The sequence below is a fragment of the Vulpes lagopus genome, chromosome 1 (genome assembly GCF_018345385.1).
Source record: "Vulpes lagopus strain Blue_001 chromosome 1, ASM1834538v1, whole genome shotgun sequence".
NCBI classification, from domain to species: domain Eukaryota; kingdom Metazoa; phylum Chordata; class Mammalia; order Carnivora; family Canidae; genus Vulpes; species Vulpes lagopus.
In genome coordinates this window covers 87,526,999-87,599,087 of record NC_054824.1, presented here as the reverse complement: position 1 = coordinate 87,599,087, position 72,089 = coordinate 87,526,999, and the positions used below count along the sequence as shown (strand labels likewise).

At 37.8% G+C, this 72,089-nt stretch overlaps 1 protein-coding gene across 2 annotated transcripts; it reads right to left on the bottom strand.

The window, feature by feature from the left end:
• Window positions 1-43,836: 43,836 nt before the first annotated feature.
• On the bottom strand, window positions 43,837-71,704 carry BTLA (B and T lymphocyte associated). Of its 2 annotated transcripts, none has more exons than XM_041732812.1 (6): window positions 71,444-71,704; window positions 56,462-56,776; window positions 50,571-50,606; window positions 49,260-49,400; window positions 48,531-48,577; window positions 43,837-46,125 (listed from the first exon to the last, which is right to left on the bottom strand). In XM_041732812.1, exons 1-6 carry the CDS (start codon window positions 71,529-71,531, stop codon window positions 45,850-45,852), a joined length of 903 nt encoding a protein of 300 aa, XP_041588746.1. In that variant the 5' UTR covers window positions 71,532-71,704; the 3' UTR covers window positions 43,837-45,849. The 2 variants fall into 2 exon arrangements, with proteins under 2 accessions (XP_041588746.1, XP_041588830.1); XM_041732896.1 differs by having other exon boundaries at window positions 48,531-48,574.
• Between the last annotated feature and the right edge of the window lie 385 nt (window positions 71,705-72,089).

Here is a 72,089-nt window from a genome sequence, read left to right as displayed (position 1 = left end):
GAAAAAGCCAAGTAGATACCTGGCTACCCTAGTTGTGCATGGCATTGGAGAAATCCATTTCCTTCCAGCAACACTCACAGTACTGATGCAGGATCTCTGTGACTGGGAGAAGGGAGAAGATTGGGAAAGACACATGGAAGAATATCAAAGGCATTAAGGAGACTTGGTTCCTCCTGACTGCCCTCAGGACTTCTGCAGGAGGTCTGCTCACAAATCCTTGGGGGAACCTCACCCAAAGGTTCTCCTAACAGTTTGCAGTCAACCCAAGGCTCCGAGTGTCAAGCCCCTATCTCTACCCACTCTGTGACCAGCTCCTCTGCACACTCCCAAATGTGGTAGCTAGTGAGCTCTAGTTAACAGAATGCTTTCAGAAAATCAGACCTGGGTCTTTGGACAAGGGGATATATGTGGTCTACAAGAACTCTCCACAAACTTGAACTATAGCACCATCTGCTGGAAAGCAAAAGAGAGATGGGGGTTTTGGGGTTTTTTTTTGCTTTTTTGTTTTTGTAATAACCACAGAAGACTTAAGAATTTTGTCATGAGAAAAATCAAGAAGTGTGGAGCAGGTGTATCCATACAAAGTTGTAGAGAACACCAGATATAATAGGACCAATGAACAGAACATCCCAAATGAAGGCAACTAGTAAAGATTTGAGATGTCTGCTACTTTAATTGTGAAAGCTGCAATGCAAAATTCCAAGAGACATGAAGAATCAAGAAAACACATTATTACCAAAAAATAACATTATTGCTCCAATAACTGAACTCAAAGGCATGGAATTTTGTGACTTAGCTCATAATTCAATATACCTTTTCCTCTTTTGAGGAAACTCAACAAGCTACAGGACATAGAGACAATTCAATGAAATAAGGAAAATAATACATAAATAAAATGAGAAATTAAGCAAAGAAATAGCAATCATAGAAAGGAACAAACAGAAATTCTGGAGTTAAAAAACTCAGTGAATTAAATGAAAAATGCAGTAGCATCTATAGCAGAGTAGACCCAATGGGAGATAGAATCAGTGATCTAGAGGATAAGAACTCTGAAATAATGCAATTGGAGGAGAACAAAGAAAAAATAATAAAAAATCACAAAGAAAATCTATGAGATCTTTAAAAATCTACCAAATATTAGAATAACTGGGTTTCCAGAAGGACAAGAGAAGGAGAAGGGGGAAGAAATTTTATTTAAAGAAATAACAGCTAATAATTTCCCAAGCTTGAAGAAAGTCATGAACATTCAAGTTTATGCAACTAATAGGAGCACCCTATCATCTTTTTTTTTTTTTTAAGATTTTATTTATTTATTCCTGGAAGACACAGAGAGAAGCAGAGACACAGGCAGAGGGAGAAGCAGGCTACTCATAGGGAGCCCAATGTGGGACTTGATCCCCAGACCTGGATCATGCCTGAGCCAAAGGCAGCAGCTCAACCGCTGAGCCACCAAGGTGTCCCTGACCACCCTTTTATCTTAATGTAAAAAGAACTTCTGTATGACACATTATAATGAAGCTGTCAAAAAATCAAAGACAAAGAGAAAATCCTAAAAGCAGCCAGATGAAAAAACCTACAAAGGACCTTCCCCCCTTGGGTGATAAGCAGATTTCTCAGTAGAAACCTTATAGGCTTGGAAGGAGTGGAATTGCATATTCAAAGTGTTGACAGAAAGAAAAATTATCAAACAAGAATAGTTTATTTAGCAAAGTCGTCATTTAGGTAGGAGGCAGAAATAAAGGCTTCCCCAGACAAACAAAAGCTGAGGGAGTTCATTCCACTATATGTGAATTGCAAGAAATGCTGAAAGAAATTCTTTAAGCAAAAATGAAAAGATGCTAACTAGTGATATGAAAAAATGTGAAGGCATACAATACACTGGTAAAGATAAATACATACTCAGATTTAGAAAACTATTCTATAATAGTATGGTGTGTTAACCACCTATAATATAAAAGTTAAAGGAACAGTATTAAAAATAACCAGCTACTATAATTTGTTAATAAATACACAATATAAAAAGAGATAAATTTTGAGATAAAAAATAGAAATGGGGTAGGAGCAAAAGGGTGGAGCTTTCATATATCATCAAAGTTAAGTTGTTCTCAGCTTAAAATTCGACTGCTTTATCTGTGGGTTTTTTTTTTTAAGATTTTATTAATTTATTCATGAGAGACACAGAGACATAGGCAGAGAGAGAAGCAGGCTCCCTATGGGGAGGCTGACGCAGGACTCAGTCCCAGGACTCTGGGATCACAACCCAAGCCGAAGGCAGACACTCAACCACTGAGCCACCCAGGTACCTCATGTATTATCTGTGTTTTATGTGAAGCTCATGGTAGTCACAAAGCAAAAGCCTAGATTAGATTAAGAAATCAATTTTTAAAGGATAAACAAAGCATACCACTACAGAAAATCACCTATTTACAGAAGTAGGCAGAAAGAGAGGAAAGTAGAAATAATGGCACTGCCAACCAGTGGGAGAGCAAGAATGTGGCATTAGTAAATCCTTACTTATCAGTAATTACTCTAAATGTAAATGGATTGAATTCACCAATCAAAAGGCACAGAGTGGCTAGATAGATTAAAGACATAAGACCCAATAATATGCTGTCTACAAGAACTCATTTCAGATTTAAGGATACGCATAGGACCAAAATGAAGAAATAGAAAAAGATATTACAAGGAAATGGAAACCAAAAGAAAGAAAGAGTACCTGTATTTATATCAAACAAAATAACCTTTAAGGCAAAAATAGTAACAGGAGATGAAGAAGGTCATTATGTAATCATAAAAGGGTCAATTCATCATGAGGATATAATGAACATAAATATATACACGCCCAACATTGGATCTCTTAAATATATTAAGCAAACACTAACAGATCTGAAGGGAGAAATAGACAATACAATAACAGTAGGGAACTTCAATACCCTTTCAGCAATGGTTAGATCATCCAGAGTGAAAACCTGGACTTGAAACATACATTACATGGAATAAACCTAACACACATTTATGAGCATTTTATCCAACAGCAAAAGGATAAACATTCTTCTCAAGTGCACATAGAACATCCTTCAGGATGACTCAGATGATATGCGACAAAACAATTCTTAGCAAATTTAAGAAGATTGAAATAATCCAAGGTGTCTTTTCTGACCATAAGGTATGGAAATAATAATGGAAATAAAAAATAGGAAAACTGGAAAATTTACAAGCATGTGGAAAATAAACCACACACTCTTGAACAAACAATGAGTCAAAGAAGAAATCAAGAAGAATCAAAAAAAATCTTGAAACAAGTGAAAATGGAAACATAACATACCAAAACTTATGGGATGTAGTAAAAACAGGTCTGAGAGAGAAATTTATAGCAATAAAAGCATATTTTAAGAAAATAGAATGATTTCAAATGAACAACCTAACTGTACACCTTAAGAAACAAGAAAGTTAGCAAAAAAAAATGAAATAAAGATCAGAGTAGAAATAAATGAAGTAGAGACCAAAAACACAATAGAAATGATTGATAAAAATAAAAAATTTTAAATTTCATTAAAATGAACGATAAAACTCATATGATCATTTTAATAGATGCAGGAAAAGCCTTTGACAAAATATAACATTCTTTCATAGTGAAGACTTTTAACAAATTGGGTATAGAAGACATATTCCTTAAGATAGTAAATTCCATATACTACAAACTCATCACTTACATCTTACTCAAACAGGGAAAGATGGAAAATTTTCCACTAAGATCAAGAACAAGTAATGGGTGCCCACTCTCACTACTTTTATTCAATATAGTACTAGAAGTCCTAGTAAGAGCAATTAGGCAAGACAAAGAAATAAAAGGTGTCCAAATCAGAAAGGAAGAAGTAAAATTGTTATTTGTGGATGATAATGATATGAGAGCACGAGTTGGAGGGGAAGGGGAGAAGGTATAGGAGCCTGATGTAGAGCTTGACCCCAAGACCCTGGGATCATGACCTGAGCTGAAGGCAGATGCTTAACTGACTGAACCACCCAGGTGCCCCTGCTGGTGGTGTAATCTTATAGAGAGAAAATTCTAAAGACAACCAAAATACTGTTAGAACTAATTATTAAATTCAGTAAAATTGCAGATATCAACATACAGAAATTACCTGTGTTTCTATACACTAACAACACAAATCTGAAAAAGAAATAAAACTATTCCATATTCACAATAGCATCAAAAACAGTAAAATACCTAGAAATAAAAAAAAATAGCTAGAAATAAATTTAACAAAGGAAGTGAAAGATCTGTATAATAAAAACTATAAGACTTTCATGAAAGAAATTGAAGAAGACATAAGCAAATGAAAAGATAGCTGTGTTTGTGAGTTGAAAGAATTATTATTGTTAAGATGTCCATACTGTCCAAAGCCATCTATAGATTAAATGCAATCCCTTTCAAAATTCCAATGAAATTTTCGACAGAAATCAAGAACAATCCTAACAGAACCACAACAGACTTCAAATAGCCAAAGCAATCTTGAGAAAGAACAATCCAGAAACATCACACTTTCTGACTTCAAACTATACCATAAAGCTACAGTAATTAAACCAATACCATACTGGTATTATAAATGGACACTTCCACAAATGGAAAGAATCATGAGCCCAGAAATAAACCCTTGCATCTATTAGTTAACTAATGGTTAACTAATATTTGACAAGGAAGCCAAGAACACTGGAGGGGAAAGGAGAATCTTGTCAACCAATGGTGTTGGGAAAACTGGAAAATGAAATTGGACTTTATCTTACACAACTCACAAAAATTCAGTTGAAACAGGTTAAAGACTTAAACATAAGACCTGATACAATAAAACTCCCCAAATAAAACATATGGAAGAAGATCTTTGACATTGGTCTTGGCAATGATTTGTTGGATATAATATCAAAAGCAAAGATCAATAAGTGGGGCTATGTCAAAAAAGCATCTGCACAGCAAAAGAAATAATCAACAAAAATAAAAGGCAACCTACAAAATGGGAAAAAAATATTTGCAAACCACATGTTGAATAAGAGTTTACTATCCAGGGATGGTGGGTGGCTCAGTGGTTAAGATCGAGTCCCACATCGGGCTCCTGCATGGAGCCTGCTTCTCCTCTCTCTGCCTGTGTCTCTGCTTCTCTCTCTCTCTCTCTCTTTCTGTGTCTCTCATGAATAAAAAAAAAATAAAATAAAATCTTAAAAAAAAAGAGTTTACTATCCAAAATAACTAACTCATGCAACCCAACAACAAACAAAAACAAAAGTAATCCAATTAAGAAATGGGAAGAGGAATTGAATAGACATTTATCTAAAGAGTACATACCCAAATGGCCAACAGGTATATGAAAAGATGCTCAGCATCACTAATCATCAGTGCAATGCAAATCAAAACCTCAGTGAGATATTACCTCATACCTGTTAGAACCGCCATCACCAAAAAGAAAAGAGATTAACAAGAGTTAGAGAGGATGTGGAGAAAAAGAACCCATTGTGCACTACTGGTGGGAATGTATATTGATGCAGCCACTATGGAAAACAGTATAGAGGCTCCCCCAAAAATAAAATATAGTTATCATATGACCCAGGAATCCAAAGGAAATGAAAACAGTATATTGAAACTGTATCTATACTTTCATGTTTATTATAGCACTATTTACAATAGCCAAGATACAAACACATCCTAAGTGTCTGTCGATGGGTGAATGGATAAAGAAGATGTAGTATAGGTATTCAAACAATAAAATATTACTCAGCCATGAGAAGGAAGGAAATCTTGCCATTTGTGACAACATGGATGGACTGGAAGGACATTACGCTTAGTGAGATGAGCCAGACAAAGACAAATAATATAATATATGGTACCTTTTATATGTGGTGTCCAAAAAAGCCAAATCCATAGAAACAGAGTAGAAAATGATTTCCTGGGGCTCAGGGCTGAAGGAATTGGGTTCATTTTAAGGGTACAAACTTGCAGCTAGAAAATGAATAAATTCTGGAGAGCTAATGCACAGCCTAGTGATTATGGTCAACAATACTCCATTATATACTTCAATATTGCTAAGAGACTAGATCTTAGATGTTCTTAACACACATGCACACACAATGAAAATTTCAGGACCTGATAGAGATGTTAGCTAAAACTAAGGTGGTAGTCATATTGCCATATGCAAATTTATCAAGCCAATAGGTTGTATATCTTACATAGTGTTATTGTAAATATATTTTTTGTAAATACATTTTTTAAAGATTAGTTATTTATTTATTCATGAGACACACAGAGAGAGGCAGAGACGTTGGCAGAAGGAGAAGCAGTATCTCTACAGGGAGCTTGATGCAGAACTTAATCCCAGGACCCCGGGATCACGACCTGAGCCAAAGGCAGATGCTCAACCACTGAGCCGCAGAGGTACCCCTGTAAATACATTTTTTAAACGATTTATTTATTTATTCAAGAGAGAGAGGAAGGGCAGAGAGAGAGAATTCCCTAAGCAGCAGAACATGAGGCCCAGAGGAATTGATCCCGTGACCCAAGAGACCATGAATTGAGCTGAAACTAAGAGCTGGATGAGCAACCAACTGAGCCAACCAGGCACCCCTAAAAATTACACTTTTTATAAGAAATATAAACGTTAAACATATTTAATTCTGTATAAACTAATACCAGACAAAATGTAATAAAGCAATTTTTTAAACACTAAACACTATATAAAATAAATTTAGTTATGAAAACCTAGTATTTAAATATTATTTGATCAATTATAGAAAGGGTTAATCCTCTGTCAATGGATCACATACCAATTACATGCAATATTTTTTTTGTAAAAACATTTCCAACTATTAAAACTCTTTTTGCTTGTATACTACTTGGGGGAAGTGATGAAATAGTATTTATAAGCTATCCCTAAGTATTTTTCTCTGGGTCATTGACCTAACTCTATCTCTTGCTTGCAAAGTTTGAGATCTTTTTGAAAGCTTTAATCTTTTTTTTTTTTTTTTTTTTTTTTGAGTGATGGCATTGAGAGCAATTTAGTGTTTGCTGTTTTGAAAGAAAAGTGTTTTGGGATTTTTTTTTTCTTCTTCAGTATCTAGCAATTTCAATTTTGTAATGTTCATATTCCACTTATTTGGAAAGTCTGTGAACTAGAATAAGAATTGTGTCTGTAGGGCAGCCCTGGTGGCTCAGCGGTTTAGCACAGCCTTCAGCCCAGGGTGTGATCCTGGAGACCCTGCATCGAGTCCCGCGTCGGGCTCCCTGCATGGAGCCTGCTTCTCCTTCGGCCTGTGTCTCTGCCTCTCTCCTCTCTGTGTATTCTCATGAATAAATAAATAAAATCTTAAAAAAAAAAAAAGAATTGTGTCTGTAATAAAGTTTGCATTGTCAATTGAGTTGCTTTTGTTTATGAGAATTTTTGCAAGTATCAAAGAATGCTTTTTAATCAATGAAATACATCGGCTCAAACACTAAAGTGTAGTATATGAATATATATAAAGGTGTTTATGTACACTAAAATATAATTAATTAATTGTTTTTAACAGATCTTGATATCAAGTACACCTGCAGGTTTTTTCTTCTTCAGGATTGCCTTGGCCATTCCTAAGCCCTTGTATTTCTACATAAATTTCAAATTCAGCTTTTCAATTTCCACAAAATGAAAACAAACAAAAAAACTCTGCCATTACTCAGCTCAGTTTACATATCTGATAGTTTATTTTTTTTTAAGATTTTATTTATTTATTCATGAGAGACACAGAGAGAGAGGCAGAGACACAGGCAGAGGGAGAAGCAGGCTCCATGCAGGGAGCCCGACGTGGGACTTGATCCCAAGTCTCCAGGATCATGCTCTGGGCTGAAGGCGGCGCTAAATCACTGAGCCACCCCGGCTGCCCTATATCTGATAGTTTAAATTAGGTCCCAGGAGAAGACATTTTGTCATTATTAAAATTATATATACAAATTTATAAAACTCAAAAATTTATTAAGAATAGTTACTAATACTGTGCTAACACTTTATGTGAATCGTTTTGTCAAAATACCATAACTTTGTCAGGTATGTGCAATTGCCCTAATTATTTGATATTTGAGAAATTGAGAACTCAGCAATATGGTTTAAATTATGCATAATTGAAAAACATATGTAAAAAATTAAAAAATAAAATTAAAATATTATGCATAATTATACAGTGAGTAACAAAGTTGGAAAACAAACCCAAGTAAGTGCTCTCTGAAAAAATGTTCAAATTTTTGTCAACTACATTTTAAAAACATTAAGTATTTTGAATGGAAATCTTTTAAAAATGAATTACAAATTTCTTTAGCTTTTTTTCTCAACCTATAAAACACAATTATACATTTTCATTTTAATTTATGATTCTTGTTATGAATATTAATGATGGGCTTAAACCATAATACAGTGCTATCCTAAGGCTCTATTATGGTACTTAGCATTATGTTCTGTTATATTAAATGGCCTGGAAACAACCTACTTTTTCTTTTTATATTTGTTCTTTTGGACTTTCCTAATTTAAACATATTAACTTGATTCCATCTTTTGCCTTGCTGCTCACTGTATATTTTAAACTTGCTTTCCTAAACTGTGTAATTTGAGCATTTTAATTTGGGTTGCTTGCCTTTCTGTCCTAGAATATCTTCCTTGGAAGTGTATTTAGGGGCTACCATCCCATGAATGTAATTTCCTACATAACAGTGAGGCATGGCAAAGAAGACAGAGAAGACGTAGTGAGTCTCTGATGACACAGTTGGACAGGGAAACAACTTGCAAATTCGCAATGCTAAGCAGAATAGAAAACCCTTTCTTTATATTGCTGTACTACAGATTCAGTGAAAAATTTATATCTTGGTGATAAGCTAATGTCTCAAACTGTTTTACATTAGGCAGGTGGCTCAAAACATACCTTACTCATCTTTTGAAATCATTGATAGATTCTTGTAGGATTCAAGTACGGTGGTGCTGATGTTTTCCAAATATTATGGACTAAGGGAAATTTAATTATAACTTCCATATCAAGATGAAAGACCACACAGGCTTATCTGTCCTACCTTCTGAGAGTCCCACTGAAATGATAATAAAGCACCTTAAAACATTACAAATATGCAATAAATAAGGAGAAAAGGTGATCATATATTTAAAAACCAGGGAGTTTTAACAAAATTATGAAAGATGAATATAGGAGTGCATGATGAAGCAGTAGGGGAAAAGCAGTAGCATAGAACAGGGAAGGCTTCAGAAGAGAGGAAAGTAACCTGAAGTCTGACGCAGAACTCTGGCGAGGCTCATAGTTCAGACAGAATTGTTGGGCTGAAACTCTAAATCCAGGCCAACTGAACTCATTCTACATTCTCTCATTTTCCCAACCACATGCAGCTACTTGGGAAGCCAGTTATTTGCACCTCATCTCAAAAAAAAAAAAAGATACTTCCACAAGGAAATTAAATAAATTATCTGAGATTACCTAATGCAGAGTATTTGGACATCAGTTCCTCCAGAGCAAAGACCTCTACATGTGGACCCTGGGGGTCCTGAAACATAACTGTCCTGCTCTCCACTTGTTTGCATAGTGTGAAAACTACCAGTTAATAAACCCCATCTACATTTTCAGAACAGCCAAGAGCCATAAATCACCTCCAGCTCTGTGAGGAAGTTTGGATCATGAAAAAATAGATCAAGTTAAAATCAAAACTAAAAATCTAATCATTTAAATTAGAACAAAGAGAAGTGACTTATGAAACCAAAAGAAACTTAGATAAAATTCTAGTTAGTATCTCAAGAGATTTGAGACGTTGCTTACATAAAACAAGCATAGGAGACTGTGAAAACAGAAAGACCTTGAAAGACCTCTTGGAAATGACAGATATGACTGATCAACAAAACAAACCAAAGAATCAGTGAAAGGATTGAAAGATGAAACCTAGGAAATCTCTGGAAAAAAGAAGTAAGTAAAAAAAGAGATGGACAGTCTGAAAGGAAACACGAAATAAATATATAATCAATTCTGGATGTCCAACAACAGACTAAAAGAAATTTTTTAAACGGTAAATTGACAAAATTATCACAGGAGGAAATGGTTAAAAATATCTAGGGAGAAGATAACACCCACAAGTGAATGGTAACACTGAAAGGTACTGCTGAATGCCAAGGACAGTAAATGGAATGAAAACCCACATATACTTGTAGAGGTTCAAAATACTGGAGTGAGAGAGAGGGAAAAATTAAACCCAATTATCTAGCAATGAACAAGAAGAGAGATATTTCTATGGATCTCTAGGATCCCTGAAGCACTTCAAAGTCAAGACAGTTCTGGAGTTCAGGACATAAGCAATTATAGCTGAGGAGAATGAGATAAAAAGAAAATTAAATACAGAAATAAACCATATACGATTTCCATGGAGTCAATGACAGTAATTCCTAATTTTTTAAAATATGGGGTTAAAATATAAATTTAAATTCCTATTTTTTAAAATATTGGGTTAAAATATAAATTTAAATATTTTAAATTCCTTTAAAAAATATTTTCAGTTGCTTCTAAGTTGATCTCCTATGTACCCTGACAAACCTTCCAATAAATGAAAACCAGTTAAGGTTATCTTTTTCACTAAACCCTCATGATGTTAAATGTCTAAAAACGAAGACAAGAGATAGGATAAGAGGAACTACCACTCAATTTTTGTCTTTTGAAATGTTCATTGATTTGAAACAGAATAGATTTATTTTCCTACTGTCAGTTTTCATCCTTCTCTTCCTCTATATTTTCTTTTTTCTATTTCTTCTGCTGCTTTGCAAAAGTCATTCAGAGTATCTTTGTGATTGTTTTTTTAAAAAAGATTTTATTTATTTATTCATGAGAGACACAGAGAGGGAGAGAGGGAGAGAGGGAGAGAGCCAGAGACACAGGCCAAGGGAGAAGCAGGCTCCATGCAGGAAGCCCGATATGGGACTCGATCCAGGGACTCCAGGATCACTCCCTGAGCTGAAGGCAGGAGCTAAACCGCTGAGCCACCCAGGGATCCCCTATCTTTGTGATTCTTACCCCTACTAATAATGAATTGTCTACTGGAAATAAAAGTAGCATGGAAATGACACAAAAGTACCTGTTTCTGTGGTCACCGTACCTGGCCTAGCTTTCCTGTCTGTAGCATGAGAGGCTTTGACTAGATACATCCAGCTGGTCTTCCAGCTTTAACATCCCTTCTCTGAATACAATCCTCAAAAAGTGAAGGCCCGGAATTTCTACCACAGAAAACTGCTCCCTCTGGAAAACATTAGGTTCTTAGAATAGTAGGTATGACTGTTCTCCATGGTTCCACGTAGAAACACAGTAAGGGAACATTTGTAACAAGCTTCATCCTCAAAAATCACTTCTTCTATGGCTGTAAACTGCTTTTGGTGTTTTGCAATGCAATCAATCTCAATATGGTTACAGAATTCCTCCACATATTTATATCATAAATGCATTGTTTTTTATCTAAGAATCTACTCTCCTTCCAGGACGTTCATGTACTGACCTGGTCAAATTGCAGAAAAGGGTCACATTTTCTCCCGGCACATATGGAAAACCTAAAAATAAAACCCCTAATGAACAGGGAGCCACATATTTCTATCATTCTCTGGATTTAGTCATATTCTAGCACTTGTTCTTGTGTATCACAGTATCTTTATCCAGATCTCTCTTCTAGGGTTGTAAGGTAAGAATAGAACACGCAGGTAAATTTGAATTTCAGATCTACAGCACAAGGGTTTTTAGTATGTTCCAAATACAACACAAACATTCATACTAAGCGTTTAGTTACTTACCTGAAATTCTAGTTTAACTGGGTGTCCTGAATTTTTATTTACTAAATCTGGCTTCCCTACTGTCTTCCCACATAGACAACAAAATTCTTAAGAGAAGGGCCTCTATTTTATTCACTTCTGTGTCTCCAGTCAACGCACAGTATTTTCACATAGTAGATATTCAATTTTTGCTGAATAACTAATGAAAACACAAACAAAACAATTATTGCATAGGTAGTGTTAGCAAATATTATTTGTAATCTAGTATTTCACAAGGTGAAAATGAGTCATTCAAGTAGGCTAAACTCAGTGTATGGTTAGAGTAGACTAGGTCATAGGATGACTGCAAATTTTGAGTCTTTAAACGCATGTGAGAGGAATTTCTCTGATGTCTAGTTCAATCTCTTCATGAACCCCTCAACTTCTGATACAGTGTTAAGGGTAGGAGTGGCTTCAACATACTCAGAATATCATTTCTAAGAGGTAAAATACTGAGTTGGATGATCTTGGAAACTCAACTGAACTGAGAAGTTTTGCTCTCTTTAGTAAAATTTTCCCTTGACATCTGGAACTGGTAATCAAGGACATAATTTAATTAATATAGTAATAATCAAATCATTTTCCACAGGAAATTTTAAATTAAAAAAATTTCCAGTCAGTAATAAAGGAACATTTGGGAGGGGGGGGATTTTACAGTGAAATACATGGTTTCAGCTTAGGTCGTGATCTCATTAGTCCTGGGATTGAGCCCCAGGTCTGGCTCTGTGCTCAGCAGAGAGTCTGCTTGAGGAGTCTCGCTTTCTGCCCCTCACTTCACTCTCTTCTTTCCTCTCTCTAAGATAAATAAATAAATCTTTAAAAAAATAAATTTAATTTGCCTCTATGTATCATGCTTGATTTTGTTCATTTTCTTAGTTTTCTCCCTTATTCTAAAGTTGAGGCTATTTGGCTTTTAATTTTTAACAAATTACTGCTGACTGTCTGCTATAGACTGGTGTTTTAAGGACTAGCTTTCTATAAAAGGTGGTACACTCAACTTGTCATCAAAGACATGTCCATCTGCTACTTTCCAGAATATTCTCTTGTGCCAGTCCCGTCTGAGCTTCTGTTTACCCAATGGCAAGATGGAGACTAAGATTCCTGTCTCACACTGTGGTTGTACCGATCCAATGGGAATATATACATAAAAATACAACTGCCAGCTACTACAGATATATTGGGTTCCATGCATTATGAGTGTGGTATGAGTATGGGGAAGACAAAAGATAGACACAACTGGATTCTACTTGGAAGCTGCCACAAGAGCATTTCTCTTGTAAATAGCCTGATATCTGATGATAAAGAATAACTCACCTATTCAATTACATTTATTCCATATCTACAACCACCTTTTGAGAATCTGCTATGGTAGAACTAAGAATACTGAGACAAAAGAGATATAATTCCTTCCCAAAAGGAGTCCTGTGTAAATCTCCTTAGAGCTTTGTTCATTCACTTGATTCACTCCTCCAAGAATGTTCATTGTTTGCTGAGTTGACAGCTTCTGCTAGGTACTCGCCCTACAACAAAGCACAGGACACTCTTTATCTTTGACAATCTTGTGCAAAACAAAATAAAGCTATCTCTCAGCCTCTTCCTCTATTACAAAAAATGAACACTGATGGACTAAACTTTACCAGCCACTTGATCCTCAGTTGCTTTCGGTTGGGCCTATAGGTCAACTACATATCTAAAAAGACTATTAAATATATAAATATATACACACAGGTACATTTTGAGATGTTCAGTTCCAGACCACCACAATAAAGCAAATATCACAATAAAGTAAGTCAAATGATTTTTTTTGGTTTCCCAGTGCATATAAAAGTTCTATTTACTCTATACTGTAGTCTACGAAGTGTGAAATTATATCTAAAAAAATGTATATACCTTGATTAAAAAATACTTTATTGCTGGGGTGCCTGGGTGGCGCAGTTGGTTAAGTGTCTGACTCGTAGTTTCAGCTCAGATTGTGATCTCAGTGTTGTGAGATTGAGCCCCATGCCAAGCCTCCTGTTGAGCTCCTCCCTCCCTAGTGAGCCCCATGCCAGGCTCCTCACTCAGCGCAGAGTCTGCTTGTGATTCTCTCTCTCTCTCTCTCTCTGTCTCCCTCTGCTCTTCCCACTCATGCTGTCTCACTAAAATAAATAAATAAATATTTAAAAAATATTGCTTAAAAATACTATTATCTAGACTTTCAGCAAGTCATAATGCTTTTGCTGATGGAAGGTCTTGCCTTGATGTTGATGGCTGCTGATGGATCACAGTGGTGGTTGCTGAAGGTTGGGGTGGCTGTGGCAACATCTTAAAATAGGACACAATGAAGTTTGCCATATCGATTGACTCTTCCTCCCATGAATGATTCCTCTGTAGTGTGTGGTGCTATTTGATTGTGTTTTATCCATAGTAGAACTTCCTTCAAAGTTGAAGTCAACCCTCTCAAACCTGCCACTGCTTTGGCAACTAAGTTTATGTAATATTTTAAGTCCTTTGTTGACATTTCAGCCACCACCACAGCATCTTCACCAGAAACCACATTCTCGAGATATGTTGCTTCAAAAGAAGTAACTCTTCTTTCATTAAAGTTGTATCATGAGATTGCAGCAATTCAGTCACATCTTTAGGCCCCACTTGTAATCCTACTTCTCTTGTTTCCCCAGCATCTGCAGCTACTTTTTTTTCATAAAGTCATTCATGAGGTTCTTTCAAACTCCTGTTAATGTTGATATTTTGACCCCTTTCCATTAATCACAAATGTTTGTAATGGTATCTAGAATGGCGAATCATTCCCAGAAGGTTTTCAATTTACTTTGCCCAGATCCATCATCAGAGGACTCACTATCTATGGCAGCTATAGCCTCATGAAATGCATTTCTTAAGTAATAAGACTTGAAAGCCAAATGACTCCTTGGTCCATGGGCTAGAGACTGGATATTGTGCTACCAGGCATGAAAACAACGTTCATCTCATTGTGTGTCTCCCTTAGGTCTCTTAGGTGATCAGGTGCATTGTCAATGAGTAGTAATATTTTGAAGGGGGTCTTTTTCTCTGAGCAGTAAGTCTCAACAGTGAGCTTAAAATACTCAGTAAACCATGTTAAAAACAAATGTGCTGTCTTCCAGGCTTTATTGTTCCATATCTAGAGCCCAGAGAGAATAGATTTAGCAGAATTCTTAAGGGCCTTAGGATTGTCAGAATGGAAAATGAGCACTGGCTTCAACTTCAAGGCACCAGCTGCCTTAGCCCCTAACAAGAGAATCAGCCTGTCCTTTGCAGCTTTGAAGCCAGCCATTGACTTCTCTTCTTTCAATAGAAGTCTGTTTCATCTATGATGAAAATCTGTTGTTTAGTGGAGCCACATTAGCTAATCACCTTAGCTAGGTCTTCTGGATAACTTCCTGCAGCTTCCACATCAGCACTTGCTGCTTCCCCTGGAACTTTTCTTTATGGAGACGGCTTCTTTCCTTAAACCTCATGAACCAACCTGCTATCTCCATACTTTTCTTCTGCAGCTGCCTCATCTCCTCAGCCTTCACAGAAGTCTCTGTGATTAGTTGTTCTGGATTAGTTTTCGGGTCAAGGGAATGTTGTGGCTGGTGTGATCTATCCATATTAACAATAAGACTATTTCACTTTATCATTTGTGTGTTCACTGGAGTAGCACTTCAGTCTCCTTCAAGAACTTGTCTTCTGGATTCACAACTTGGCTAATTATTTGGTACCAGAAGCCTAGCGTTTAGCCCATCTTGGCTTTCATTATGCCTTCTTTGTGAAGCTTAATCATCACTAGCTTTTGACTTAAAGTGAGAGACATGCAACTCCTCCTTCACTTGAACTCTTAGAGGCCACTATAGGATTGTTAATAGGTCTGATTTCAATATTGTGTGTCTCAGAGAATAAGGAAGCCCAAGGAGAGGGAGAGGGTGGGGGAGAATCTTTAAAAAAAGAAAGAAATACTAGGAGAATTATCCACATGTAACACAGATACATGAAGTGAGCATAGGCTGTGGAAAAATGGCACAAGTAGATTATTTTTTAAGATTTTTCATTTATTTATTCATGAGAGACAGAGAGAGAGAGAGAGAGAAAGTAGAGACACAGGCAGAGAGAGAAGCAGGCTCCATGCAGGGAGCCCGACGTGGGATCCGGGTCTCCAGGATCACACCCAGGGCTGAAGGTGGCACCAAACCGCTGAGCCACCAGGGCTGCCCAAGTAGATTTGCTCCATGCAAGGTTGCCACAAAATTTCAATTTGTAGAAAATGCAGCATTTGTGAAGCCCAATAAAGCAAAGGGTGACAAAAGGAAGTATGTGTATCTGTGCTTGTATGCAGGTTGTGGTACAAATGTATACATTCATGTACATATGATATTAAAGCTTGTTGATCACTAGGTTGTTTCTAGATGAAAAACAGGCTGTTAAAATTATTTCTGGACTTTGCCAAAGATTTATGCAGAGCAGCATAGCTATCATATGTGCTTTTGGCACCTGCCATTTCAAGGTCAATTGTTTTTCCCCTTCTTCCGTTTCCCCTTGCCAAAAGAATGTGCTATTCTTTTTCACTCTCTGTCATGGTTTATTGGTACTAATTAGCCTGAGATGCTAATCGGTGTTCTTAGAATGCAAACCACAACTGTATTATGTCTACGATAATTGAAAAAGGAAACATAGTCTGGAGCTATCAATTTTATTGCTCCTTTCAAGTAGTGTTGGTTGATGTTAACATTTTCAATGCCTCATCACTTAATATGGATAAGTTGGATACTTCTGGAATAAAAAGTATAAACTCTGGAAAAACGTATTTTTATTTTTTTAAAGTATTTATTTATTTATTCGTGAGAGGCACAGAGAGAGAGAGAGAGGGGGGCAGAGACACAAGCAGAGGGAGAAGCAGGCTCCATGCAGGGAGCCCAATGTGGGACTCGATCCAGGGTCCCCAGGATCACAACCTGGGCTGAAGGCAGCACTAAACCGCTGAGTCACCCGGGCTGCCCGAAAAACTTTTTAAAATGTGCAAATGTATGCATATTCCTATATCTTTCGTATAGTTTCTAAAATATATACCCATGCACATTTACATTTTATCCTTCTGTGTATGAATATACATATAAATGTACATATTTAAAGGAGGACACATGTGTAGAGTGGTACTCTAAAAGTGGCCCCCAAGACATCAAGTATTAATGCCTAGAACCTGTAAATATTACCTGATTTGAGAAAAGGTTCTTTATACATATGATTAATTTAAGGATCTGGAGATGGACAGATTATCCTACATTTAGCCAGTTGGGCCCTAAATGCCATTACACATATTCTTACAAATGGTAGACAAAAAGAGATTTGACGGAGACAGAAGATGAGGAGGTATTGTGACCAAGGAAGCAGAGATTGCAGTGATGCAGCCACCAGCCAAGGATTGCTGAAGGCCAACAGAAACTAAAGAGGTAAAGATCAGATTGCCCCTAGAGCTTCCAGAGGGAGTGCAGCCCTCCTGACACCTTGATATTAGCCCACTGAAGTTGATTTCAGACTTCTGACCTCCAGAACTGTGAGAGTATAAATTTATATTGTCTTAAGCTACCAAATCTGTGATCATTTCTTACAGCAGCAATGGGACACACACACACACACACACACACACACACACACACACACAGTATGTACATCTCCTCACCTAAAACCATCACTGCACCTGAAAAGAAAAAGGTGGACCCTCTTTGAAGGAACCAGAGTGGGGAAGAATCTCTAAAAGACAAAAATCATATTGATTGAATTCATTAAAAGTCATCACCCAAAAAATCTGTGCTTAGTTAAACTTTGAAAATGTGGGATTTGGTGTCCACAAGCTCCATGCCTGGAGGATAATGGGAACCAGAGGCAATGAACATTGGGAAGTAGGATCTTTGGGAGATGATTAGGTCATGAGATTGGAGCTCCCTTAAGTGGAATTATAAAAGAGCTCACAGAGTTCTCTCAGCCCCTCTGCCCTGTGAGGACTCAGAGAGAAGACAGCTATCTATGAAGCAGGAAACACATGCTCACGAGGTACCAAATCTGCTGTTCTCCAATCTTGAACTTCCAGAACTGTAAGAAATAAATGTTTGTTAAGTCACTCAGTCTATGGTATTTTTTGTTATAGCAAAAATATATATATATATATATTGAATAAATATATATATAAAAATATATATTTTTTGAATTGAGACACAACCCAAATATTCATCAATCGATGACTGCATGAACAAAATGTGGTGGATCCAGACAATGGAATATTATTCAGCCATGAAAGAAATGCAGCAATGACACATGCTGCAGCATGGAAATGTGATACTGAAAGCAACATTATGCTAAGTGAGGAAACCAAATGTGCAAAGCTACATATTGTAGGATTCCACATATATGAAATGCCCAGGATAGGAGAATCTATGGACACAGAAGATATATTCTTGTTGCCAGGAGCTGGGGAATGACTGCTAACATGCATGGGATTTCCTTTTTGGGGTGGTGGAAAAGTTCTGGAATTAGGTAATGGTGATGTCACACAACCTGGGAAACACACGAAAAGCCACCTAATTGTACACTTTCAGACGAGATCGGGCGCGTTCAGGGTGGTATGGCCGTAGACTAATTGTACACTTTCAAACAGTGAATTTTATGCTATGTGAATTCTAGCCCAATAAAATGACCAAAATAAATATGATCTGAAGATGCTAAGGTTAGAATCTAGCTGCCAACTTTAGAATCTTTTCATTTTCTCTGTATATTTGAAAATGCCAAAATGTCGTGAAAAAAAAAATAGAGCTCTGACTTTCCAGATATTAATCCCTATTTCATGGCCTGGATTTTAATGGATCTTTTTTGCTTAGCAGAACTTTGCATCTGATCACACCATGACTCCCTCAGCTCACCTCATTACATGCTTGCCACTCAGCAGGGCATGAAAGAGAGACACAAGCATGGCATACAGATCACCTTTAAGTAATACCTAGCACCAACAGCCTGGAAGAGCAGACACCCACACAAGAACGCACCTTCCCAGCCTGGGAGGGGGTTCTGAGAAAATGGAAATCCACTCAAGGATTCTGAGCCAGAAGGAGGCAGAGAACAGGGAAGGAGAAATGAAAGTAGCTCCAGCCATGAGACTCTCACACTGAGCCAAACTTCTGCCTCAGTTAGGATTTTAAAATTGTTTCCCATGAACACAGACCCTATTCTCCAAATGTGACCAGCCTAGGACGTAGAGAAAAAGTGAAACTTTCTAAGTGGAAAGTGGGAGCAGAGAGAGAAGAAATTCTTATGCCCATAAATTTTGTTCTCTTACAGGATAAGAACTTGTCGAGGCAACAGTATCCTGGGTCTCCACCATGATATAAGCCTCTCAACAAGGTGTGGCCAACATCACACAGTTAAGATACGTTAATATAAAATTCATGTGTTTTGGGGCTTAGCTGTGATCCATTTGCTGAGTTCCTATAAAGACATGCCAACATCTGGAAGCTTACAGTACCCAGAAGTGACATTCCTCCTGTGTATTAAATCTACCAGATATAATTGGAATGTTAATTTTTTCTTCAAACATTTTCCACTTCCATCTATGACCGTGGGTTCCTCTATATTTAGTATTGAGTGGCCACTATTATTAGAAGTTCCCAGTGAGGAGAGAAATATTAGAAAGGAGAAAACACTTGTATTTGAAGTGAGTGATTGGGTAAAGGCTTTGAAAATCTCCTCTACAGAGGAATGTAATGAGCAGCGTCAGAATCTGGTGCTACCAAGATTTGGGGAGATAGAGAGTTAGACTCACAGCTCGCCTGATAAAGATCAAAATTTACATATATTGCAACCAAAAGCAGGATTGGAGTAATAGCTTAAATATGCAGCCACAATGAGTTTTGGAGTACTTCACCCTAGGCTTACACTGAACTTCCCACACGGTTGGCCTCTCCCCTGGAGGCCAGGCCTGCTCCCCAGCGCCAGGAGTAAGGAGACCAGACTCCAATGAGCCTGTCTGCAGCCAGGCAGATCCAAAGTTCATTTTCATCCCATATACTCACTCCTTTTCTCATAGAGGGTGTGAGGAAGGGGAGGAGAATTAGAAGTGTTTCATACGTGACGTTCCCTGGTGAATGGAGTAGAGTAAAAGCTCATTTCCATTTTATAAATATAAGAGTCAGAGATTGTGTTCTTCCATTAGCTATCCAAAATGAATTCTTGTAACAGTGTGGCGCTTTATGACATTTTACTATTTACAAATATCTTTCTCATAACTATCTCATTTGGCTCTTCTAGGGTTCTTCTGGGAACCTGGGGACTCGAAACAGGAATTCCGTGAGTAACTGTGAGCACCGCACTTCTAAGATCTACATAGATTCCCATGACACTACTGTTCTACGATCTGGGATTGTCATGAATGTCACATTTGTCATAACAGTTCAGGCCCATTTAGCTTCAGTTTTTAGGACCATATGGCCTAAAAATAAAAGAGGCATTAAAAAGCAGAGGGTGAAACATAAGTGGGATTATGTAGGCACAAGTAACCAAACGAATCATCATCCTTGACATCCTTCCTTTCCATTAGTATTGATAATCCCCCTGGCCAGATCCTGGGACTCTTTTCTCATTCTTCCCAACCTCTCTTATCTGGTGACCAAGTTCTGATACATCGACCTCCCTTCCCTTACTCACTTAGGACCTCTCCCCCCACGCCTACCACCGCAGGGTTAGTTTCAGCCTTCATCACCTGCTCCGCCCCAGAACCCCGCCTTATCTTGTCCATCTTCTACTCTATGGAAACAGTGACCTTTCATAGACATAAATCTGTTTATGACTTCTCACTCCCAGTGGAAGATGCTGCTAATGGGGTAAACTGGTGGCCCGGTCAACTCCCCTTTTCCTTAACACTCTCAGCATAGGGGTGCCTGCGTCTGACTCTTCATTTCAGCTCAGGTCATGATCTCAGGGTTGTGAGATGGAGCCAGGCATCGGGCTCTGCTCAGCAGGGAATCTGCTTCTCTGTCTCATTCCCTCTCTCTTTTCTCCCCCTGCCCTTCCTTGCACTGCGCCTCACTCCACCACTAAATGAAATAAGTAAATCTTAAAAACAAAAAGACACTCCCAGTTCAAGAGGCAGTTGAGTTCCCTTGAATCCCTTGCACCTAGTAAGAGCCACAGTGTATAATCATGCCTCCAGCTCTGAGGAATTCTATTGAATGGCTTCCAGGAAAGTCTTATTATTTTAGTAAAAGCAACTATATTTACACAGTAAATTCTCCCAATATTGGCCAGCACTAGCTCTGAGAGAGAGCCAAGAATATTATTCTCTTGCTCTGAAATGCTCTCACAGAAATAGTATGATTGCACTCCTTCCTGGCACTGGGACCCCTTTGCAAGTGCCCTTTCCTTCCTCTATGATCTCACACTGATTGCAGTTATTGCCTTTCTGACATAACCCTGCTCTCTGTGGTTGATTTTTGTGGCCCAGCAAGTATACTGTTTATCTATATTGCTGTTAAGAACAGCAGTTATGCTCATGGATTCTTAATTTTTTTCCCTCAGCTTTATCAAGATATAGTTGACATATAACCTTGTGTAGGTTAAAGGTTAAAGGTGTACAATGAAATGATGCGATTTATGTATATATTGCAAAATTGCTCCTGGCAACCACCAATCTGCTCTGTTTCCAGGTGTTTGATATATATTTTTTAGATTCCATGTATGTGTGAAGTCATTGGTATTTGTCATTCTTTGATTTATTTCACTTAACACAATGCCCCCAAGTTTCATCCATATTGTTGAGAATGGCAGGATTTACTTCTTTCTGGCTAAATAATATTCCATTGTGTGTCTCCATATATATATATTTTTTATCCATTTGTTTATTAGTGGACATTTAGGTTGTTTCCATTTCTTGGCTATTGCAAATCATGCTGCAGTGAACATGGGAATGCAGATATCTCTTCAAGATAGTGATTTCTTTTTTTTTTTTTTTTAAGATTTTGTTTATTCATGAGAGACACACAAAGAGAAGCAAAGACACAGACAGAGAGAGAAGCAGGCTCCTCGCAGGGAGCCCAATGCAGGACTCGAAGATCACGCCCTGAGCCAAAGGCAGATGCTCAACTGCTGAGCCCCCCAGGTGTCCCCAAGATAGTGATTTCATTTTCATTTCTACCCGGAGGTAGACTTGCTGGATCATATGGTGGATCTATTTTTAGTTTTTTGAGAAACCTCCATACTGTTTTCACAGTGGCTGCACCAATTTACATTCCCACCAAGAGTTTACGCGGGTTCCTTTTCACCACTTTCTTGTCAGCACTTGTTATCTCTTATCTTTTTTATATTAGCCATTCCGACAGGCATGAGGTAGCATTTCACTGTGGTTTTGTTTCTCATTTCTCTGATTAGTGATGCTGAGAATCTTGTTGTGTCCTGTTGGCCATTTATATATCTTCTTTGTAAAAATGTCTAATTCAGGTTTTTTTGCCACTTAAAAAAATCCGATTTTTTTTTCTGTTGATTTGTATGAGTTCCTTATATATTTCAGATATTGAGGTCACTGTTTAAGCTCCCTGGCTATGTGGGGCCAGAGGTTATACTTCACAGTTGGGTGGTACTGCTGGCCTGGCTCCCTGACTAAGCACAGCTATAGGATGAGCCCTACAGATGCTCAGATTCTTTGGTCAGGCTTCTGGGTCAAGTGGGACTAGAGACTATAGTCAGCAGTTGGGTAGGGCTGCAAATTTGCTTCCCTGACAGGGTGGGGCTATTTGCTTCCCTGACAGCAATGAGCTCATTGCTTGCATGGCTTGTTGATTGGAAACTTGAATTAGACAGAACTGCCCACCAAGCTCCCTGGTCAGATGTGGACGCTGCCTCGGCTCTGGACAGAGCTGCTGGCCAGGAACTCTGCTCAGGTGCTGCTGTGAGGAAGAATGTGGTCCTTTAAGATCTGGGTGCTGTTGGTGTAAACCTTGCTCCCACTTCTCTCTATCTAATCCCCAGTGATCAAGACTTGAAGACCCCCCCAGTGATCTTCAATGAGTTGAGACCTGAATGGGCCTCCCAGGAGTGTTCCACAACTCTGGGGGAGCTGTATGTCCACTTTGGCTTTTATCTGCTGGGGAAAATGTAGGCCAAGAGGGCACAGTATGGCACAGAGCCAGTCTGGAGGAGGGAAGATTTGGTCAGTGCATACCTACTGCTCCATACCCTTCTAATGTGGTCCTGGGTCTCTGTGATCCAGGGGAGGTTGCTTCAGCCTCCCCCTGGGTTCTGGGATTTCCTCAATGGAAATGTCTTAGACATTGAATATCTTGAATATAGTTGTTAGTTGGTCTTCTGGTGAGAGAGACTGAAGTCTGTCATGATATATGTCACCAACTTCTTTTCCTCCATTCCTAATGTCATATATTTTTTTAAAGATTTTATTTATTCATGAGAGACAGAGAGAGAATAAGAGAGGCAGAGACACAGGCAGAGGGAGAAGCAGGCTCCATGCAGAGAGCCCGACATGGGACTCGATCCCGGGTCTCCAGGATCAGGCCTTGGGCTGAAGGCGGCGCTAAGCCGCTGAGCCAGGGATCCCTGGGTGGCGCAGCGGTTTAGCGCCTGCCTTTGGCCCAGGGCGCGATCCTGGAGACCCGGGATTGAATCCTACGTCGGGCTCTCTGCATGGAGCCTGCTTCTCCCTCTGCCTCTCTCTCTCTCTCTCTCTCTCTCTCTCTCTCTCTGTGTGTGTGTGTGTGTGTGTGTGTGTGTGTGTGTGTGTGTGACTATCATGAATAAATAAATAAAATCTTAAAAAAACAAAAAACAAAAAAAGGTGAGCCAACCAGGCTGCCCTGCCCTCTAATGTCATATTTGAAAAGTAAAGAGACACAGGACTAGTCCTGCTGCTGGGAAATGGAATCATATTTACAGTTAGCCCAAATTTAGTTACTTAAGTTGAACTTATGACCTACTCAAAATTACCTTCAGAAATAGATACCTTCGGAAATTCATTTATATGACCTTTCTTGGGAACATATAAATTTAAACCCAGGCTTGGTATCACCACAAAACTTCTCCGTCTTCTTCTTTACATTCTTCCCCACCCACCATTTGCATCTCCAGATCTAGAAATAGATCCAGTAGAGTCCTCATTTAGCTTCTTTTCATATTCAATCACTTGAAATCAATCTACCCCTGAAAATATTATTTTTCAACAGCTCTTGAGAAACAACGGTTTTGGATGCCATTACAATTTTGTCATGGAACCACTGCTCAAATAGTAAAAAGAAGTGTGGTATAGCCATGCAATATTCTTTGCCTTTAATTTTTTTTTCTAAATTTCTACAGGAAATTCTAAATCTGAGTTCCTCATAGAGGGATAATATTCCTTATGTTCAGTCATTTGGCCTCATTTGCCTGACCATATAGCAAGGCCACTGGCTGCAACCACAGAGTTCCTAAGTATCTAAACCATTACGAGAGGACAGAAGCTTTATTCCACTTTCAGTGTTGACAACCCTCAACTCTGCCCATTGTGCAGATCTGTGTTGCCTTCTTCCCTTAAGGTTAACCTTCTTTAGAGAGCTGCTGATTTCAATACAGCAACATGGTCCTCAACCCAAGAACTCTAGTCAGTGGACTGTGAACAAGGCCAGCAAACTTGGCCTTCCTTCAGCTGGGATAAAAATCACAAGATTCAGACAGCAATGGGGCCAGGGAGTCCTTGGAGGCCTCTATCATTGTCCCTACCGGTAATAAATCAGTTTGCTCCTATATGTGATCCCCCTGAACATCCCCCTTTGGCATGCTCTTGAGTGTACCACCTCCATTTTATGAGAGAATCTTCTGTGCTTATTTTTCCTTACCAGACAGTCTCTTTGGCATCACCCAAGACATGGTGTGTATCACTGACCTCAAATTATTTGATGCTTTTCTGTGGAAAGGGAAGTTTTGACCTAAGCCAAGTAACAAGCTGGCAATTATTCTTTTAAATGGGCAGTTTTTGACTATAAAACTTGAGAGTTATCCATTAAGTTACATATTTTATTTCTGCCAAAAGTTTCAATCCTGCATATATTGTGGTTGTAGTTATTTCCAGTATCATCTGAACAATTGGTTCCTGAGAACAGAATAAGACTATCTGTGCCACTGCTTTTTGTAATTTTTTAGAACATTTGTTTCTGTTCAAAAACTCATTGAAATTCAAATTTCTTTCAGTGAATTATGTCCAACAAGATTTCTAAGAAAAGAATATTACTTTTCTCCAAATCCTAGTAGCCAGTCCTGCTTACCTGTGATATACTTGTTTATTGGCTGGGTGTCCGAGAGATGACTCACTTCTAACAGTTTGAGGAATGTTGCTAGTTGCTCCAGACCACATAATTCCCAGATTGGGCTGGGCCTTTGATTTTCACAGCAGTTATCAGCCATGATTTCCTTATCATAAGGGTTCTTGTAGCCCAAAAGTTTCTTGAGAATCCTCTAAGGGGGTGATTCTCATGATGTCAGGAGTGTGGTGCTTTCACTTGCTCTTAATAGTGATCAGATCTAATATCATCTCATTAAACTATGACAGTATGTCAGAAAATTCAAATATTTCAGTGTCAAAATAGTAAATGCATATGGTTTCATTCTGTGGGAATGCCAATGTGCTTAGCTGGACCCAGAGATGGAGATTGAAAAGAAGTCAAGACCTAAAATGGCATACTAAACCCCATTAGCCTTTCTACATAGTCTTTACCATATCAGATATTGCTAAAACTATCAGTAAAACCAGTTTCTTTTCATCCTCACAGTCTACTATTAATCTCCAGGGTCCATCTGTCTTACATACCAGAGCCAAATAGGACTATTAAGGGAGCTAGTAGGAATCAAATCTCCCACTTCAATTATTTTCATCACAGAAGTGATCTCTTGAGCTTTCTGGAATTCTGCATTTCTTAATGTGTATTAGAAAAGAGGGCTAGGATGATTCCAAAAGTTTCCATGTGGCCTGACCAATTAAAATTGGGCAAAGGTTGAGGGCACCAGGTTCCATTCATGTATGAGATTATTCCAGATATATAATCAGGTTAAGGTAATGACCACCAAATAACTTTCCAAAGTGCAACATTCCCCCTGTCTTTGTTCCCTTCATCTCTGGCGTCTTCCTGACCTCCCAGTTTTACTTTCAGGCCTTTTGGTGTACTTTCTTTGTCTCCTGTGTTTATCAGGGGATTTGTCCTACCAATCTTCTTTCTTGGGAGTTCACTGCTTAATCATTTCCTTACCAAGCAGCAATCATTAGCTGCTCTGTCTTCTCAGCTTGCATCTTTATAAGACAAACAAAATACATAACCACTATTTTATGAAGTTAACTGGATTGGGGTAGATGTTCTTAGAACACAGCCTAAGAACGGGATTTGTATAAACAAGTTTTGCTGAGAGAGTGATCCTCAAAATGAACCTCTTAAGAGACAGTGTAAGCAAAAGAGGGAAGTGGAGAGAGATAATCAGGGTGTGACCTCAGGTATAAAATAGCCTGGACTGGATTCCCCAGGGGTGGGGGTGCACTGGAGCATGAACTACACTACAGAGTTGTTTCCCTTTGAGATAAGGGGTTGGTCTAGTATACCTAGTACCAACTAGTCATTCATTGTCTGTAGACTGTGGTGCAGGAGTTGGTAATCTCCCATAGAGGTGACTACCATCATCCAAGGGCAATTTTCCAAGGAAAATTTGGTATGGGGCTGTTAATCCACACTTACAACAGCTTGGGGGATGTGTGTAACTGCTGGTATAGCAGGTGGGAAGAGGTTGCAATGCCATCAATATACATGCCCTATTCTATCTATTTCTCAAACACATAATTGACTTGAGAACTCTCCTTTTTTTTTTAAAGATTCTATTTATTTATTCATGAGAGACACACAGAGAGAGGCAGAGACATAGGCAGAGGGAGAAGCAGACTCCCTCATCAGGGAACCTGATGTGGGACTCAATCCCAGGACCCCAGGATCATGACCTAAGCCAAAGGCAGATGCTCAACCACTGAGCCACCCAGGTGCCCCATGACTTGAGTACTCTAAAAATGTATTAGAGAAGAAACAGAAAATAATTTAGAAATGATGTTGATGAAACCACACATGCACACATAATATGAAGGAAGTTGATGGTATATTTTGTGAAATGAAGTAGACTACACTCGGGGTCCCCTCAGACTGGTGGATGCACACAGATTTAATAAGCACAAGCATATTGATAAGTATGGGAGCTCACCAGTTAGAGTAGAACTTTCAAAATTCTGGTGGCAGAAAAGTTATCAAACATACACAATTTGAGCTTTTTTAGCACCCATTCCTTTTGAAAAATCATTACCTGTGCCCAATCAGGTGATTTTTATAAATCTTTTTTGAGTATGGTTGTCTCACAATGTTACATTAGTTTCAAACATACAACCTAGTGCTTCAACTTCTTTATACATTATGCTATGCTCACCACAAGAGGTGATTTTGGAAAAAAAATCTGGAGCCAGCGTTTCTTTATTTCTATATAAAGATGAGAAAATTGATCTCCAATGTATACATTTGTCATCTATTTTTTAAAATATTTTATTTATTTATTCAGGAGAGACACATAGAGAGAGAGGCAGAGAAACAGGCCAAGGAAGAAGCAGGCTCCCCGCAAGGAGCCTGATGTGGAACTCGATTCCAGGACCCAGGGATCACACCCTGGGCCAAAGGCAGATACCCAACCACTGACCACCCAGGCATCCCTACATTTGTTATCTATTACAAGCTCCCCATCACTATACCTCTAGCACTCTTGCACTAATTTTTCTCCACCCTGCTCTTCCTCTCTTGGACTCTAAGTTCCTTACAAGAGCATGTGTCTTACCTATTTTTGTACTTAATCCCCAGTGGAAAGTCACTATACTTTTGCCACATAAATGAAGAGATAAATGGAGTACTGAGCTTCTGTGGGTCCACAATTCCATTGGAATAAGTCATTATTACCATGGGGATGTGTGTAGGATTCTAAGGTACTTTTAGGTTTTCAGGGAATGATTGCTTCTCTTCCAGTAACTATCTATCAGAATTTAGGGAGGCAGTTTCACTTTTCAAGTTTGTTTGGTTCACCCTGTTTTCACTTAGGATAAGCAGGCCAAAGTTGAATTCTCATTATGGCTTGATTCTCAAACACAAAGGGTAAAGGGTACAGCTAGGAAATAAGTGGTCAATGAGATTTTCCAGTGTAAGCAAATTCTTTGGAAAAATAATATCTAATTTCCTCTTTGAAGAAGTGAGAAGTGAAAGTACATCTACATATGGGACTTTGACAGAATAGTTTTTAGAGTTATTGACACTGCATTATAGTTGGACAGAACCTGAAAAAAATCAGGAATTTAAATCTTTTAGTTTCAGAAATTAAGCAGCAATACTGAGTGTTTTCCTTATTAGCAAGAAACCAAGTTTTTTCCTGGGGTGCAGCAGAACTTTATTAAAATGCCAAGGGATTTCTTTTTGGAAATTTACCTGAATTAGGGCTTCTCACAGAAACAGCACCAATAGGAGATATAGATATGTGTGCATATATATTTCTCTTGTTGGTTCTATTATTTATATCTATCTATCTATATCTGTATATGTATATACACATTTATGTGTGTATATATATGTGTGTGTGTGTATATATATATATATATACATATATATATATATATATATAGAGAGAGAGAGAGAGAGAGAGGAGGGAGGGAGGGAGGGAGAGGGAGAGAGATTGATTTTAAGGAATGAACTTACATGTAAAGGCTGGCAAGTCCAAAATCTCCAGGATGAGCTGACAGGCTGAAGACCTAGGGAAGAGTTGATGTTTGTAGCTCTTGTCCAAAGGCCATCTGGTAGTGGAATCCTCCTTTAGGGAAGGTCAGTCTTTTTCTGTCAAGGCCTTCAACTCATTGGATGAGGTCCACCCTCAGATTATGAAGAGCAGTGTTTTAGCTCAAAGTCTACTGATTTAAATATGGATCTAATCTAGAAAATACCCTCACAGAAACTTCTAAAACAATATTTGACAATGGCCTAGACAAATTGACACATTAAATTAATCATCATATTGTCCCAGTCCTTTATAAACCTGTCAAGTGTTCTGCTCCTTTTCTTCTCTAATGTTTCATAGTAAATTTCTCCTATTCTGAGCCTTGTGCATTTATCCACCAGGTCACCATTTAATTCCTATTCTTAAGTTTTTCTGGTTTAGTGTATTTCACACATCAATCACATCTTCCCCTGAATTAGTTGGAAAGTAAAATGCTCTGTGCTTTTGCTGGCTCTATCACTAAAGTATAACTATTTGGGGAATTATATTTTTAAAAAGCTGAGGTTAATGTCATAGTAATGAAAAGCAACAATGAACAAATAGTCATCAACTCATCTGACATTGCAAATGTATGATTCGTAGGATAAAGCTCACAGCACAGGTTACTGCACACCATTAATCAAGGGAACTAGTCAGAAAAAAATTTCACATAAAATTTCAATGTTTTTCCCCTCCCAAGAGTTTATTTTGAGCAGACAGCTTTGGCTCAGAGATTTGGAGTTATTTTAAAGGATATAAAGAAAATAAATGACTTAGGAAAATGAATGTTTCTATTTACAGTAAATAGTCCACCCAAACCAGACAAATAATGAACTGTGAACATGCTCAGAGAGTTATCTTGCTTCACAACTTTGGTTATTCTTCCCCTTGACCTGAACTTCCACCTGCCAAATTCCAACTCCCTCCGTCAAGGCATAAAAAAAAAAAAAAAAAAAAGAAGAAGAAAGAAAGGAAAGGAAAGGAAAGGAAAGGAAAGGAAAGGAAAGGAAAGGAAGAAAAAAGAAAGAAAAAGAAAGAAGAAAGAAAGAAAGAAAGAAAGAAAGAAAGAAAGAAAGAAAGAAGAAAGAAAGAAGAAAGAAAGAAAGAAAGAAGAAAGAAAGAAAGAAAGAAAGAAAGAAAGAAAGAAAGAAAGAAAGAGAAAGAAAGAAGAAAAAGTATATATTACATTTTCTTTATCCCTTCATCTTTTATGGACACACAGATTGTTTTCAAGTCTTGGCTACCTGAATAATACTGTAGGAATGCAGATATCTCTTCCAGACACTGATTCTGTTGGATGAGATCACTAGCAAGGAAGTGGTGTCACTACCAAATCTACATGCTGATGATCACTGTGAGCCTCCTCCATGTCTCTACTTCTAGACCCCAGGGTGTCTATCCCTGCCAATTCCTCCAGTGCTCCCCATGAGGCAAGACGGAAGTGGATCTGCCAGTGGGCCCTCCAGGACCCAGGGGAAGTTGGCTACCTGCCTTGGGCTCTCTTCTCCACGTTGAAGAAGAGGGACGCCTCTGGGTGTGGCACTGTGCCTGCCTTGTGAAGAGGCAGTGGGTGAAACGTGCTCCATTTGACCCTTTTGACATGGCTTTTTTAGGTTCTTATTCCTCAAGAGGAGGCTCAGAATCACCGCCAGGTTCTGAGATTTTGACAAAAGTATTCTTGTCTGTGGATAGTTGCTATTTGCTTGTGTGTGTGTGTGTGTGTGTGTGTGTGTGTGTAGGGGAACAGCGCCAAGAACCTCCCATTCTGCCGTCTTTGCTGATATCACTCAGAATCTCATTACTGTTTTCTAAGAACATTACCTAGGCCGAATCCTGTAAGATGTATTATATTAAGTCTATCCCTGGAAGAGAATCCATGTTTCATCAGGCTAAAATTTTACATGGACCATGCGAGTCAATTAAGGAGCGGTTAGTGATCTAGAATAGGGACAACTTAAGATTTTGGTCACTGTTTCCTCTTAAATTACTATTTTAGTCACTATTCACTCTGGAAAAATGACCATAGTTTATGATATTTTTGGCTATGATCAAAGTCGAGGAACTATCTCGTATTTTTATTAAATGTTATTTTTGGTTTTAGGGTTATCTTCAAACCTCTGCTTATGGTATCCTGTGTTAATTAGGAATGATAAACCTGGATGAGATATGATAATACGTTTGGGGAATTTGCTTCATGTTAAGAGCTATGTGTGTGTGTACATGTGTGACATCTGTACTGTTTAGTTAGGTTCCTTTTGTGGCCACTGAAGAGTTTCTGAAAGATTCATGGTTAAAGCATAGCTAATTTGGAGAACTCTGTGTTTTAAGTTCAATTTTAGAAATTTCTTATTTGAATAATTCAATCATTATGAGAGGTTAAAACTGTATTGTAGCATGATTTAGAGAATTTAGAAAATTGGATAGTTCTCCACAGTAAAGAAAACTTCCTTTGGTGATTATGCTATTTGGCCTTTATTATGTGTATGATTGTTAATTATCAGTATTTTCAGGGCAAGTGGTTTGTCAGCATTTGGTAGTTTTGAATTACTATAAATATTAAATAACTATTGAGAATCCAAGAGATCAGAATTGAGAAAAGACAGGAAGTACTACATTTATAATTACATAAACTGGATGAACCAATTTCTCATGATCAATTTTTACCTATTTTGAGATGCACAAATATGAAAATTAGTGTATAATCACTGAAAGATATCCAAGTAGGTAAGAGAATCTATGGGACTCTGAATGTAAAACAAAGAATGTTCATAGTGAGGGGCATTTAAGTAATCTCACATGCGTGTGGACTGGCCAATGTTAGAATAATATTGTGAATAAGAACACTGAAAAAATGCTTCTGTTATGTGACTGAATTTATAACGTAATGAGTGATTCTCATAAAAGTAGCATTGGAAATTGTGAATGACCATAGAAAATAAAGAAAATATTTTGAGTGCTATAAATAGATATGGCAATTAAAGCGAGTAATTTTGTACAGTTTAATTTGTGTTTGTGGCTTCCAGATTAGATATTTGGAATAGAAGTGTGCAAGGAATAGTGTTCTTATTAACATTAAATTTCCAATTAATAATGATGACGTGGTAAGTAACTCATCTGAAAAAAAGATCCAAACTACTGAAATAGAAAAAAAAATTAATGATGAAATTTAAATACTTGTCATAGTATTTATATTACTTATTATATAGTATTTATAGTACTCATAGTATTTATATTACTTATTACATAGTATTATATTACCTTTTTCTCGTTCTTCTTCCCCAGTATTATATTACTTAAAAAACTCCCTAAGATAATCAAGTGTTAGCAAGTAATTATCATATTTGGGATGTAAATTTTAATATTGAAGTATCAGTTTTATTATGCCTTTTGTTTTTAGTTTGTGAAATTTACAAACATAAATTTATATTTAAGGTATATTAGTATTTCAATTTGTAGTTATCTACATGCTTATTATACATATATGAGCATGTGTATATTTATGAGGGTGTATGTGTATTACATGTGTATTTGAGTGGATATGTGTGTTACATGTGTACATGTAGGTGTAACATTCAGCAAACTTACATCCAAGATTATCACTACGTGTGTATTTGCTGGTATATGTGTATTGTGTATGAACATGAATAATAGTATGTGTGCGTATGTATTATCAGATAATATTTGTATGTAAAATTCTTGTGTCCATTAGGCATTAATTAATTAAGTAACATCTTACAGAAAATACTGCTGATAACAAATATTTGAAGTCTCACTACAGATGTTTACCTATTGACAGCCCTTGCCCACCCTAATTTTAAACATATGGGGTGAAAGCCACTACAGTTAAGGGTGATTGTGGGCTGACTGTCATTAGTTCCTGAATATGTCATAGTTAAGAGAAAATGGGAGATTTTAAATAGGAAGTTTCTGAAGAAAAAACCAGATGCCGCTTTCCATTATAGAACTGTGGAGAAGGGTCTTATGTAAATGAGTTGCTGGTTTCTTAATGCTTGGTTAGTAAAGAATTACATTGGAGATCGTACGCATAATGATAAGGACTTCATAATGGTATATGATATGTACAATTAAAGGTTTAATCTTATGTAGTTAAAAAATTTAACTACTAGAATTTAGAAACTGTTTTTATTTTATTCTATTTTTAAAGATTTTATTTATTTACTTACTTACTTATTTCTTTATTTTAGAGCAAGAAGGCGAGAGAGCATGTGTACTCAAGGGATTGAGGGGCAGAGGACAGGTAGAGGGGAAAAATATCCCAAGCAGACTCCTGGCTCAGCACAGAGCCTGTCATGGGGCTTGATCTCACAACCCTGAGATCATGATCTGAGCCGATCCAAAATCAAGGGTCTGATGCTTAACCAACTGAGCCACCCAGGTGCCTCGAGAAACCATTTTAAATAACAAAGAAAAGCAGAAACAAAATTATAGATGAAATCAAAATTACAAAATAAGAAATGATTGTTGTAAAATGTCAACTCTCCTAATCTCTGAATGTAATTTAATAAACTAATAAAAATAATAGTAGGTTTGGGGGTAGTGGTGATATTTTTGTTTTTTTAATTTTTTGTGTGTTATTTTTAGAGTCAATCAAAATTTGTTGAAGTACATACTAAGTTACTTTTACGGATTTCTTATGACTCATAGCCTAGATGAATGGTCTTTATTATTTCAAATACCTTCATGTCATATTTTAATTATGGTTTAAGTATCAGTGGACTCATTAATTCAATCAACATATAACACATATTATTTAATTCTAGCAGAGCCAATGAAAAGGAAACATTCACAAGAATTATATTTAAATTATCTACATTCAAAAACACTATTTTAGGAAATATAATTCTATCAGAATTCAATAAGAGCAGCTGTAGAATCAATCAAGTAACTGCAGTTATGTTTTAAAAAAGATAAATCAAACTTTTAAAAAGAGACAACTTGCAAATGTCCTGCTGTGATTTGGGGTGCTTGGGGTTGGCTGCTTTGAAAGCTGAATCAGATCCACCTGTGACTCCAGATCCCTGAGGCCTCACAGCCTAATCCTCCTATTCCTCTAGGTCCCAAATACCCAGGGCACCTTCTGATGCTCTAGGACCTGTGGCTCAGGATTGTAAAACAGCAGAGCCAAAACAGCCACGTGGAAAAAGGTAGACTTTAAATCACTTCTGTTATTTTTATTTTCACTAAGACCATTTTCTTAGTCTGTTGAGCTTTTTATCAATCAATAGAGCTGTCAAAGAGAAACTTTCTTTTTTTTATTTCAATATTTTATTTATTTATTCATGAGAGGCAGAGAGAGAGAGAGAAGCAGAGACACAGGCAGAGGGAGAAGCAGGCTCCATGCAGGGAGCCCGATGTGGGACTCGATCCCAGAATTCCAGGATCACACCCTGGGCCAAAGGCAGGTGGTAAACCGCTGAGCCACCCAGGGATCCCAAAGAAAAACTTTCTAAAGCTCTTTCTCTCATGGGAGATAATCTAGTTTTGATTTAAAAAGAAGTGGACTTTTCTAATTCTTTCTCAGGGATATATGTATAGCAAACAGCCTTGGAAGAGAGATCATGTCTGCCCCCAGAGCAAAGGGATCAGGTTACTCAAGTTTGGAGTTCCCGCTGATTGCACAGGCATCCATCTGGGCACATCCTCATCATCTTTTGGGCTTGGGGGGGCTAGGGGAACTCACACAAATATGCTGATGCTTGTGTTGTTGCTGTGCCATGAATGAGAACACCTTTTTCTCTGGTCCAGGTATCTCCTGTCTTCCCACAGCACCCATGAAACTATAGCAGATTTAACCTGTCAGCTTGCAAGTAAGGTAAAATCTTAGACCTTTTACAGTTCTTGACATTAAACTAAAATGTATATATACTGTGTGATTCTATTTGTATCAAGTTTAAAAGCATTAAAACTGGCTACCCCCTCTCCATATATGAACAACTGGTATATGGTGTAAGAGGTAGGGATGGTTCCCTTGGGGAGCAGGGGTATTGCTTGGAGGAAACATTAGGGGAGCTTCTGATGTGCTGGCCATGTTCTGTCTCTCAGTCTGAAAGGGTACTGATTACAAAACTTATTCATTCAAACTCAACAATCTTTGTACTTACTTATTTTTGCCTTTTCCCCTCTTCTATGAATGTTTTACTTCTATAAAGGTTTAACTTAAAATTTAAAAAAAGAGCAGAGGTAGTGACCAGGATTGCCACACCAATGAATTAAAAAACATGTAGAACTAATTATCCACAACTCAAAGAAAAGGGAAAACACACCAAATATTATTAGCCAAAAGATAAGGAAAACAGAGGAGAGATCCAAGAAGAAAAACATGCTTTTAGTTGAGATTTCAGAAGTAGAGGAGAGTCAAAGATACACGCTTGGATATATGGCTATTTGAATTTCAGAATTTCAAGGATAGAGAAAAATTTCTGCAATTTTCTAGTCAGGAAAAAGAAAAAAAAAACAAACAAGTTACCTGAAAGGGAAAAAGAATTGTATTTTCAACAGACTGTTCCCATAATACTCAATGTCAGAAGCAAATGAGACAGTAGCTGGACCATTTTGAAAAAAAAAAAAAATTACCCAAGAAGGCCAAGTTACCATCCATCCATGTGACAAGAGAAATAGACTCTCAGATGTGGGAGGATTCAAAAACTGTATCACTAACTTACCTTACCAAAATATATATATATATATATGAATATTCCAGCTGCCCAAGAAATGAATCTAAATTGATGTCCAAGAACCAGGAAGACGTAGTGCAGAGGTGAAAACAACCACTGAAAGAACACTGAAGAGTTCTAACAAGTTTCTAAATTGCTCGGAGATGGTTACATGGCACACAGGCCCTGCAGATGGCCCACCAGCGGCATGCCCCTGCCGTGGTTCTGCCCCCTGTGAGTGAGAAATCTCTGGAGATTGGGAAGCAATCTTTGCAGTTGTTGGAGTTGTGAGCCAGGAATAGACTACAGAGCCCCTTGGCCCTCCCCCTGCCTCACTCCTTCTAGCTTACCTGCCTACCCCCTCATCATGTGTAGACAACTGGTATAAAGCAACCCCAAGACGTTTCCATCAGGCGAAACCAAGACCAATTTCTGAAGCTCGTCCTTTAAGTTCAGGTATTAGGTTTGTCTGAGGTCCCGTCCTTCACATAATCCCTCTGCCATATTTAGCCAGGAGATCTAGGCGAAGCCGTTCCCTTCCCTGCATGTGTCCCAGCAGGTACAATAAAGGTACAGGTGGCTGGCAGTTTATATCCACGAAGCCACCTGCTTTGACCATCCCCAGCTGAACATTCCAATGGGTATTGATGGGAAGAGGCCCAGGAGAAGGCTCTGGCCAGGCTCCTAGAGCAGCCTGCACCAAACACGTCCATCAGGTGGATTTGACTTCCTATCCACGCTTACAAAGCCTAACTCTTTGAACTGATAATTTCACTTCTCCATTGAAATGGTTTACCAAAAGAGAGAAGCATCTGTCACTTCCTGTTGTTGAATCTGTACATTTAAATGGGGATAAGAGTTTTATCTTTTATGAAACATCCTTGTTTGTTTTAGTGTAGTCAAGCTGCTATAACAAAATGCCATTAACTGGCTTGTAAACAAGGAACATTGATTTCTCCCAGCTCTGAAGGCCGGAGGTCCAAGATCAGGGTCACAGCATGGTTGGGGCAGGGCTGTCTTCAGGTTGCAGACTGCACATTGTATCCTCATATGGTGGAAGGGAGGTAGGTCTCTCCGAGGTCTCTCTTATAAGGCACTGCTCTCATTCAGGAGGGCTCCCTCCTCACCCTAGTCATCGTCCAAAAGCCCCAGGGATTGATATCATTAGCTTTGCGGTTCATGGTTTTATTTTTTTATTTTTTAAAAATATTTTATTTATTCATGAGAGACACAGAGAGAGAGGCAGAGACACAGGCAGAGGGAGAAGCAGGCTCCCTGTGGGGACACCGACATGGGACTCACCCCAGGATCATACCCTGAGCCTAAGGTAGGCGCTCAAACTGAGCCACCCAGGTGCCCCTTAACTGAGATTTAAATTGCAGATCTGTCTACTTCTGCCCTAAATCTCTCAGTTTTTGTTTCATGTATTTTGAAGCTCTACTATGAAATTCATACACATTTAGAATTGTCCTTCTTACTTGAGACTCTTCCATTACTCTGAAGCATCCTTTATCTCTGACAAACTCCTTGTCTTGAGTTGTACATTCTTTTTTTTTCTATTTCTGAACATCTGCTTTATTTTTTTAATAATAAATTTATTTTTTATTGGTGTTCAATTTGCCAACATACAGAGTAACACCCAGTGCTCGTACATTCAGTGATAACGCAGCCTTTACAGCTTTATTGGGATGGATGTTTGTGTGATATCTCTCTCTACCCTTTTACTTTTAACCTATGTAGTTTTACTTAAAGTGCATTTCATAGAAACTCACGACCTGAGCTGAAGCCAAATGCTCAACCACTGAGCCACCTCTGTGTTCCCCTGCTTTTATTTTTTTTTCAATTTGAAAGTTTCTAACTAATTGGAATTGGGTTTAAGTTTACTATCTTAATGCTTGTATTTACTTAAGTTTATTTAGTTTTTATTTATTTATTTATTTATTTATTTTTTATTTATTTATTAAGTTTATTTATTAAGTTTACTATCTTAATGCTTGTATTAACTTGTCCTATATGTTTTCTGTCCATTTTTCCTTCTTTCTTGACTTCTATTAAGTATTTAATATTCTATTTTTATCTCCTTTGTTGGCTCCTTAGCTTGAGTTATTTATTAAAAATGTAGAGATTGGGACGCCTGGGTGGCTCAGGGTGTGAGCCCGGAGTCCTGGAATTGAGTCCCACGTCAGGCTCCCTGCATGGAGCCTGCTTCTCTCTGCCTGTGTCTCTGCCTCTCTCTCTCTCTCTCTCTCTCTCTCTTTCTCTCTCTCTGTCTCTTATGAATAAACAAAATCTTTAGAAAAAAGTAAAAAATAAATGTAGTGATTGCTCTAGAGATTTTAATTTGCATCACTAACTTATCACCCTGTATTTTAATACTTCCATTTACCACTTACCCATTCTTTGGACTGTTACTGGCCTATATTTTAATGTTATTTTACTTCTACATATTCTATAAAATTCACATTACATTATTATTTTTCTTTAAACAGTCAACTATCTTTTAAAGAAATTAGAAATAGGATTTCAAATGTGTCCTATGTTTCTTCACATGTTTCTCATGTTGCTTTGTTTCAGTAGTCAGATTTGAAATAGTTTTTAATAGAAAAAAATGCTTATACTTCTAGCTCAAAACTTAGATTTCAGGATTCTGAACATCTTTAATTTAAATTTTGTTGTACAGGAAAACTTTTTCTTCTAAATATACTAACATAATTATATATTTGCTTTATTCTGTGTTTTCCACATATTTAATTTTTTAACATTTATGTATGTATGTATGTATGTATGTATGTATGTATGTGTGTGTGTGTATTTGAAGTAGGCTCCCTGCCCAATGTGGAGCCCAACACAGGACTTGAACTCACGATCTTGAGATTAGGATCTGAGCTGAGATCAAGTGTCAGATGCCTAACCAACTGAGCCATCAAGGTGCCCCCACATATTTATTTTTAAAACAAGAATATCAGTGTAGCTATGAATAATACCAAATGCAGATTAAAATATCTATATGGTTCTTTTTGTTCTTATAATCTCTGCAGGGACGTATAGTTGAAATACTGATCAAGTCACGTATCATAATTATTTTATATGCAAGGTTATCAATCTGATGCATAAGCTTGATTCAGTCTGTTTTCAATTTGGGGGCATTTTTTTCTTTATGTATTGTTATTAACTATGCAACTAATTTTCATGATCCAGAGTTAAAATCAAAACCCTGTATCAACTACATTCACTGAAAGTCTCATTTCTATTCTTGACTATTCCACACTATTCTTTTCCCCCACCAAGCAGTACCCATAAAAATTAAATTAACAAATGATTAATTAATTTTTGTTTTCATTTTCAAACTAACATGTATATATATTTATATGTATATGTCTGTGTATATATACATATGCATGTGTATGTGTGTAGATATGTTACATCTTCTGCTAATAGCATTTTTGAGGTTTCTGAAGTGATGTAAGACCCTGGAGATACTTGCAATGCAGAATAGGGCAGTACCATTTTTACGACAAAACCTAACTGTTTGAATTCAGAGGTTGTTCTAGCCTCCTGGAGAATCATAAACCACACGGTTAGCATATTTTTAAAAGAGTTGCCAGCTAAAAGTGATGAAAACTAAGATATTTTGTGATACGTGGGTTTTAGCAAATGGGACACCTTCTGATTTTCCCAAGGCCACCAAGGTGCTTTTATAACTCAGGAGTAATGAGACTTACCTTAACCGAAATTTTGGTCCAATGATTTTCTCCTGAGCGTCTGGGCCCTTTTTTTCTTGGTTTCATCACTGTTGTCTACTTGGTTTTTTCAACACATTGATGCTTCTCAAGGGGAGGGGAGATGGAGCCGTGATGAGAAATGTCAGGTCTGCCCAAGCCCCATATCTGTCCCCATCACTGTTGCCGGCAACCTCCAGATTCTCTAATTCCTCAGTTTCTCACAAATCTGTATACTTGTTTTTTTATCTTCAGTTTTGAGCCCACCCCAGGGACCAGGCCTGAGTAAGACCAAAGTTCGAGACTCCTACATTCAAATGCAATTGGCACAGATCCAATTCCATTCTGGCTGCTGGGCCCTGTGCTGGTCTTCTACCCCAGGCCTAATCTCTGGTCACTGTTATTTGGATTACTGACATCCTCATTATGGCCTGTCCATTTTTGTATCTTCCTTTACATTCTTACTCAGGTGACCATTTTATGATCTGTCCTTGACATCAGCATCTGTGCAATACTCTCCAATGTAGTTTGAAATCCTTGCCTGATACAATTCCTTTCTTCTCTCAATAGCCCAGAATTGCTAACTGGCATCACCAGGTTACACAATGTTATGCAGTGATTACAGGGTTTAATCCAACAGTTCTGGGTCAGCTTCAGCAGATAGATCTAAGGCATCATAGAATGAGTCTAGAACAGCGCAAATCCTTCTTTAAGCTCAAGTTGATGCTGCAGTAAGAAAACATAGGTTCTGGAATTAGATTGCTAGGTTGCAATCCAGATTGTACCACTTATTGGCCCTATAAACATGGACAAGTTATTTGACCACTAGGTGCCTGTTTCCTGATCAGAGGAATGAGTATGACAACTACCTACTCCATAAGGTGATCATGTGAGTTGAGCAAGTCATACATTTAAAAGGCTTAGAACATTGCTTGACACATAGACAAGCACTCAATAAATAGTAAATAGATATCTGTTAGGATAAATAGTATTATTGTCAAAAGATCATCAAGAATCACAAGAGGTGAAATATTGTCTAGCGATTACTAATGCTTGATTATGGACCATAGAAAGCCCTGGAGCACAAGACTCAATTTAATATAGCAGTCGACCTATAGGCTATAGCTCCACTATGGATCCAACTCTCCTAGGATTACTTCCTTGGAAGAGATTCATGGTAATATTATTTAATTTGCACTTATTACCTTGAGATATACACTACATATTAATATCACTCAAATAAAACTTGAGATCCTGCCTTGTTCAATCTCTACATAGAGTATCACTCAAAGAAAACACAAATTCCCAGCAGTTTGAAAAACAATTCAACCTGTGGTTGTCCAGTTTGGAGTTATTATCACTTTTAGACATTTTAAGGGTAGCCTGAGAAGGTTGGAGGTTTCTAACCTGATAAAATTCTGGCCCATCCCGACCCTCCTTTTTTTAACCTCAAATAAAATTATTTCTCAATTGTCAAACTTTGATTAAGACTTGAGTAAGTTTATAATGATATTATCTAAAATAAAAGTGAAGTGTATGACCATATCAGCAGGTTAGTTACATACATTTTGGACAACCAAGAAGTATAGAGAAAATAGTTGCAAGTGAGCTCTCACAGTACATAAAATGTTTTGTATAATATAGAGGGAAGCACTTGTAACTACATATATATTATTTAGATGACAATTACAGCTAAAATTTGGCTCATATCCTGTCACTTCCTCTAGTAACTTAATACCCAGCAGGCACTTATCAAAATTAGGGAACAAAGAATCATTCTTTTGCTTGCCTCATATTTTACTTTAACTTGAGAAATAGGGTCTTCCACTGATCTACTCCCTTGCAGACTTCTTCTTATGGAAAGAGGAGAGATGAATAGAACCTCTCACTCTTTTTACCAAGTTAACTTTGGGAGGGAACCCTTGCATTAAAGGCTAAGGAGGCTGTCATCACAACCCTGGCTCTCATTCATTTACAACTCGGAAGGCTTGAGACAGACACATCTCCCACATGGCTGTTTGGGTGTTTCTTTTTAAATCTAACTCTTCCTATATATATATAAGTCCAAAGCCAAGCAAGATTTGAGTGGAGGAACTGGTATGAAACTTATGCTGTCATTGGACCCAAGCCATGCTCACCAATGTACCATTATCATTAATACTAACCTTTCTCTCACTCTGACTTCTGTATGTTTCAATTGGTCAAAGACCAGTAGTGACAGGGGACTGAGAACACCTCAACTATCAGATTACTTTTTGTTGTTGTTCAGTTTCTACTTCTTCGTCTATAGAAGCGTGCTATAAGCAGTGATGAGCAGTAATGGAATCTTTCTCAACCATGTCACTTCAGAACCTAACAAACTAGTAGGTGCTTAGTATGTGGTCATAGATTGTTTGCAGATAAAGCGATTCCCATGGAACGTTTACCCCGACTAACTTCAGAATGGGGCCTGATTTTTAAAGATTAATCCCCAGAACTTGCTTTTGAACCTGTCACTTGATTTCTAACACAGGATTTTCAGTTCCTGTGTTCTCAAATTCAGGGCAAATATTCTATAAAGTAGTAATGTTTTCTTTCTCACCTGCCATTTTTACTTTCTGGGCTGGGTGGTGAGGCTCTTCCTGTTCCTGCCTAAAATAGAACTTTCCAAATGAGTCTGTCATGAACATAACTTGGCTTCCTGCCACACCTGACTCCTGATGGGGAAATAACACCAATCATAACACAAATCATCTGAGCATTCTTGTGAAAAAAAAGTACAATTTCTTATTTAGTAGATAAAAACTGAAATTCTGCATTTCTTTCTTTTTTAAAAAAATTGTATTTATTTATTTATTTATTCATTCATTCATTCATTCATTCATTCATGAGATACCCAGAGACACAGGCAGAGGGAGAAGGAAGCTCCCTGCAGGGAGCCTGAGGTGGGACTCATCCCCAGATGGGGGATCACACCCTGAGCTGAAGGCAGATGCTCGACTGCTGTGCCACCCAGGCATCCCTGAAATTCTGCATTTCTGACAGCTCCCAGGGGGTTCTCGTGCTACCAATTTGAAGGCCATCCTTTGAGTAGCAAGGGATTAGATGACCCACTCCACAAATAATATCATCCACCCTTTAAACATTATTTAATTCTACTTTGTGCCAAGGACTGGGATAAGAAACTAAAAAGAAATATAACCTAATCTTGACTTGTGAGAAGCCCAGAGTCTAACATGGCAGCAAACATAACAAATAACTGCTATACATGATATGTTTGTTAGGAGAATGTAAAGACAAGCCACAAACGTGGGACAAAATAGTTGCAAAAACCGTATTTGATAAAAGATTGCTATCCAAATTAGACAACTCTTAAAACTCAACAGTAAGCAGACAAGCAACTCAATTTTAAAAATGGGTGAAAGCTCTGAATAGATACCTCACCAAGATACATGGATGGCAAGTAAGAATATAAAAAGATGATCAACTTCATATGTTAATAGGAAATTACAAACTAAGACAAAGAGATATTTCTCCACACCTATTTAAATGAACAAAATCTGGTACACTGACGATAACAAATGCTGACGAGGATGCAGAGCAACAGGAACTCTCACTCTTTGCTAATGGGACTGCAGTATGTTGCAGCCACTTTGGAAAGCATTTTGACAGTTTCTCACTAAAGGAAGCATACTCTTACCATATGATCCAGCAATCATGTTCCTTAGTATTTGCTCAAATGAGTTGAAAACTGATGTTTATGCAAAAACCTGCACAGGGACGACTAGAGCAGCTTTATTCATAATCGCCAACTTTTGGAAACAACCAAGATGTCCTTCAGTAGATGATTGGGCAAATAAACTGTGTTACATAGAGACAATGAGATGTTATTCAGTGCTAAAAAGAAATGAGCTAGCAAGACATAAATAGACATGGACGAACCTTAAATGCATATTATTAAGTGAGAGAAGTCAAAGGCTACATAGGATTCCAACTAGATGACATTCTGGAAAAGGCAAAACATTGGACACAGTGAAAAGGTGAGGGGATTCCAGGAGTTTGGGGGGAGGGAAGGATGGATGGATAGAGCACAGAAGAGTTTTAGGGAGGTGAAACTGTTCTGTACATTACTATAATAAGGGACACATGTCACCATACATTTGTCAAAACCCATAGAATTAAAATAGCAAGAGTAAGCCCTAATGTAAACTATGGGTTGATTCCTTGATTGTAACAGATACACCATGTCCCACTCTGGTACAGGATGTTGGTGGTGGAGGAGGCTGTGCATGCATAGGGGCAGGGAACACATGGGGATTCTTTGTACTTTCCACTCACCTTTACTGAGCCTAAAACTGCTCTTAAAATACACACACATAGAGAGACAGACAGACAGACAGGATCCAGCCAGAGAATTAATTCTGGAGCCTAGAAAGTCTTGATTGGTAGGCAAAAGTAATCAAATCAACCACATATGCCAAACTAGCCTCTATACTGGGAAACCTGCATTAAATTATCTAGGGTGTCTTCCTGGGGTGAAGATTGTAGAGTCATATTCTGGATCTTCTGAGTCAGAATTTCTGAGCGCTCGGAGTTGGTCATCTGCAGTTTATCAAGTTCTTGAGGCTGTTTTTAAGCACCATAAGGCTTGACAATCACTTTTCCACATGCATTTTTTAGTACAAAAACCAACACTAAATTGATTCCAAATAAGTTTTAATAACTATTGTTAATGAAATAAACCATGTGAATAATACCGAAATATATTTATTTGAGAAGTACAGATATAATTCTGACACCTTTTATTAAGAAGCAATAGAAACATAAAAGATTTGGAATTGTGGCAGCATGGTACAAATGTAAGAATAAATCATTTGTAGAGATGAAATCATTACCAACATTATCTTTACTATAAGACATGCTAAGAATATCCTAAAAAATAGACAGAAATATTTTGTTGCTTAAATTTAAGAAAATTATGAAAGAACTCTTTAGCTGTGTGTTTATCTGATCAGGGCAGCTAAATGTATCCTCCCATACTTCCTGTTTCTATATTTAAGTATACCGCAAACAGTTATTCTAATATATCTTTTTATGTAGTTGCCTATAAAATGCAGCTTGGCTGAAAGAGCCCCCCTAGAGCAAGTTGCTCAAAATTCCAGGGACAGCACTATCATACTGGATAGATAACAGTGACTCTAAACCAATGCCCATAATCCCAATCTAAGGGGCAAAATCTTAATGCAACTATTGTTACGGAAGAGAAGCCCCACCACAAAAATCTCAGTTTTATCTTTACGGCATGAGAAATTTTATGAGGTATCATACTCTTATCCCCATCATTTCAAACATTATTTTCATATATTTTCTTTAATGACCCATTTGCTCTAGTATCTTGAACTTTTTAGGAAACCAATATGGAATGTCCATTTTGTCAGTTTCTCTTCTTACCATTTCTGTAAGTCACCTAGTCTTCTTTCTAATACACGCACACACGCACACACACACACACATACACACACACACACACCACATTCATTTGTGCAGAAGTTCACATATTTATTCCAATGGATCCCAACCTTTGCTGCCCACTTTGTACGAGGTCTACTGCCTTATGTAGTAGCAGCACCTGAGAATCCTAATAGCCTCAAGTTGTTGAATAAAGTTGTAGGCTATTTATGAAATAATTAGACTCAAGTACTCTGGAAATTCAGAAAATTTAAAACCACCTCTTCTTGCTGTACTCAAGTGGCTGCAACTACAATATTTTAAAACGAATTGTTATGAAGCTATACCACTTCGCTATGTATGATTTTCCCTGACTCTTTAGTAAGAAGAGCAGCAAGATACAGATGTGCTTAATGAAAGTTTGGTGACCTGTACTGGCCAACTAAATATTCCAGACTTTTCTCTATTCCATTAATTGTGCTATCAGGTCAACCATGAAGCTGTCTAAGCTATCTATCTGCACTTGCCTGACGATACTTACTTTAACTGATTTTTATGTTTATTTAGACACCCACAAGTATATTAATTCAGCAGCATTACATCACATTTATATACATTAGTCCAAGTGACCCAAACACTGAGTCAAAACCTTGTTTATAAAGGCACCACACATTAATTACTCCATTAATACCTATGTTTGCTTAGCAGTGTAACAGGGTAGATAAAACCATTTGTCTGTCAGGGAAGGGGAACATCTACTCTACATTAGTTGGTGTATTTCACATCTTTATTGCACAATTTGCTCTTTCTATTCTTTTCTTATATCAAGTCTGAAATGATTTCTTCTTTACATTTAAGAAACCCCAGTATGAGATTGACAGGAATTTTCTCATGATGGAAGAATGACCAGAAACATACTATTATTACTTTGTTGATGGTTAGTTAGTCAAATTGGGACATTCTTTGTCAAGAGAGTGTAGTGAGCTGATCCAGATGACACAAATCTCTCTTGCCTACATGTGTCTCTTATCCTCAAAAAAATATATTAACTTTGTACATTGGGTAAGATGTAGCTAAGTTTAAATGTTCTACTACCCTGCTACTCATAATATCACTCAGTTTTGGAGGGAAGGGTTTTTGTGTTGTTGTTCAAGGCTGTAATATAAAAAAGTTCCCTCAGAACTTCCGAGAGAAACTTTGGTCATTTGTCCTATGGACCCTTAAGACCTAAGCACCAACATGAGCCTTCTTAAAGTGAAACTTCTCAGGTCGAAGAATATTATTTGACATTCTGTTGGGCTCAGATAATGGTGTCGACATGCTGATCGTTCAGTGATCACTGGTTGGAGATCAGGGTTGAATTTAACTCCTCACACATATGGCTGCATATTCTGTAGGTGCTTCCTTCACATTCCTTGCTTCTCTTGCGTTTATTCCAATGACAGAATGGTTGAGAGAGGCATAAACAACGCTCTGTTTGTTTTCCTCCAGACATGGGTTAGAATAAACTTCAGTCTCTTCCTGGACCCTAAGCCAAGGGTCATTATCATAAGTACTAGTCCCTGATGGCAGTGTTTGGGGATTTTGCGTGGTTCCCGCTTCAGTTTGCTCATTTCTAAAGAGCTGGGGAACATCAACCTATAAGAGAAAAAAAGATTGTTTTAACTACCACCTAAGGATGCAATAGTGCATACAATCAACAAACTATGAGTACATGCTAAATTGAACCAATGCATCAGCAGAAATAATTTACTCTTCCTCATATTCACTGCTGACACCAACTAGCAGATTCTTGCTTGCTAAAAGATGAAAGGTTTAAAGCCACTATGTTCCTCCCGAGTAGTTATTTTATGCTTTATTATTAGTCACTTTTGAAGTCACAGAACAGTTCCAGCTATTCAAGAACCCTGCCTGATAAAAATGAAGAAACCCATTTTATTTATTTATTTATTTATTTATTTATTTATTTATTTATTGAAGAGACCCATTTTAATGCTAAAAGTTGTTACTTCAATTTTTAAATCCCAGTTCTGTCAGTCAATTTATGTTCTTGAAGTTTGGTCTAACTCCTTGGAGGCATCGAGTTCACAGTCTTTGACAGTCTACATGCCTTGTCAGGCAACTTTGTTGTCCTTCTTTTATATGTGAAGTAGTACCTCTCCTGCCGCTCCTTGGCAAAATTCCTCCATATATGCATGTATGGTCCTATCCTGAGAAGCTGAGCATTAGCTGCTGAGTATCCTGCTTCCTTCACTTTCTGGGCAGTAAGGTAGCTGCCCAGAAAATAACACTAAGGCTGGATGATTGGACAAAGTTTTACCGTATCCAGTCTCTTGACTCAGCTGAAAAATGCCCAAATCTTTAGTCTCAGAGACCTACATGACATCACCTTATTTTCTTTAATGCTGAGCAACTCAAATGGGACCAGAGCTCTGAATTCCTGTGAAAGACACGGACTTCTTAAAATAAGATTCCTGAATAATTACACACACAGAGAATACCTCTTGAATTCAACTTCAGATCATAAATAATTTGTTCAGCCTACACAGGAAGAAATATGACTACATTTTAACCAACCTGGGCTTAACTTCAACAAGAAACTATTTAGATTATCATTTAAAATGGTTTCATGGATCTCAGTTCTGACTGCAACAGAATGTAATTCATTGTTTCTCACTACAGGAAGAAAAAAAACAACATTTAAGAAAATTTTCCTGCTTGGGGCACCTGGGTGGCTCAGTGGCTGAGCATTTGCTTTTGGCTCAGGTCATGATTCTGGGGTCCTGGGATCAAGTCCTGCATCGGGCTCCCCGCAGGGAGCCTGCTTCTCCCTCTGTCCCTGTCTCTGCCTCTCTCTGTGTCTCTCATGAATAAACAAATTTTTTAAAGAAAATTTTCCTACTTGAAGAAACAGAACTATAGCCCCCAACAAAATGTTGCCTACTGCTTCTTACTAAAAACTTAATAGGAGTTTACAAAGTTGAATGTATTTGGTTTGATTTAAAAGTGGGCAACCTGATGGGGAAGTCTGTCATTTAATATAGTATGTAAAATTATTGGCTATATCTGCCTTTGACATTTCTGGAACTTTTGAGAAATTTACTACATCTTCATCTCTACCCTTACACTCTGAAACATGCACACACACACACACACACACACACACACACACACAGGTTCCTTTGCACTGCCTAATATATGATTATTTGTTTTCAACTGAAGACATTCCATAAAATGTTTTCAGAAATATATTGCCTCATTTTGTTTGTTTTGAGTTCCAATACTTACACAACATTGAACCCAAAAGAAAAAGCCTAAGTTTATATTCAAAGAACTTGTGGGAAAACTTGATCCTGCCTCCAAAATGCCCTTTGCTTTGTCTGGGAAGTCTCCTCCTTGATGAGCCCACATTCATTACAAGAGAGTTTTGCATAATAACTATACATATGGTCATGCTTCTTTATCTGCTTGTGATCTATGAAGAAATCACACATCACTTTATGAGATAATATACAGTTCATTCTTTCATTAACTCTCAACTCTCTCCCAGAAAGACTTTAAGGTATTTTTTCAAGAATATACGAGCAGTCTGAAGTTACGTAACAGCTCAAGAAGAGAGGCAAAGTTTTATATCCAGTCTCTGACTTTTCTCCTTCAGTTCTACACTGCCACTCATGTTCTTCCCAAAGACCACTTATTATGAGTTTTGTTAATCCTGAAGAATCTTTACAATACAAAGAATTTTAACAATCCAAGCTCCACTAAAAAGAAAATTCAACAGGGCCCTGTTCAGCCTTCCTCTGATTACACCAGCTAAGATGTTGAAACATTTTAAACATGAACTGTTTAAAGGTGGCCATGATGGAGGTAAATGTAAAATAAACACATTTTATAAAGTTAAGTCAATATATAGAGAGCATTTGGACAGCTATGCTGGGTGCAGGGTAAAGTGTTCCACAGCCTTATTAAATTTGAAATAATATATTAAGGTTAACATGGTATAACCTAGATTGCATTTGTTTTAGTAGACATATAGAACATACCACATTAATTTCCCTTCCTGCTGTATCAGAAGGCTTCTTTTGTTCTGCTGGAATTCAAAAACAAAAAATAAGAAACCAAGAAGAGTAAAGAACAACACAAAATTCTTCCCCAATTGCCTGTAAGTTAAGGTTGTGGTAAGAATATAGGTTCTAGAATCAGACTGCTAGGTTGGAGTTCAGTGTCTAGAGCATAGGTGGGATGCTTCCCCACCCATGTCCCCCCTTTTGCATGCCAGTGGCGGTATCTTTTGGGGACATTTGGTCTTCATTGAGACAAGGCATGATGGCATGATGTGGTGTGGCTATGAAAAAGGGGATGAGACTAACTCAAATCAGACAAATTGACCTGAGAGATTAGGTCTTTTTCAATACCCTTAAAGTTTAGAATAGTTTCTTGTTTCATAAATTTAAGATTCACCTAAGTAAAAAAAAAAAAAAAAAAAAAAAAAAAAGATTCACCTAAGTAGAATGGGTAAGTCCGCCCTCCTAATCACAACCCCTGCCTGGAGCACTGTGCTGTGATGACCATGCTTCACCGTGACTGGGAGCGACCTGAATTAACCCATCTGTCTTTTTGGTAGAAGGATGAGTTGTCCCCGAGGATATTATCCATGGTTCCTCACAGGATATCAGGAAAGAAAACAACAGGAGCCAACTAAAAATTAATCAACCCTAATAAGTGAACCCCAAATGTTTGGCACATAGCAGCAGGTAGAAAATAAAACCCACCTTGGTGCCTTCTAAGGCAGCAGAATAGGTAGAAACAGGTAATGAGAAGAGGCAATGCCCCCAAAGGAAGCAAACTATAAAGCATCCAATGTTTGTTCCCCATCACTTCTGTGGAAGGTGGTCCTGAGGCACTGGTTGTATCTGAAATGTGAGTCAATGCTAAAGACAGTTAAGAAATTGGAGATATAATAGGATCAGTAATCCCTTCTGCATCATCACAACTTAAATGAAGGAGATATTTCCAGCTTCTCTTTCTCTTCTGGAAGCTTTCCCCAAGAACCCTGGGCCTCACTGTCATCACTCACATCTTGCCTTATTGATGAGCATATATATGTGGGTGGCTGTGGGTTATAATTCATCTTTTGTAAGAATTTTTTATTCTACGAGGGTTAATCCCCTCCAAAAATACCCATAAACTGCTCTCAGAAAGCACTTCACAAGCTCCTTCATTGACATTGTCTTATTTAACTGTCATATTCACCACTAAAGGAAAGTAAGGAAGACTTTATTTTTATCCAGTTTCATGCCTTGATAAAAGTATTATTGTTCCAAGATCACCCAAGGTCAGAGAGTTAGTGAGTTGCAGTTGGGACTCAAGCCAACATGTTTCTGATACTAAATTCTAGTTGCCTTCACACAATGGCTTTTTGTGGTCTCATAACTCTTTGGGATCTCCAAATTCTAAGTACTTTTCTTATCCCAAGATATCTTTGTTATTGCCAAATGTGCTTTGCTGGACATAGAGCTGGTGCTCATTGCTATGATCAATGTTAACCTCCACCAAGGTTCTGTTTGTCCGTGGTAGGTTGCAATTCATTGATGAGTCATGAAACAACTTAATAGGTCACAAAAAAAAAAATTAGAAACATGAATCACAGCAGAATAGAAAAATATAATACATTACACATCATTAATTTTGTATATATGCTGACTTTTTACACAGGATATTTTTATTTCTCATTATATTAACATCATTTTCTATTTACTTCCACATGTGTTTGGTTTGAGGTAAAGGTGGTCAGGAGCTACTGAGGGTAGGAAAACAGTGGTTAGATAATTCAGAGTGGTAACAAATGCTGTATTGTTCATGCTGCAGCTGCTGCTTGGATTTGGACAGCAGCCAAGTCATTACCGAGATGACCAACACAGCTGTCTGGGGGAAGGGTATAGATAGAAATAAGGAGGAAGGTTCCCACATAGATAACCTAATGCAAACAAATACACTCAATTACGAAAATGCAACTTCTATTATTTCTCTGACCACCAAATAATCTAGTGTTCTTAATTTTGTTGGACTATTTTGCTACTTACTTAGTAGAGGGTGTTCTGAATTATTTCGAGTCCATTCTGAAATAGAAAATCCAGATAAAGAATTGAAATTATTATGAAAATAATACTTGGGATCCCTGGGTGGCACTTTATGGACACAAAGTAAATCTCTGGGTTTATTTTGAAGCCTGATGAAAGACTAAATACAACACAATCTTTGTCTGTCTGCTTTGATTCCTGCTTCCCAATTATTTAAGTATAAGGATAGACTACAGCCTCTATGACACATTCTGACACTTGAAAAAAAAAAACAAGATGTTCATTCAACAAGTGCTTAATGGGGCATAGAAGGCCACAAGAAAAGGGTGTGTCTGATGACATGCTGAGTATCATTCTGAAACAGATTGTGCCTCCCACTTCCTGCCCACTCAGACCATCCCCACTTTTCTGCTGGGAGGACGACCATCTGCCCTTGTGAAGTTCCTAATCAGGGACTGACCAAGGGCATATTGGAGAGGATGGAGTTGCAGGCCAATGTGCATTCCCAGGACTGCTTCCCAGCTCTGTCAACTTTTTTCCTGGAGCTTTGCTTTGCAAAGCATTTTTCTTCATTCTGGGAGAATATTGCTTTCCCGGTAGCATCAAGTCTCGACTCTGCCAAAACCCTGTTCTTAACTTATTCTCTTCTTTTCTTTTTTAAAACATGGACCAGTTCTTAACTTGAATATAAAAAGAAAAGGAGAGTCAGATACAAAAGCAGGAAAATTTCCAATAGCCCCTAAGAAAGATATTTCAAGAGAAGAAAATGGAATTTTTTAAAAATCATATCTCCACATTGTTTTTATAAAAAGGATCATCGTTGACAAGCTCTTAATCATAGGGAACAAACTGAAGGTTGCTGGAGGGGAGCAGGTTGGAGGGATGGGGTAATTGGGTAGTGGACATAAAGGAAGGCACGCGATGGGATGAGCACTGTGTGTTATATAAGACTGACGAATCACTGACCTCTCCCTCTGAAGCTAATGATACATTATATGTTAAGTAATTGAATATTTTTTTACTTATTTTTTTAAAGATTTTATTTATTTATTTATTTCACAGAGAGAAAAAGAGAGGAAGCACAAGCAAGGGGAGCAGTGGAGGAAGAAGAAGCAGGCTCCCCACTGAGCAGGGACACAACACGGGGCTCAATCCCAGGACTCTGAGATCATGACCTGAGCTGAAGGCAGACATTTAACTGACTGAGCCACCCAGGTGCCCCAAGTAATTGAATTTAAATAATAAAAAAAAAAAAACACAGTTTCTGCCTCCCAGGACACTATAATTCTTCATGGTATAAAGAACATTTCCAACGGAAAAAAGAAACATTTCCATACATTACTATAGTACAAGAAAATGTCTGATAAATGAAAGGCACAGACCTTAAATGGCATGAAATTTGCCAGAAAAGAAAGATCACTTCTCCTAAGATGAACTCTGGAAGGCTTCATTAAGAACTTGGGAAATGAGCTGGGCTCGACAGAAAAGTAGAATTGGGGGAGGTGGAGGCAGATGAGTGGTGATAGCAGCATAGGAAGGAACATGGCGAAGACATGTGATGGCAGGGAGAGCTATTGGGCTGGAGCAAAGGCTCGAAGTGGAGTCCAGAAACACTCCAGAAAGGCAGGTGGCAATGGACTGTGGAAGGCCTTGAGTGCTCATTAAGTGTGAGCCCAACATTAGAAGCCCTGAGGATGCTCTGCCAAAGACTCAATAGAGGAGTGGCATCATGGAAGCCATTCATTAGGCAAATTAAGTATATTAGGAAGATATTTGGCTGAGCTAAACCAACAGAGAAAACACTAAAGACACAGAGTCTATATGGCTGATTGGAATATTTGGAAGGAAGATAATGAAGGGTTGAGACACTCATGAAGCTGTAGGAAGGAGGCAATCCCAGACTGCAGGTTGCTGACAGATAAGATTCGAAGGCCAAAGCGAAGTCTTTGGGAATCCCCTCAGGTCAGGAGCATTCATTCACAAAGTGATAGGAAATTTAGGAGAGTACAAAGTCAGGAGAATAGAAATCTCCAAAGGGAAACTTCAAAGGCCCTTCACGTCTCACCATTCTCTCTTTCTCTCTCATCTCCAGCGTGATCCTAACAAGTGTATCCCCGCCAAGGAACCGAGTTCCAGGGAGAAGCTGCCTCTCTTCCCTTTGGCCCCCATCTCCCCAAGAGGGACAGATTGTTGATCCTAATTTCAGCCCCAACTTGATTCCTAGAACAGGCACCTTCATGTGCCACTATCTGTAGTGACTGGAATGACCCCACTATGGGACAGAGGAGACACAGTAATACCCCTGAGACAGTTCCACGTCAGAAGCCATTACTGGCTTGCCCCTGACACTGGCTAAACTCCTCCCTCTTGTACAGAAGGGGATTGGTTCCCATGAAGGAAAACAGAATTACACAAGAAGGCTGTTTTACCAAGGAATGTGAACTCAATGCCACTGCATTTAATTTAATTAATTAATTATTTTTTTAAATTAAGGATTTTATCCATTTATTTGAGAGAAAGAGACAGAGATAGCAACCAAGATACCATAAGCACGGGGAGCACCAGAGAGAATGGGAGAAGCAGGCTCCCTGCTGAGCAGGAAGCTTGATGTGGGACTTGATCCCAGAACTCTGATATCATGACCTGGGCCAAAGGCAGACGCTCAACCAGCTTAGCCACCCAGGGAACCTTCATTTAATTTTATTATACATTATATAAAATAATCTAATAGTGTTCAATTGCTGTATATTTCATAGTATAATTAATATCTTAGGAGTAATGTTTTGCAAGTTTTGCTTTTTTTTCATCATTTATTTTGCCAGTTAAAAAAGTAATATTTCTTTAAAAATTCAATACCTCAGTATGTGAATTGCTCTATCAAGAGCAATTTTCTCCAGAAAGCATTCTAGAGAGAAGCAGGCTCTCTGCAGGGCGCCCAATGTGAGACTTGATCCCAGGATCCTGGGAGCATGCCCTGAGCCAAAGGCTCAACCAATGAGCCACCCAGGCATCCTAAAGGTTTTAAATTTTTATGAAGTACAATTTACTTATTTATGTATCTATGCTTTTGATGTTGTATGAAAAAAATGACAAATCCAAGATCATGAAGATCTACTTCCACGTTTTCCTTAAGGAAACATAGTATTAAAATTTTATACAGCTTTTATTGTTTTAGTTCTTATTAAATATCTGATCCATTTTTACTTATTTTTGTATATTATATGAAGTAGAGTTCCAAATTCATTCTTTTGTATATGGGTATCCAATTTTCTCAACACCATTTATGGAAGAAACTATCCTTTTCCCATTGAATGGGTCCAGTAGCCTTGTTAAAAGTCAATTGGCCATTTCATTGTGGTTTTAATTTGTATTTCCCTGATGATGAGTAATATTGAGCATTTTTTCATGTGTCTGTTAGCCATTTGCATGACTTTTTTTGAGAATGTCTATTCATGTCTTCTGCCCATTTCTTAACTGGATTATGTATTTTGTAGGTGTTGAGTTTGATAAGTTCTTTATAGATTTTGGATATTAGCCCTTCATTGGATATGTTATTTGCAAATATCTTCTCCTATTCCATAGATTGCCTTTTAGTGTCGTTGGTTGTTTCCTTTGCTGTGCAGAAGATTTTTATCTTGATCAATCACCTCACACTTGTCAGAATGGCTAAAATTAAAAACTCAGGAAACAACAGATATTGGCAAGGATGCAGAGAAAGGGGACCTTTTCTTGCTGTGTTGGTGGGAATGCAAACTGGTGCAGCCACTCTGAAAGACAGTATGGAGGTTCCTCAAAAAATAAAAAACAGAACTACTCTACATCCCAGCAATGACACTACTATGTATTTTTCCAAAAGATACAAAAATACTGATTCAAAGTGTTTCATGCACCCCAATGTTTATAACACTGCTATCAACAATAGCCAAATTATGGAAAGAGCCCAAATGTCCACCAACTGATGAATGGATAAAGAAGATGGGGTGTGTATATAGAATATTCCATTCATATATATAATATTCTAGTATATATAATGGAATATTACTCAGCCATCAAAAAGAATGAAACCTTGGCATTTGCAACAAACATGGATAGAACTAGAGAGTATTATGCTAAGTGAAATAAGTCAGCCAGAGAAAGACAAATACCATATTATTTCACTCATATGTGGAATTTAAGAAACAAAACAGATGAACATAGGGGAAAGGAGGAAAAATAGATAAAAATAGAGAAGGAGGCAAACCTTTAGAGACTCTTAACTGTAGAGATTGAGATGAGGGTTGTTGGAGGGGAGATAGGTGGGGGGATAGGTTAAACGGGTGATGGGCATTAAGGAAGGCACTTATTATGATGAGAACTAGGTATTACATGTAAGTGATAAATCACTAAATTCTACTCCTGAAACTAATACTATACTGTATGGTAACTAAATTGAATTTAAATAAAATCTTGGAAGAAAAAAATGTAAATTGGCTAAAGATGTATGGATTTATTCTGGACTCTTAATTCTATTCTATTGATCTGCATACCTATTCTTATGGCAGTACCACGCTCTTTTGATTATTGTAGTTGAGTAGTAAATTTTTAAACAAACAAGCGCAAGTCCTCCAACTTTGTTCTTCTTTTCCAAGATTTTTTTTTTTTTTTTTTGCTATTTAGGTCATTGCAACTGTATGTAAAGTTTAGGATCATCTTTTTCATCTAGGCAAAATTAAAAAAAAAAGGTTGTTGGGATTTTGATGGGAATTGTATTGAACCTGTAGATCACTTTGGAAGATATTGCCATCTTAACAATTTTAAGTCTTTCAAAGTGAACATGGCGTGTTTTTCCATTTATTTACATCTTTAATTTCTTTCAGGCATGTTTTGTTCAGTATACAAATCTTAAGCCTCCCAGGTAAATTTATTTGTAAGTATTTTATTCTTTTGGATGCTACTATAAACAGAATTGTTTTTTTTTTAATTTCCTTTTCAGATTGTTCATTGCTAGTGTTTAGAAATACCATTGATTTTTTTTAGCTGATCATACAACCTTGATGAGTTAATCTATTAACTCTAGTAGCTATGTGGATTTTAAAGGATTTTCTATATATAAAATCAGGACATTTGTGAATAGAGATAGTTTCACTCCTTCCTTTCCAATTTGGATGCCTTTTATTTCTTTTTTTCTTGCCTAAGTCTTCTGGCTAGAATTTCTAATTCAATGTTGAATAGAAGTGGCAAAAGCAGACATCTTCATTGGTATGTGGGATTTTCATAAATCAAACGTGTTCATTTATTTTCCTCTACTCTGTTTCCTGTCCATGTTTTATTCAGTTTGGTTTTGCTCAACTTAACCTCAACCTGATGTTTGAGCCTATTGAGGGCCTCTGGGAGGCACTGGGGAGGCAGCTAAAACTATAAACATCCTCAAAACTCATCAGGGAGTCAGGCTTATTTGTGCACAGTTTGTTCTCTATGCAATCTACGAATCACTAACAAATGTATAATTGAACACCACAGATATGACTTCAAGGATTTATTATCAATAAAAGTGAAGGACTGGTAAGTGGAAGAAAAAAGAAAAGAGGACAAAGAATAGAGAACTGTCTACTACTATTGGTATTTACTTGGTAATTTTTTCTATTTTTCAGTGATCTACTTTTGGATTTATAGAATAAATGCTATATTCCCTAGAAGCATAATAGCGTTTATTATATTTTTTCTCTATTTTCTTCTACCTCACCCACCCCAAAATTGCACACACACTTGCTCACAAAGATCACAATCTGAGGAGTGTGGCAGCCCCCTGATTTACATGACTTCAGTATCTAACATAATTGTTTGAGAATCTGGGTGCTCCTTTTTCTTAAAACAGGCAAAAAAAAAAAAAAAAGAGATAGTCTTGTAGAACTCACCTGTCACATTAATGGTTACTGAATTGCTTTCCACATGTCCAGATGGAAAATCTGCAGAACAGCGGTATGACCCAGTGTCGCTAGGCAGCAGGGGATTAAAATGCAGAATAAACACTGAAATATTCCCCTTTTCATTCCAATTCTGACGTTTATAGTCAAGAGGATGACAGGATTTTTCTTCAAGCTTGCACCAGCTCACGTTAGGTCTGTTAGTACAGTATTCCACAGGGCAATTCAGAGCAAATGAATTCCCTGCTGAGACAGTGTATACGGAATATCTCTTTACATACAGTTGTTCATTACATGCTTTTTCCCCTGAAAGATAAAAACAAAATTAAAATCAAATAGGCTCTAGAAAGACCAGATATTTGCCAACCAACAGTTTCTGCCAAAGACTTCTCAAATATGATTTTATAATTTTCCTGGATAACATTTTTCAGTGTATTAACCCTTACTAGCAGAGTGTCTGGTACATAGTAGGCACACAATGAGTATTTGTTGAAAAAAAAATTCGTCAATTTCCAAAATATTACTGATCGTTTTTGTTGCTATGAAATGTTTTATTATTTTGTGGCTATTCCAATAGTAGCAAAAAATAAAAGCAATTTTCAGTCAATAATTTATTATATTCCAACATTAGGGAACCCCGGGTGGCTCAGCAGTTTAACGCCACCTTCAGCCCAGGGCGTGATCCTGGAGACCTGGGATCGAGTCCCATGTCAGGCTTCCTGCATGGAGCCTGCTTCTCCCTCTGCCTATGTCTCTGCCTCTCCTTCTGTGTGTGTGTGTGTGTGTGTGTGTGTGTGTGTCTCATGAATAAATAAATAAAATCTTTAAAAAATAATGATAATAATTTATTATATTCCAGGGGCTGTTAAACCATACTAAGTATTTGAACTCATTTAATCTGCACAACAAAATATATATATTATTATTATTATGAAACCTATATTACAGATGTAGGAAAACATTTGCCTAAAGTTATATGCTAATAGCTTAATAGCATTCAAACTAATACTAGAATCCATTACTCTGTAATTCACTAACCATTACTCTGTTACTGTTTCTTGAGTAGTAATCACATTTTCTATTACTAGTTCTGATATATTCCAAAAAGTGGGAGAGAGGAACTTTTGTAGACAATTATTTCCTTATTATACTTGAAATTAGAAATTTTCTTTACTTGTTTCTCAAAGGCCTTAGCGCTGTCTTGCAATTTTTTCCATGACTTTTTCTATGTAGAACACATGCAACTCAAGATAATTGTTGGATGATAGGATGTTCTGACATAACCCGAATGTTTTGTCTTCTGAAAGGGCAGGAGGAACAGTGATGCACCTCTTTTGGAAGTTCTGCCTTTTGGCCTAACATAATGGAAGTTGTCTCCCTCTGTTTTGGTGGAGAGAGCTTTTTCCTGGAAATGAATTTTCTGTTATCTTCTATGAACCTTCTGTTAGTAATTGTCAATTGCATAAAAAATCTGCAGCCAAGAAAAAAGAATTTTTAAAACTATATTTTTGAATAAGTTCTGTTTCTTTTAACTTACCATGAAAGTATTTACTTGGAACCTCAATATTTAGGATGTAACTGGGAACCAAGATACATGAAGAAGTGTTCACTAAACAGCAAAATAGGTACTGCAGGAATCCAAACTCATCTCACTCTATACATAATCCTTACAATTCCATTATCACTGCCTAATTAGCTTAAGAGCATAATTGTTATATGATACAGAGTCACAATTATACTGAGAAGATTGAATCAACAACAAATTTTGAATTAGGCTTAATATATCTTTTTTTTTTTTTTTGAAACCGAGAAGAGTTCAATCTATTTTACAAAGAATTCATCAGAAACGGTCACTTCAAAAAACATTTTGTCCTCCAAAGGGTCAAACCTCAATTACTTTAAATGTAAATGTATGTGGAAGTATTCATTCTCTGTTAATTGTTGGATTATATTGTCCCTTTGGAGACAAATGCACGTGAGCAAGAGAAATAGCACCAATTTATGACAACTGTTTAATTTTTTTTTTGCATCAGTTGCATCATGAGTGTATATAAATCATAGAATATTCTACTACTGAATGGACTCCCAGTGCTGGTAAAACAAAATAACTACAATAAGCCAGATTCCTTTATGAATGTTATAGTGGCTCATACCTTTTTATTTTTCCATTAAAGTTAAGGTCTTGAGAGTGTTTTCTCTTTAAGTTCCTTTTCCTACATCCTCATGTTTCTTTTTTTCTTGGCTTTGTCTTTCCCTGTTCTGAACTACTTTCTCAGCAATATATCCAATACATCCCCTTCATAAATTTCTTACACTCACCTTCAATGGTTCCTCTAAACAAATGTACCATCTCATGTAAGCATAATTGAGATGATAGCCTAAATTCTCTTTTAAGGACAAAGCAGGCTAAGGATGAATTAGGTGGAGGGAAGCTTTTGGCCCTGCCTTTCACATGCTGCTTTACTTAGTTTAATGTTCCACTTTATTTCTACACCCTTATCCTCATAAATAGTCTCATTTTTAGCTATTTCTTAACCTCCAAAAAAGCCTCTCACTATATGATTTCTGCTCACATCTCATCAACTTCTGTTCAGAAACTTCACTGAGTTTCCAGAAACCAGATAGAGAACTGCAAAGAACTTTCAGAAACTTGTGAGTATTTCTATATTTATAAATGCATTGAAACTTCAAACAAGTTTACTTTAAGACTTATGTTTCTGTCACTTCCAAAAATTCAAAATAAAAATGAAAGCAAGCTAAAAGCCAAGTTATAAGGATGAAGTTTTCAAAAACTTGAAGAGAAAGGGTGATTTACCAAAAGGAAGTGCCTAACAATATAACACCTGGATGTGGTTAGACTTACAACAAGAAAGTGAAGAGACCAGAAACAGAAAAGCCAAGTGAAATTCAAATTTCCAGAACTCCATTCCTCCCCCTAAAGTTAATAGACTACCTCAGCCTCCTAACTTCCCTTTTCATGTACTTGGGTAAGTCAGTCAGAGTTTATGGGGCCTAGAAATTGGTGCCAACATGGTGGAAAACAATGAGATAGTTATAGGCAAAGACCTTCCCGCCCTCAAGGAGCTCAGCATTTAAATGAGACAAGAATTAACTAACATAGTCACTTTCCCAGAATAAACTTACTATTTACCACTCTTTTTTCTCTTCAAATTTATCTGAGCTGAAAGCAGGGTTCAGAGGGACCCTGTATGTCAGTTGTTAGGGGGTATAGAAATAAGTAAGACATGACGTCTTCCTTCAAAAGGCTTGCCTTCTAATGGAGATAAAGACGCTTGACAGATGGGAGAATGAAATGACACTATAACGTGGTGCAAACTGCTTGGGTGGGTAGAGGGCTAACCTCAGCTGGGACTATGGGGACAAGGCTTAATGGAAAAGCTCTACTTGAGCTGAACCTAAGTGAATGCATAACCCTTTGATAGAGTAGTGAATGGGACAGGGGACGTATTTTCAGACTAAGGACATGGAAGGGCAAAGGCAGAGAAGCCAGGAATCTCATGGCAGATTCAGGGAATTGACACACACTTGGATCATGGGTTGCTCATGTAGTGACATAGAGACCAGAGATTGTTTCAGAATAAATGCAGTAAGCATTAGGTGGGCCATGTTTAAATTTCACTTATTCACCATGAGAAAATACAGAGCCTGATTCTTTTGGGAAATTTATAAAAGTCATATAAATAGCTAAAAACTAGAATATTCATTCGAACATGGTTGCTCAAATACTAACACGTCATGTGATGTTGAGATGGCCACCCAGTCTCACTGGTCTTCAACCTCTGTAAAACAGGATGAAAATAGAAAAATTCTTACCCACCTTCCCCCCCTATACAAACACACCCACAACTTCACCTCTAGCAGTGTGTGACTGACATGATAAAACCAGCTCTAAGTCTGTGTCGCCTTTCCATTTAGCCATGAGTCTGTCACCCAGTGCTAGTAGCACGAGTGAACATTCCTTCTAGTCCCAGCCCATGTGGCTATGTGCATGGGGGAGCACACAGAACAGGGGTGGAGAGGAGAGTCAGCTGATGGTCCTGACCACATCACCAACTCCCAATGGCATTATGGAAACATCGCTGTGGTTCCTGCATATTCTTATCAGCAGGGTGAGGATCACTGGCTGTCTCATTGTCTGGCACAGAGATTTTTCTTGAATGGAGGAATGACTAGATGAATGAAGGCTTGCCAACAGGCATTAAAAGTCATCAAGAGTACTCGCTCTTTGTACAAAGAGGGTATTAACATTTTGCATCCCCCTGAGACTCGAACGGATATTTGTAGTGCAGGAATGCTACACAGAGCTAAATGGCACAATTCTAATTCCTCGTGGGACAGGAATGTTGACACTTGGCTGCTTGTCCTGAATTATGTATGGCTATTTTATGGCATTCAAGAAATCAAAAGCTGCCCTGAGGGGTTTGTCTTGTTAAAGGAACATGTTCTAAAGAGAGGTGAGGATCACAGTTGCTTTTGGATGGATGTATCAGCCAACATTAGTTGTTCGTGCTGTTGTTCTCAAACATTCATAGCTTATGGTGGGGAATTTTCAATGTTAAAAGTAATTCAAATAAACATACACAGTAGAAGGATGAAACCTCTACTATCCTCAGGCTTTCCTCTGATGAAGTACCCTATCCGTTTTTAAGTCACTCGAAGTTTTGGAAGACTCACATTTTAAAGTTCCTTATGAAAATCATGACTGTTTATTACAGCACGCATATTCCATGACGAGGGCCTATCTAGCATATTTGAGGCTCAGAGTGCACCATTTCTAGCAATCGCCTCCTCTCTATGGAAAAATGTTTTCAGAGATTATTAGTTGTAACAATAAAATGGCCAGAAAAGAAACATAGACAGTGAATATTTCCTTTCATGGAACTTCATATATAAAACCATGCATGTTAAAAAATATTTTTAAAACTTTAGAATCAAAAAAGGGAAAAGGCACACAATTGTTTAATTGATAGTTTTGTAACTACTTAAACAGTGTGAACTTTGATCCTTTAGTCATATATTGTAGTCTATATAAATAATTTTCCAGTAACTAGTAAATGAATTTTATGAAAACCGAAATTCTACAAAAGATACAATTTAGGCAATTACTAAATTGTACCATGAATGTGAAGTTTTATTTTGATTCATTTAATTTTAAAATAACACTTTAAATAGTAGAAAACATTTCAGTCATATAGAACTTATTCAATAAAACATGAAGTTTTAAAACTTCAAAACTGAAGTTCATACCTGAAAACAAATTACACCGCACAGTCTGTACTGCTTCACTTTTAGATTTTAAACAAATAAATATTCAAAGTGGTTGCATAAAATGAAAGCGATGAAACAGTTCCCATTCTGTTTCTTTGGCTGCATAGTCACTGCGGTGTTATTTATTTAAAATCTATGTTGCAATGAAAGAATATGTAGAGGCACAGGTATCAGAGACCCAAACTGCTTGGAGCAAGCTCAGGTGATTTAATTTATTTATATTATAAACATTATAAATTTACCCATGAAACAAATACATGAATCTGTGTGTCCAGAGCCAACTCTGTAACTGGGAAGTTCTCTGAGTTAGCTTTCGTGTAGAATGCAATGTTTATCAAAAGGGAAGTACTAAAATGTGTTAATTTGGAACTTAACATACGTATCATTAAAATCTAGCAGTAACTATAGCAATTATTTAGAATTTAGACCAAAGATATTTTTAGGAGGAGGAGTATTTTATTGCTGCTATTGCTCAGAATTGCTGGTACGAGGTGATAATTAAAAGTAGCTTTATTTGTTTTTAAATTCTGTACAGATAATGTCCCAGGAATGGGGCCTTCACTCTATGTCTACTTAGTAAGGTGACAGTTTCTAATGCAAAGGGAATGCAAAAAGAGACCTCTATCGCTCTTTAATTTTCCCTTCAGACTTTTTTTTTTTTAAACAAGATACAATCCCTCAGAGTTTTCCAATTTCTTAGAGGGAAAGAGCCCTCTGGCTAGGTCAATCTGGAAAGGCTTCAAGAAAGAGGATGAATCCCCTCCAGTCCCAAACCCACCCTGGGGCAAATCTGCTCCACCTTCTATTATCACAATACCATCACCTACCTATGACAGGGCCAGAACACGGGAGCCCTCTTGGTTTCTCCCTTCTTTCCTTTCCCTTTCCATCAGTCATCAAGCTGAACTGATTCAGCATCCAAGATATCTTTCAAATTTGTTCCCATGACACTGGCTTAATTTGGGTCTTATTTTGATTCATGTGGATTATTGTCACAGTCCACCAACTAGTCTCCTACATTCCAAGCTTGGCCTTGTCCCGCCCCCCTCCCGCAACCCCAGTTATTTGCCACATCACTGTCACAGTTTGCATTCTCAAAATGGAAATCCAGTCTCAGGATTTTGTGCCTAAAACCCTTCAGAGATTCTTCAAAGCCTGCAGGAAATGTCCAGAATTCATCAAATGAAATTTAGCCCCTGCTTCCTTTGGCAAACTCACCCCTCCCCCACCCTCCAATAACCCAAGTCCGAGGGACATCCCCCTCTCTCCATGAATGTCCCACGCTGTTCTGCATGACGTGTGGCATTCTTTTATAATTAAATATGTGCTTATGCATCTGTCTTCCTATCATATTCACAACTTTCTTGATGGGATAGGATAGTACTTGTCTCTGCAGGAACTTAGTATGAAAGGAAGAAGGCCTGATGTAGCCTGAGACTTCAAAGAGAGCTCAGGACGAAAATAATTTCCTGTTCACAACTCTGACTAATAATGTTCTCTATGCACTAAGGGAGCAGAGTAGACACCTCTGAGCTCTCACCAAGGTGGTCTACAGGGCACTGAAGTGAAGAATGTACGCATCTCAACATACCCCAGAGTGGTTAAGTTATAACCACTAAAGAAAAACCAGACCTTATAAGTATATAGTGTGGGAAGGCCTGATTTATGTCCACTCAGGTGTGATATTCAAAATATTTAACAAATGCTACTCTGTGATCATCCAGATGCCTGGATCAGCCAATCAGAAAGGTATGCCAGCCACAAACAACTCCAATGGCCCATATCTTCCAGTTGAGCAAGTGTGCCTGCAGGTGTAAATACCATCAGGAGTCAGGGAGGGTAGATAATTTCTAAAACCTATTAGCTCTTAAAAAAAAAAAGCTTCATGAATATGAATCATATGTGAAGTACAATTATTTCTTATTTTTAAAGACCAGGCACCTGAGGAAAATCTCAACTGAGATTCACTCTTGCTCCATTGAAAAATTCTTACACGTGAATGGAAAGTTCACAATGGTTACATTTACTGAAAGAAATGAATGACTGTAATGAATGCAGACTGCCTTAATTTGAAGTAAGACAGAGTTAAACATAAAAGTGTCAATAAATAATTTTTGAAAACTACAGTGATCATGAAAGATATTAATACATAAATAATTTTCTGTGGCGCGAAGTAGGATTTTTTAGATTCTGTCAGAGGAGAATGTGAGAGACCAATACGCAAAGAACCCAAAAACTTCAGATACATGGTGAGGAGGCTACAGAAGGAGAGGAGTCTTCAGACTAAGAAGGAAAACAAGCCCTCAGAGGATGCCAGTGGTACAATCTGTCTTACTGTGGAGGGCCAGCATGGTGGACAGCAGGGGAGATCTGATGACCACGAGGGAAGGAAAGCAAATATCTATTGCCTTGAAAATTGGTTTTGGTTCAAGGGCCCCCTGATGCAATGGATTGCACAAAGTCAAAGCCGATTCACACACAGCGATAGCAGCCATGTAATCACACATCCAAGATTCTGGAAGGACATCTACCTGGACACATTAAGGAATCACATGCACAGCATCAGGAAGCCCATGTGGCACACTGCTCATCATAAGCTAGCTGGCGTAGACTCAGAAAATCAGAAATGTGGTGACATGAGATGAAGGTGGTGGACATACAGACACCACTAATCTAATGTATGATGTAATGTGGATTAAACTTACTACTTTAACTCTCTGGTAAACAAACCTATTACGTAAGTTAGATATCCCCAGAAGTGCTAGGAATACCTGGGAAACTTGATATATGTATGCAATGTTACAACAGAGCTTCTATTGTAAAGACTGACGGTTGGTAATCTAAGCCCAATCCTGTGTCACAGTCTCAGGGGTACAATGAAAACTGACCGAGTCTCAGTCCCCACCATGAGATGAAAGATACGTATGTCTACCTGACAAACAACATGCCGTGTAATATAGATCAAAGACATAGAATTAATATGAAATAATAGTTCAGGTTTTTCATCTTCTCTGTGGTTATTGTCTGATAATTGGTCTTTAGACAGGGTTAGGCATCTCTTCCTTGTCTAAACACACATGTGCAAGCCTGCACATATACAGAGAGAAAGAGAAAGATGCTCATGCACATAAAGTTCCTTTAGCAGAAATGGAACTGGAAAAGATTAAAGAATTAACTTCACAACAGGAATGAGCATACTATAAATCTGAATTCATTCCATTTGCTTAAAATACAAAGGACAAGAAATGGGAAATTTGAGAGGATTTTCACAATCATCTCTACTACCATTTCCTCCTTAAAAATCTCGTTATGCTCGTATGTGAAAACGTCCTTTAAGTTTGCTTTCATGTGGTATTTATTTAGCACACTTTGAGGCAATTTCTTCTAGGGCTAGAATTTCTCATTCTGTGATATGACTATCTGGGGGAAAATTTCTAGACTATCTTTTCAATCTAGTTTAATTGAGCAATGTAAGACTTTAAGCCATGTATCTCTTGGTTTTACACAAGTTTGGGATTAGTCTAAAATTGTATTGTCTTGAAATAGTCATTTTAGTATTTGCCATAGCTTTGTCTAACAGTCAGCAAAGCTTACACAGTACCTGTGCCACTTACTCTCCTTGAGATATTAGAAGACAGGACCCACAGAGAACGTTAGTGGTCATCAGGTCAGGCAGGCAGCACAGGGATAGTATAAGTCACATTTGGGAGATCACCTCCAGAATCACCGCTTTACATTCATTGTCACTTGCTCACAAGCACACAGCACCTCACATTATCAAAGTGCTGCAGAACCTACCCACCCCGGATCCTCCTGATGGGAGGAAGATAGGGACGTAACTAGTATTTTTGAGTTCTTATTATGTGCTTTTCACTTTTAGGTACCATACATATGTTGTTTCATTTGACCCTTAAAATCTTATTCAGTACTTACAATTATTATCTTAATTTTTAAGTTGGAGAAACCAAGTATTAGAGAAGCTAAGCCACTTGCCAAAGACAACCAGCTAATAGGACTTCAAAGTCAGTACCAAGGCTTGAGCCCAGGCCTGGCTAACTCCAAAGCAATAGCTCTTATCTGTCAGAGCAGTTGTGGAAGTAAGTGAGAACACATAGAAAGAGTTCTTAGCTCTACGTTTGGTTTGGAATAAACAAAAAAAGATACAGGTATTATTATTATTTATTAAGATGAATTTAGGGAAGTGACACAGCAGTTGAGAAAAGCCTGCAGGTGGTAGAAACAGAAGAGAAACTAGGAGGTCCACCTCAAGTGCTTCTGCTCTGAGTAGTTATTCCCAAGTGGGTCAAGAATCAGCAGTGATGCATGATGACTGGTATATACATTGGCCAACAAATATAATAGACTTCAAAAAGGCAGTATATCCCATAGAGAAATGTCCGTCTGTATGAGAGATGAAATCCTACAGAATTATACTAACTGGGAGCGCCTGGCTGGTTCATCAGTTAAGCATCTGACTCTCGATTTTGGCTCAGGTCATGATCTCAAGATCTCATGAGATTAAGTCCCATGTCTTAAGTATGGAGCCTGCTTAAGATTCTTTTTCTCTCTCTGCCCCTTCACCCCTCTAAAAAAATAAATAAAAATAAAAGTATTATACTAATCAGCAAGGCCGGCCTTGGTCAAAGGTGGGAAGTAAAAGTCCCTTGTGTTTGGATACTTTTTCAAGCTTTCTCTCAGTACTTCTCACTTCTTGCTATCAAGTGAAAGACGTCTGTTTGTGGTTCTACCCTATTGGTCATTGACTTTGTCTCTCCAGCCAAAGAATTCACATATGTTCCATTTCTGGGCAGAGTCCTGCCCACCCTATCAATAAGAATGAGTATCTAGTGGAGAATTTGTTGGCCAATTCTGCAATTCTCTCTGTGGCGTAGTAAACGTTTTTAGCCAGTTTAATTAGCCCTAAGGTACAATGACTCATTTTGACAATGTAGACAATATTTCCAGAGAACTTTGAGTGCCTGCTACTGGGGGGGAGGGGCTGTTCTTCAGAAATGCTAGGCCCCTCACCTTTATCACATTGTGTTCTGGAAGAAAAGTAGTTCAGAAAAAGAAAAAGTACAGCATACCTTAGAAGCCGTGGCCAGTAGCATCAAAGAGAGCCATTGTCACTGTATCAGAAATCAGTATAAGGGGATCTCTGGGTGGCGCAGCGGTTTGGCGCCTGCCTTTGGCCCAGGGCGCGATCCTGGACACCCGGGATCGAATCCCACATCAGGCTCCCGGTGCATGGAGCCTGCTTCTCCCTCTGCCTATGTCTCTGCCTCTCTCTCTCTCTCTGTATGACTATCATAAAAAAATAAAAAATAAAAAAAAAAAGAAATCAGTATAAGTATTTTTAATATTACCTTTAGTGATAATGTGGTTACCTGTGATGCTCAGGGTAAGCATGGGTTATGTGTTACCTCAAAGACACAGGGAAAGTCCACTTCTACTTCCTACTACACTCTACCACAGAGATCCCAGTGAGATTCACTGGCTTTTTCAGAGCCTTAGAAGGTACTTAACAATATCCATGTAAGCAGAAACTGTCAATTGTCCTCCAATAATTAATTCTCCTCTTTTAATATGGTAGAAGGAAATTAAAATAGGGCCACAGCCTCCCAGCTAGAACCCAAGCGCCCCGGCCTGCCTTATAGCCACTTTTGGACAATGAGCTGCCACTGACATATGTGAGTTCCAGGTTGTGTTCACAAGATAAATATGGCTAACAGGAAGGAGAAAAGGAGAAGTTAGCTCCACCAGCTAAACCTGAGGTTTCCCTATGACTAGCCTAGATGGGCCCTCTGACACTCTCTCAAACTCTGTTCAAAGTGAACCCCAAATTAGACAAACTCAGATTCTGAGCATTCAAGAACGATGGTCCTGAATGTGCCACAAGCAGACACCTGCACACAGTAATTTCTTCTGTAGAGATGAGCATGTAAATCAGAGGCCATGACCATGAAAGGGTAGGTGGGTAATATTGAGTTTATTTTGAGGTAAGGGAATGGAGAATATTAGAAAAGTGAAGCAAGGTGCATATGATAGAATGGGTTGCAGAGGCAATGTAACTGAAGTCACATGATGGCCAAAGCCTTGCTATTATTTCTTGGTAGTTGCTGATGATTGTAGACAATAATATCAAGAGTTATTTATAGACAACTTTTCTCAACCCCAAATGAGAGATGGTCTCCCAATCCTACTTGAAGGGAACTATCAAGCTAATTAAATTTTGGACTAAAAGAAAAAAAAATTATTAGCTGAAGTAACACAGCACTTAATGATGCATCAAGTAAATCACAGGAAATCCTCAAGATATAAAGGTTAGAATTAATGTATTCTAAATGTCTTATAGAGTTAGTTCACTTAATATAACAGCCCTATAAGATCAGCGTCAATATTGCCCTCGTTGGTTAGATGGGGAAACAGAACCAGAGAGATTACAGTCACAGTAAATGGCAGAGATGAGACAGTAATCCAGGCGGTCTGGCTCTAGAGTCCCTGGTCCTAACCACTCTGCACTACCTTTCCAAGAAACACAGCAAAAAAAAAAAAAAAAAAATGATTTAATTTGATTGTGAATGCCTGTAAACATTTTTCCTTCAACAATTCAGAACTCTTCAGTAAAGACAAAATTCACAAATACTAAAAATTAGATAGGAAAGCCCCAGTGAAGCAAGATAAATGGTATCTGACTTCAAGATTGCAATAGAGGAAATTTTGATAGCATGAGAAAGGAAGCAACAATTAATTAAAGAGCTCCTTGGAGTTAGAAAAGTCTATTCAAGGCTCTTCTCAGCACAGCAGGTAAACTTTTTATGCTTTAATCCAGGAAGTCCTTTAGCTGCAGAATGTTTTCCTAGAATTTATATAAAAGGTACTCATATTTTATGGAAGGCGTTTTTGTAATAACAATACAGGCATTTAGCAGAAGACGGAACTCTACCTCTAGCATACCAGGTACACATTTCAGTAGGAACAAAGAGAGCCATAGAAATAAGCCTGATAAAGATGCTGTGTTACAAAACAGGAACCTCAAAAAATGGTAGGTAGGTGCAGAGCATTTTCTGCCCTGTTTTTGCTCTGATCCAAGGATATGGCCAGTTCTTGGTGAAGTGACAATCTGAATAGGATGTGGGGTATGGGACCATGGACCAAATGGACTTATCACAATGAAGGAGAAAGGACACAGACAAGAGCCGAGGGGAGACTCAGATCTAACTATCACGTTCTTGATGGAGCCAAACTCTAAGTGTCTACTGGTACTAGACCAGATTAGGATTTTTTTTTTTGTAACAATAAGCAGTGGTCAGTCAAAGATTTCCTACCGCCTTCATTTCAGATCATATTAATGCCAAGTAGTATGCAGACATTAATTGCAATACTCCTGCCGGCTTGAAGATGGAATCCTTGGTTGATCCTCAACTGAACAAGTGGTCCAAAGCCTTGCAGCTGGAGCTGCTCCTGGTGATGCATTTCCACTTGCAGCTTAGGTCTTCCCAGTATAGTCTGCCCATCTGCCCATGAAGGGAAGGTACTGACACCTTTATTACTTTCATCAGGGCAGGAATCAAAATTATAGCCAGATACCAAGGGGCAGAGCTCCTTCAGTTGTTTCAAGAAACACAAAAAGCAAGCAAACATAATTTTATTATAAAGGACGACCTTAAGCAAGAAATTTGTAGAGAATATAACATATTTTCCAACTTTACGATAGATGTTGCCTCATTCCTGTGAAGAGGCACACAGATCTCATATTGCTTTTAAGTGAAGTAGGAAAAAAAATCTACAAGGATTAAAGAAAAACTAAATTATAAATTAAAAAATGAAAAATTCAAGCATTTTGAACTGTACCAATGTAATGAATTCAGTAATTAAGCAAATCACAGGAAATCCCCAAGATAAATAGGTTAAAATTAATGTGGTTTTAAGGAATGGAGCCATTAGCTATCTGGAAGAACAAATCTCACCAAACATTTATCTCAACCTATATCTTAAATTTAATATAAGTAATGCTTCAATCTGCTTTATAATATGCCTGGTTGGCACTTTGTCTGAGGCTTTCCATTTCATTTCCCAAATAATTTTATTCTCTATTGTTGGGGTCAACTGTATTGTGTATTTTATTTATTCATATTTTAGTTTTAAAAACTCAAGTATTTTAAATGATAGTATTAACACTTATTTCCCATTTAACTGAATTTTGTGGGGGCTATTGGTGGAAATAATAATTAGCAAAAACCCTACTGACATTTATTAGCTTTTATTATGTGCACTTGTTATATCAGGCACTTCACCCATATTATTGCACTTAGAGTCTTCACAATAGGCCCATATTTTAGGTACAACTATTATCTCTATCTTACAAATGAGGAAGCCAAGGATGAGAGAGAGTAAGAAACTTGACCGAGGTCACACAGTAAGTGGCAGAGTCAGTAAATGAACCCAGTCCTAACCTTCCAGTCTGGTTTTAGAAACACATTGTGAGACAGTAGAAGTTGTACCCCACTCCCAGTGTGCTATAGCTCTGAAAATTCTTTTCCTCCACTTCACAGAGGATAGTTTATGTGCTCTTCAAATTGGTATGAGTTCTATTTAATATTTGATTCCAGTTATAAGCTGTGTGATTTTGGGTGTCTGATGGAAAATGAAAAACCCCACCAGTCATCTAAGCATCTCATCAACGTAGTACCAAATTACTTGCACACACAGAAATGCTTAGGTGACTGGGGATTTTTATTCTGAACCTGGTTGTGTGCCATCCTAGCATCATGAAGACACATTCCAAATCACACAGTTCCAGAACTTAGAATGACATTCTACAGGATTTCGATCACCATATTTTCCGATTTAAAAACCACAGCACATACACACTGATTAGAGTATGTGTGTTTGTGGGGACAACAAGGCTGAATGTTAGAATTCAGACCTGAGAAAATCAGAAATTTCTGCTAGCTATTTACTCTTTCCAATAGATGGGCCCCTGTGTCGATGTAAGGGAGTAAATGGACTCACCAGAAGAAAGACATTGCTTTTTTGCCTACATAAAATCTTTGCAGAGGTGGCCACGCATCATCTATGCAGACCTCAAGCTGTTTTCTGTGCCACATGACACCTAAGTAGGAACCATTTCCTTTCAGTCTGATAGAAACAATGACAGAATGCTCGGATCCTAGATCTCTAAGCTTTTTTCTCGTTCAGTGTTCTCCAGGCACACACCCCACTGAGGAATAGCACAATTCTATTTAGTGACATTATTCAAGAGTAACCACAGAGTCCGGTGTAATCCCAGGTGTCTAACACCCACCCTGTTGAACACTACAGCACTCTCCTTGCTTCCATCTCAAAAAGACAAGCTAATCAGTCATCATCAGGATGGCATTCAGAGCATTTCTGCTCCAGGTAGTGATACATTGGTACCTTATGTATAATGTCCGCCCAATTCTCTTTCCTTACTGTCAGAATATGTTATTAAGAAGATCAACCAAGCCATGACTTGAAAATCATGTTCTTATCTGGTTGATGTTCTAGAATGTGCTCAGTGAGAGAATCTTACCATATGGTTTTATCTACCACTATCCACTTGACATGAAAGAACACATCCTACTAACATTGCAAGCAAAAACATGTCCTCCAATACCCCCTGGGAAATAAAACAAGAGACTATCTACGTAAGGGCCTTACCGTTGATACTCCAGATGGCCAGATGTGGGATTAGGACAAACATCCAAAAGAGTTTCCCAATTCCAAGCATGCCAGGTGACGTCTTCATTTCTTGTGCATATCAGGGATGGAATATCTTCACATGTAGAAGACTTCCCTTCCTCCTTTAAATTCTTCAGGATTGAACCACATTACCTACCTCAGTGACATCTGTGAAATAAATAGAGAAGAGCACGGAGGAGGTAGGAAGAGCCTGAATGGCTTGTGAAACAAAGTGAACAGATAGACGTGTACTCTATTCTGTGGTTTTGCTTCTTGTCAAATCGGCTGTTCACTTTCAAGCACTGTAATGTGCAAAGCAGCTCAGTCCTTAACTTCTCCTTCCGCTTTACCACATTTTTTTTGCCCCACATTGAGGTTTTTCTTAGTCAAAGTTCAGTGACATGAAAAATCACACTCTAAAGCAATCTATATTGCTGCAATCTTTAGGTTGAGATTTTAGTCAAATTAAGGGCAGGGGACTCATGGCCAAAAGTACCTATGGTAAATATACCTCCCCCCCCCTTTTAATAGCTTGAGATTATGAAACTTCTTTTATGTGAAAGCGTTTAGATTTTTCTTCCTAAACATCGTGTCATGGCAAGATGAGAATGCTTATTGTCATTAT

What these genes read in the sequence shown, in the direction of transcription:
- BTLA (XM_041732812.1), bottom strand. Translation starts at nt 71,531, where the DNA reads ATGAAGACGTCACCTGGCATGCTTGGAATTGGGAAACTCTTTTGGATG. An exon ending in AGTAACCATTAATGTGACAG is followed by an intron (nt 50,607 to 56,461) that starts GTGAGTTCTACA and finishes TTTCTATTTCAG; the next exon opens with AATGGACTCGAAATAATTCA. An exon ending in CTGCCTTAGAAGGCACCAAG is followed by an intron (nt 48,578 to 49,259) that starts GTGGGTTTTATT and finishes TTTGAATTCCAG; the next exon opens with CAGAACAAAAGAAGCCTTCT.